Consider the following 72,089-nt stretch of genomic DNA (forward strand, 5'->3'; position numbering starts at 1 on the left):
ACGTACTGGACCGCGTGTTTAATTTTATGACATTTTTTACTCATTTAGTTTTCACTTTAGTGAAAATTAGCGGCTAAATTCGAACTTAATACCCACCTTTAGCCGCTAAAAATGTCATTTTTTCACGATTACTTTTCTTTAATAAGCCATTTTAAGTAATACAAACTTTGTGAAAATTTGCTTTGGGCTTTTCCCCATCAAGTTATAATAAAATTTGCAACAAATATGTATAATTTCATGCATTTTTCTTACTGATTTATTTTTCACTTTATCGATTTTAGCGGCTAAACTCAAACTTAATACTCACCTTTAGAATTGATTTCCAGCAGAAGGAATTCACAAAATACCCATTTTAAACTGATAATAGTATATGAATTAAACTGACGATGTGATGCACATTTTCATCCAGAAGTTGTTGATTTCAACAATTTGTTGTTTTTAACAATTTTAATTGGTTGCACTTGTAATGTTTCTGAAAACTTTTTCTTGTCGATAAGCCACTCATTTTTCATTGGTCAGCTTCTTAATGTTTGCAAGAATGTAGCATCCAAAGATTTTAGTTTTCTGCAAAGCGATTTAAATTTAGTGGCTTATCTAAAGTGTTGATTTAATTTTTCATATTGACGTACCAATTATTATAAACTATTTGAAGCAGTTCCAGTTAATTGTCCACCATTTTTTCATCGGTCAGCTTTTTAATGTTTTCAAGAACGTAGAATCCATAATTTTAGTTTTCTGCAAAGAGATATACATTTAGTGACTTCCTTAAAGTTTTATTTCATTTTTTATTTTCACTTACCTATTTAAAGCTAATCGCTTTTAAAAATTTTTAATATATGTTCCAAATATTCCTCAAATAAATTGTTTATTATTTACAGACCTTTTAAAACTTTTACGCACACAATGATTGTAATAAATTAAATGTTTGCTGCCAAAATATGCTGTTGACAACCCTGTTATTTTCATTATAGGTGCGTACCAGCTTACGAAATTGAACGCTATCAAAAATTTCGTTAGCATAAATAGCAATGCATTTCTTATGGGAATGAAATTTTTCGCTAGAGGTGCATACCGGCCTTTGTGTGTAAATATAACCATAGCGATAGGCGGTAGGCGAAACATTTTTGCCGCAACGGCAAATACAATAAGCTTGACGGCGAATAATTCCCTTTTTCACGTTTCCTAGCGTTTTTGTTGTCAATACAGCATGCTTTGACAATATTAAACAATGGAGTTGAATAAAAACATACAATGGCTTGTTATTTGTTGAGTTATTTCAAGAAAAAATAATCTACACGTGCCCAGGCAACAGCAATTCCTAGTGGTGAGTTAAAAAAATTGATAAGCGATGGCAACACTATACCAGTTTTCGCCAAGGAGTTAGAATAAGTTTTTATTTTGCGACACGCCGCTAGCCGTCACGGTATTCCGTCGCGGATTTTGGGCTTCCCATAAGAAATACACGTAAATAAGTGTTCGCCTACCGCCTATCGCTATGGTTATATTTACACACTTTAGCGACGGCATTGCTTTTGATTTTTTCTTTACAATCTTTGAAATGTCAATGGACATGAATAGACCTATGATACACAGCTGTTGATGGACTCGGTAAACAATAACTGGTAAACCGACAAGCGACTTCTCTTTTCAAAGTTATCGAATTATCGATTCGTGTCAGAATTCTTCACTCGGGACATCGGGGAGAGGCTGTTTTTCATGTAAATTCAGAAATATTGCAAAGGGAATATATTTAACGACTATCAAATAATTTCAATCTTTTCGGAGATCTAATGGATTTCTTAAAAAGTGGCTTTAAAACTGTCCTCGGTGCAACCGAACCCGGTCAGCCACCGAGCGCAGCTGAAACTGTAGAAAAGCTTGTGGATAGGGCATCATCTTCAACGCTTTTGGAAGACAGACGTGATGCATGTCGTGCGCTTAAGGCCCTATCCAGGAAATATCGTATTGAAGTGGGTGCACAAGGAATGTCTGCATTAGTGCAAGTACTACAAAATGATTGTCAAGACTGCGAAATAATATCTTATGCCCTAGATACACTTTGCAATATTGTTGCCAGTGAAGAGTTCGAAGAGGAGGCAGACAATCCTACAGTTTCGGTAAATGTTGGTGAACAATTTACGGAGATGTTTATTAAGAATCCAGAACACGTTTCTTGTGTAATGGGTTACCTGGAAGAGTACGACTTCAGAGTTCGGAGAGCAGCAATACAGTTGCTTACAACATTGATACAAAATAAAACACGCGACTTACAAGAACTGGTTTTGGTAAGTCCTATGGGCGTATCAAAATTAATGGATCTTCTCTCCGATAGTCGCGAGGTGATCCGGAACGATGCATTGCTTCTTCTGATTCAACTTACAAAGGGAAATTCAAACATTCAAAAAATTGTGGCCTTCGAGAACGCCTTTGATAAAATTTTCGATGTTATCCGCGATGAAGGTTGTGCCGATGGAGGAATTGTTGTGGAGGATTGTCTAATACTTTTGCTTAATTTGCTTAAAAACAATTCCAGCAATCAACAATTTTTTAAGGAGGGTTCGTACATTCAACGTTTGGCACCAATGTTTGACCTATCTGGCAAGGAAGGCGAAGAACAAGGATGGGCGCCGCAAAAGATGTCAAATGTGCATTGCATGCTTCAAGTTGTAAGATCTTTAGTAACTCCAAGCAATCAACAGCAAGTTGTTTCTTCATGTCAAAAGGCGATGAAACAATCGAAACTTTTGGAAGCCCTTTGCGAAATACTTATGGGTAGCGGGGTACCCGCCGACATTCTTACAGAGACCATAAATGCAGTAGCAGAAGTAGCACGTGGAGATGCCGACAATCAAGACCAATTAAGCAAAGTTATGGCTCCAAGTACGCCACCACGCCCTGTTATTGTCGTTTTACTTATGTCTATGATTAACGAAAAACAACTTCTGGCATTGCGATGTTCGGTGTTGTATTCATTTCAATGTTATCTCTACCGCAATCCATCAGGACAACAAGCCGTGGTGTCCACGTTATTGCCATCATCAGCTGCTGACGTATCTAGTCTTTCCACAGGCCAACTACTATGTACTGGTCTTTTTTCCACAGACTCCTTGGCGAATTGGTTTTCGGCCGTTGCTCTTATGCATGCTCTAGTTGACAACACATCACAAAAGGAAGAGCTTTTAAGAGTGTTACTAGCAACGTCAGCCGGTGGACATAAACCAATAACTTTACTCGAACAGTGTACCAATCTCTTACAGCAAGATTCATATAAATTACAAAGTAAAGTTGGTCTTTTAATGTTGTTGAGCATGTGGGTGGCACATTGTCCAACAGCGGTTAAAACTCTTCTACAAACTCAAGGTACAATGGCTTATCTAACGGCGCAAATAAGCGGAAATGAGCATGATGAAACTGAGTACTTGGTGCAAGGATTATGTGCCTTCCTAATGGGTCTCTGCATACAATTTAATGATAACTCTCTAAATGGACAGAAACGAGATGACATATGCCAATTGATAATCAAACGGATTGGCCAAGAAAATTTCTGCAATAAACTGAATGAAGTATCAAGACACGAAGCTTATAGCAGAGCATGTAAGCAACCCCAAATCCGAGCGAAGTCCGCCGTTGAACTCCTTTTGGATTATGAGTATTGTAAACTCTTTAAAGGTCTGGAAGCATTGGTGGTAAAAATGGTGACGGGTTTTGATGTTAATGGTATAGAATTAACAGAACTTACACTCAGCTCAGAAGCATCTGCATTGGTAGCCCAGTACAAAGGTATCATAAGAGGTTTGGATAACCAGATAACAACTTTACAGGAAACTGTAAAGAAACTAGAAGCAAGAAATACTGATCAAGAACAAAAACTGACAGAATTACAAAACCAGAATCACCAATTAATGGATCAAAATACCTTGTTGAAAGCCCAGTTATCTGCTCGAAAAAATAATGACTCATCGACAAATTCGTCTACACCTAACCACGACAATAACTCCCCTCCCAACAATGTCACAATTGAGGCCTTAAATGCTGCCCAATTTCAAACTAACCTTTACTATACCGAAAATTTACGCTTACAGCAAGAGTTGGATAATTTGCGCAAACGTTTACAGGATGCAACCGATTCTGCAAATTTGGCCAATGAAAACTATCAAAAATTACAAAAAGATCAAGAGGATTTGCTGGAGCTTCTAACTGACCAGGAAAATAAAATACGATGTTATGCAGAACAAATGCGGTCGGCTGGTCTGCCCGTTGACGATGAAGGTGATGTTGAGGACAGTAACAGCGATGAAAATATCAATTCTAATCATTCCAGTTTAATAGCAAATTCCACAGAGACCTCAAGTCCACAACACGCAACACAGAACATATGAAAAAATAAGGAATATCATCTTGACGATATATAGAGCCACTGTGCAATTTAGAGAAGTTTCCATGTAAACTCTCTGATATGTTTATAGAGTTATGTGTATTTTAAGAAGTATAACGAAATTTTCCTTGATTGCCCTTCACAATCTACACAAATTTAAATTCAATCGATATTTTGAGTGTATGCGTTTTTAGGATTGAAACGACGAACGAAATACTAGAAGAATTAATATGCGTTATATGTTTATGTCATAATAATCAATGAAAAAATATATGAACTATAGCTAAATCCAATTGTTTGTTTGATTTCTATGTAATACCTAGAAGGACTTTCTGAAATCCTTATCTCTTGAACCAAAATCAACCTCTGAATCAATTTCGCAATTTCCATTTATCGATATAGTACAGATAGCAGTTTTCACGGATTGTCTTCAAATTTAGATATAGGAAATATACATATATAAGATAAGTGAATATAGGAAAAATGGATTATTTATTATTTTTTAAGATTTTCATGTAACTTATTTCATATTAGTATAATTCTGATTTGGCAAGCACAATTAGTAAACGAATGATTAAAACAGACCTCAAAAGAAGAAACTTTTAGATGTTTCGACTTTTTTAAAAATGAGATAAATTGACTTTTGACTTGTGGGAAGCTTTGGACTTTTGCAATTATAATGCGATATTTGATGAGTTATGTTGAATCCGAATCTGTCTTGAATAAATTTAACATTTGAATTTTTTGAGCAGTGCTCAATGAGCACTGCACATCTGTCCAAAGGTACCTCTTTTACGAGCCATAAAAATTTCATCTTTCTAACAAAAGAAATTTTCATAAAAAAATACCTTTCATTTGAAAGATTTTTCCATTATTTCGATTTTGATCAAAAATATGTTAAACAAAATTGAAAATAGGGAAACGTCGTTATCTTCAAATTTGTCTAACCGATTTTCTTCTCTTGAAAATAGATATGGCACTAATGTTTTAAATGGTGCAAATTTTTTAAATGACCTCTCTAGATTTGAATGAAATTTGTAAGCTACTATTATATTAGTCATATTGCGAAATTCAAGAAAATATTATACTGAACTCTCTATATATACTCTCTGACTTCAAATTTTAATTTTTCATTAATAAGAAGTATATTCAAAAAAATCTTGTAGAACTAAACAAATTTTGCCGAACGTAAACTTCCGACTATCGGAACATGGGGAATAAAAAATTGAAAAATGTATTTTATACGTACACCAATATTGCACCGATTCATTTCTATTATCAACCAGCTTTTACAGATGCTATGTAGTATTTAAATTTCAGTAGTAGGTTCCAAAGAGCGAAACGTTCTATTAATTTATTTTTATCCCATATTTATAAAAAAAATTCGACGTTTAGAAATTGTTTTCACTTACTACTGATGAATCTTGTCCAAAGTAACCCATAAAGGGAACAATAATTACCGAAACCATTAGTTAGTTTGGTTGATTAAGCAAATGAATAAAGAAATAAATAAGGGTCTTGACCCAATAACCTGCACTCCCATGCTATATAAGCATATCTCAAGGAAGAACAATTTCCAAAGCAAAAATATACATAGATATCTTTTTTAAAAACACGTATGATTATACCGATAAGATGTACAATTTCGTCGTAATTGCAACAGCTGAACAAAAGTTTAACGTATTTGAGATCATTGTGCAGATAATGTAAGCTGTTTTCCACCTATATTTTCTCTTTCCTTTCTGTAAATTCGGAAATTACACTTGTTGAATTGTTAAAACAAAATTGACCACATTAAATTTCAAAAATGGTATAGGTGTATTATGCTTTGATTTATTTTAGCCCACCTTAAGAGTAGAAACCCAGAATTATTCGGATTATTACAACTGGCGATATTTTTCACATAGAAATGCTTACCAACATTTAATGAGTTTTGAAACAATTCACGAAAGCGGATAAATGGTACAAAAAGTTGATGAAAAGTATTGCTAGCCCTTAAAAATAACGAATATTCCAAAATAATGCTTTAAATTGAAATGTCAATCCAAATTGGAATTTGTCGCAATTTAGTTGTGAGGACAAATTTTTTTACATAAATCGACTGTTACACTCTTGCTTCATCAAAATTGTTATTCCAAATTTTTTAATTCGGAACGTCTTGGCAAGGAAAGAGAAAATATAGGTGGCAAAAAGGCTTTCATTGTCTGAACAATGATCTCAAATACTTTAAAATAACTTTAGTTCAGTTGTTGCAATTACGACGAAATTGTATATCTTATCCGAATAGTCATGTGTTTTTGAAAAAAAAAAAAAAATATTTGTATTTTTGAATTGGAAATTGTTCTACCTTCAGATATGCTTATAGAGTATGGAATCCTTTAACACATTGCCAAAAATAGGCAACATAGTTTTGAAAAAAAGAGCGAATATTTTGAAGTTTTTCTTAAAAAAAACCAATGTTTTTTACATCTTTTATTTTTACGGTTTCTTCCCCTTTTCGTGAAATGTACGAAATGAATAAAAATTATCCTTATTTTTAAAAACAATATGCTTTGTTTACTTTTTGTCGCTGGAGATGGAGCTCTTGGACTCGCGCATGGATGCAGAACGGCGTCTTCTGGCTTCTTCACGTTTGGCCTTGCTCTCCTTCTTTCTTTGGGCCAACAACTTAGCGTAATCGGCGGCGGCTTCCTTGGAAGACACTTGACGCTTCTTCTTCAAGGCAACACGTCTGCGCTTCCTTTGCAAAACAACGGGAGTGATCAAACGTTGGATCTTAGGGGCCTTAGATGTTGCTTTCTTATTGTCCTTGGCTGGCAGAGGACGACGTACAACAAAACGACGGACATCATCTTCCTTGGTTAAGTTGTACAATTTACGGATTTTGCTGGCTCTCTTTGGACCCAAGCGACGGGGAACGGAGTCATCGGTAAGACCGGCAATTTCTTTTTCACCCTTTTTGACGATGACCAAAGCCAAGACGGACATGTTGGCATCAACAATGCAACCACGGACTGATTTACGTTTGCGTTCACCAGTACGACGTGGACGGTAGCAGGAGTGTCCCTTCTTCAACAACAAACGGACACGACCTAAAATAATAAAGAAAACATACATCAATATCAATCATTATTCATGTTTAAAGGCTAAACAAGTTTTATTTACCATGACTCAAGACACCCTGTTTCATGGGGAAACCTTGTTTGTCGTTACCACCGGCAATGCGGAGCATATAGCCTTTCCATTCATCACCGAGGATATCGGCTTCGACAACTTGGCCCATACGCTTCTCATAGAACACACGCAATTTGTGTTCATCGACAACTTCGAATAGCTTTTGGCATCCCGTAGCGGGAAAAGAAACGTTGAGCTAAAATTGAAACAAAATAAATATTTTTTTTTGTAAATATACATTCAATTAATATCAGCGAAGCATATACACAAAACACATCACCCGATATAGGTTAGCAAATTTGTAATCAATGTTTATTTTCTCAATCACTCGATCGATACACACAATTCATTAACAATTATATCAGTCAGCATCTAGATTTGCATATCGGATGTGTATTTTACATTTTTGCCATGGATTTTCACGATTTTTTCTGAAAATTTTACACACCTTCATTTTTAATGTCTGATTTGGAGGAACACCAAACTGAAAGGAGTAGGCAAGACGTCAAAAGAGACAGATGACAGCTGTCACTCGACCGATTTTACACTACACTAAATATTTACTATGGATGTCGATGTCTATACACAGAGTTGCACAAAAATTAACGCCAATTTTATTTGAAACTATTTACGGTAAAAAATTATGAAAATAAACAATGAAACAAATGCCAAGTGTTATGTTAAGGCTGGTACTAAGTTCGTGTTTCACAGTTGAAAGATGGGTTAGAGGTTGCCGCTAAAATAAAAAAATCTTGGAAAATGTTATTTTACTTCATATTGAATTCTTGAGAGTTGTGGGTTTAAAAAAGTATTTTTAGGAAATCAATGTAGTTTTAAATAAATAAAGAAACATGTTAAGTTATGCGCTTTACAGACTATCAGTTATTCCGGACGGAATGTCGGTGTTTGTAAAGAATCTTACAGTGTGTCGGATCGATACGACTTGTCGGCGATGACTAAATAATCGGTAAATGTGTTCTCGATCCCATAAACATGCAGCAGTATCGATTATGCCTTCGGACTTAACTTATAATGTGCACAATATATGGGATATGTTCGACACGAACACTGTCGTCCGGAATAACTGATAGTCTGTAAAGCGCATTAGACATAATGGCATCCTGTTATTTTAGACCCCTTAGACTATTCAGTCCATTGGTATACTACAAGTGGTAAAATTCTCTCTTATTAATAAGTGCTGCCCGATTCTATGTTTAGCTCACTGGGACATCCTTTTTATAGAGAAATCCAAACGGAGTTTCACATTGCCGTGAAATCACTTTGGGAAGCATTGAAACACTCAGAAATGTAACCAGCTGAAAAGGGATAATCCTTCGCTGAAAAACTTTTTGGTGTTCGGTCGAAACTGTGGTTGACATGCTAACCATTGCATTGTTATTTGATATTTTGTGAAACACCAATATCAAATATTTTGAAGATTCAAATATAAAACGAAGATTACCCAATAAACACAGGATAAGCGTTTTTCAAATGAACTGCTTTTTCAATATTAGTTCATCTTGCCTTCAATACATTTTCATATTGTTTGCGAATTACTTTTTATATATCAACTACTTCTACATAAAAATGTGCATTATGCTATGTTCCCACCGACTCGTTTTCCTCATTCGTTTTTTCCAAAACATTTCACCGTTCACACCGGGTTGATATGTTTTAGTTTGACAGTTACCATGGAAACTAGAAATTCACATATATGCAACCTATGTCCAAATAATTACCGCGAGCGCAAAGGGAAAAATTTTTATGGTATTTTCACATGTCCATGTTCTTAAAAGCCTTGGTTTATTTTTTTTTTTCTATGAAACATGGCTGAATAAGGAGGTTGAATCACGATAACAAAAACAACAAATTTCAATATGTTGTTTACAATTTTAAGAAGTCAAAATCAGCTGATAAAAGAATCGTATGGCATTGGTAAAAGTGGCAATTATTTATTCTTTCAATTGTCCTGAAAAAATAATTCAAATCCAGAGAAAAATAAAGGTTCAAATTTAATTGCGTCACCTATGAGTGATTGTGAAGTGGATAATTCATCCGAGGAACGCCGATATGAGACAAATAAGACTATAGTACCCACCAAAGTTAAGAATGGAAGTCAGTCAAATGGATCTTCGCCATCTATTAACAAAAATAGTTTATGATGAAGTTTAAAAACTGATGTGCGTGGTATTTTGGGTCTGGAATATGTTATCAAGATACTCAAGTCATCTTTGAACAATTCTCCAGCTATGAATGCGCGAGTTTGTTTGAGATGCATTTGCTATGCAGTGTCATTTGGAGAGCTGCAATCCCCATAAACATATGATTTTGACATCTTAAAATTTTGTCGAAATAAAAAAATTGTAATCATATGGGCCCATGATTTAACCTTCTTGTTCAGCCATGCTATGAAACTTATTTCAATATTTTGACATATTTTGAATAGGGTATGTTATTCGGGGTATATTCAAATTAGGTGGGTTCACATTCTAAAATGGACGTGTTTTTCAAGGCATATTAATTAAAGGTAAAGTCACGAGCAAACGTGTGTACACCCCATGATATTTAGAAAGCCAAACTGAAATGACAGGTCACTTAACCCAATAAACACAGGATGAGCGTTTTTCAAATGCAACAACTTTTCAGTTTGAGGGTAAATATAATTTTCAACATAAATTCAACTTGACTTGAAATAGCTCATCTTCAATACATCTTCAAATTGTTTGCGAATTACTTCCAATTTGCCAAAATGTTGACAAAATCTTTGAAAAGGTGTTGAAGATAATATGAGAAAACTTTGACAAAACACTACCCTAAAATGCAACGGAAAAACCATGTGGTTTTCAATACTTATTTGTGCAACGAAGTTCGTGGTCAATTGCAAGAAATAAAAAAAATGGAAAATTTTAGACAAATAACCAAATAGTTTATAAAAATAAGTAAGTGAAAATAAAACTTTAAGGAAGTCACTAAATTTAAATCTCTTTACAGAAAACTAAAATCTTTGGATGCTACATTCTTGCAAACATTAAGAAGCTGACCAATGAAAAATGAGTGGCTTATCGACAAGAAAAAAGTTTCAAGAAACATTACAAGTGCAACCAATTAAAATTGTTAAAAACAACAAATTGTTGAAATCAAGAACTTCTGGATGAAAATGTGCATCACATCGTCAGTTTAATTCATATGCTATTATCAGTTTAAAATGGATATGTTGTGAATTCCTTCTGCTGGAAATCAATTCTAACACGCAGTCCAGTACGTGCCTAATTTCAAATTGCCCGCATGTTAATAAATGTTAATGCTGTTGTATGACACCAAAAGGAAGGAAAACGAATTATCAATGCAAAAGTGTTTACTAATAATGTTTAAGATATTTAAAGTTTTGTTGTTTGTTTTTTTTTTGTTCTTATTTGTTGATATGTTTAATAAGATTATTATTTATCAATTGGTATTGTAGTGTATTATGTAGTGTAGTGTATTATTATATATTTTATTTTGATGAAAATGAATAAATTATACAAAATTCATAGAATTTTGGCTTTGACTTACAATTTGAAATGGGGATATCATTCATACAAATTTAGGTTGAAAAGTATTTGCAACGATGTTAATTTTGAATTTGACTAGCGATGCATTTCAATTTCAGGATAACACTTGAGATATTATTGCTAATGTGTTGAATTTCACTGTTGAGGGTAAAGTTTGTTTTTTGTTGAGAACGCGATTTTCTCAACAATTTCTCAACTTGAATATTACCCTAATCCTTTGAAAAAATGGTTGAAAAATTGTTGAAATTTAGCATTTTTCGAACGTTTGTGTTTATTGGGAAGTTGACATTTTGTGTATGGGTAGTGTTGTTGTATTGTTGAACGTTTGGACTTTGTTGTAAATTTAGATAATTATATTTAACAGATTTTAAAGAAAGCTCTTTTATTTTTCTCCCCAGTTTCTAACACGTAGGCGAAAAGTTTCATAAAACTAAACCCATACAAACAACACAATGTAAATAAAAGCAATATTTATGTACACAAAGAATGTAAACAAACCTACTAAACGTAAACAAAGACTTTGACAAGATGAATGTCGATATTAGTCACCTGATTGCATGACTTTACCTTTAATTAATATGCCTTGCGTGTTTTTGAGGATAACTTGTGTTTTGAACCTCTTTTTCCAAAAATATTCGTCACTTTTTTCCGTAAAAATCGTTATAATCGTCACTTCCATTTTAAAAATCGCCAAAAAATCTGCAATGTTAATAATAGTAAAACCAAACTAATTTTTTTGGTTAAAAACAAAAATATTTATTTCATAAGTCTCAGAACAGAAAATTAACACAACTATGCATTTCAACTACAAAATCATAATGAATTCAGTCTTGTATAAAAGTAGAATAAAAAAAAACAAGTATATACGGCCGTAAGTTCGGCCAGACCGAAGCTTATGTACCCTCCATCATGGATTGCGTAGAAACTTCTTCTAAACACTGCCATCCACAATCGAATTACTTAAGTTGCGGTAACGCTTGCCGATGGCAAGGTATCTTAAAACCTCCTAACACCATCTTCTAAATTGTATGTAAGTCCATACGTGGTATATATTAAATCAAAAAAGATCGATCCAATACGTATATAATTCAGTTTGACAAAGTAGACACAAAATTTTGACAAAAGTTTCTACTGAAATAAAATGTTAACAAAATTTTCTATAGAAATAAAAATTACACAAAATTTTCTATAGAAATAAAAATTTTGACTAAATATTCTATAGAAAGAAAATTTTGACAAATATTTCTACAGAAATAAAATTTTAACAAAATTTTCTATAGAAATAAACTTTTGACAAAATTTTCTATAGAAATAAAATCTTGGTAGATTATTTGTGGCTCGAGTGGCAACCATGATTATGCACCGAATAAAAATTGAACAAAATTTTCTATAGAAATAAAATTTTGACAAAATTTTCTATAGAAATAAAATTTTGAAAATGATGAACATTTTATTATGAACCGAATAAAATTTTAACAAAATTTTCTCTAGAAATAAAATTTTGACAAAATTTTCTATAGAAATAAACTTTTGACAAAATTGTCTATAGAAATAAAATTTTGGTAGATTATTTTTGGCTCTAGTGGCAACCATGATAATGAACCGATATGGACCAATTTTTGTGTGATTGGACCAATTTTGGTATGGTTGTTAGCGACCATATACTAACACCACGTTCCTAATTTTAACCGGATCGGATGAATTTTGCTTCTCCAAGAGGCTCCGGAGGTCAAATCTGGAGAACGTTTTATATGGGGGCTATATATAATTATTTACCGATACCCTGCCAGCATTTCAATGTTCCATTTCATCCTCATCGCTACCACAGACTCGTAAGTGACACTGCAACAATCGCCAATGTGATAGTATTTTGCCATCACTATTCGCATGAAAGTATTTTGCCATCACTATTGTTACAAGAGCCATTTTATATTTTGTGAAACACCAAGCGCAACTGGCTTATTATAATTTATTTCAATGAAAACAAAAATAAAGTGCTGAAAACATAGTTATTACGCTTAAAATTGTTAAAAGTAAATTGGTGAACAATTTTTGACTTTCCAAATGGAATAAAGTGATAGTTTTTCAAATATTTTTCCAGACACGCTGCCTCCATTGGGAATAAAAGTACTGGCTGATAGACGGTACAACATTTAACTAACAACTTGTAACTCAACATCAATCTCTTATTAATGCATAAAAATGTGTTAAATGTGATGTGATAGCCGTATAAATGTTATATTTATGAGAATTTATAAATGTTTCATAAAATTAATAAACATCTAAACAATCGTGTTTTACTTGACCACAATGATTCTTTTACAACTATCTTAAAATGCACTTTGTATGATTGTTTGAAGGGTGTTACGTGTACCCTTTTGCGACTATGGGATATTTTTAAAGTCAACACCGCCACTGTACAAAATCATTGCATGGATTCTGGGGTATATGATCATCTCTGGACTTGCGAAATACAATATCCCCCGGCATTGGATATTGCATTTTACAAATCCACAGGCGAACATATGCCCCCGAGCCTTGCATCATAAACCATAAACAGCAACACAGCAAAAAAACAACAACAACAAAACAACGACAAGAAATACAATTTGAAGGCGAGCGCCCAGTAGGCTACCAGGCCTCATTGTAGGAGGCCCCTATAAAAAAAAAATTTCTCTTTTTTTTTTTTCTTTTAAGGCCCAAAGATAAAAGTAGACCATTAAAAGGGCCACGCAACAATACTCCAGGGCTGATGAGGGTAACGCATCAGGACTGGTGTGCGTTGGCCTCATGTACATCTATGTCTCCCGATTACCGAGAGCCCAACGTGGGGAACTCCACCCCTGAGATTAGAGCCGGGCAAAATATGCGTGTATACTATTAGGGAAGTATCAAAATAACACCGAAGCGCATAATCACGATACTTTGTGATGTTTTTTTTTTTTTTTATTTTTTTCCAGATCCCTCTCGGGGTCTACAATGGAGCATTGACTGGCTATGTCAGTATGAACTTACCGGGCATACGTTCTTTTCTTCGTAAGTAGTTAAGATTTTGTTATCGGACGGACATAAAAAAAAATCGGTACACCGAAAGAAAATATCAAATTTTTCAAATTAAATTTTTATTTGAAGATAACATTTACATTTTTAGTAATCGCGTATCACCGATTTATTGATGTAGATAGTTGGGACTATCATTTGTAATTTAAGAAATTTAAATTAATATTCAATTGGATCAAATAATTTCGTAATTAAAATCAAACATTTTTCATTCCGTAAATAATAACAAGGAAAGCTGTATGATCAAAATATGGACATAATTGAAACCACTAGGTTTAATTAAAACAAATAAATAGGTTAAAATAGGTATAATTAATAGGCCAATGTATAATCACAAAAAAAGTCGGTATAATCGAAAAAAAATGTATAATAAAATGAATAGTCGTATAATCGGTTAAAAAAAATGGTCATAAATATCACAGACAAATAAAAATATATTGCACTATAGATTAAGAATTATTGCTATACTAGGACAAGCACAAACACAAACTTATCCTAATATTGCACTGAAATAAATCACCAATTCTAAATCTATATTGCACTATACTTTAATATCTTTAACGTGATATATGCCCACCGGCTTGCCCTGCATTGTTTCTAATTCATACATATTCTGTCCTATCGGTTTAACAATCTGACATTTCAAGAATCTCTTACAAAATTTTGAATTAATATTCTTAGAAAAGTCCGATTGAACAATATTTCGCCGATATACCTCTTGGCCAGGCCTAAATGTAACTATACGTGCCCTTTTGTTGTACCTCGCGGCGCTTCGTTCAAATGATTTGTGCAGATTATCTTTTACCTTGGCCCTAATCATTTCCAATTTGTCAGACCTTTGTAAGCCTTTTATCTCATGATCCGACATGGACATTAGTTTCCGGGCCAATTTATAATCTGCCCCATTTGAAAACCTGTGGAAACCGAACAATGCAAAGAATGGCGTTACTCCAATGGCTGAGTGAACAGATGTTCTCAAGGCACATTCGATTTCCGAAAGGTACATGTCCCAATCACGATGATCCTCCTCCATGTAGGCCCTTATCGCGGTTATAACTGACTGATTCACCCTCTCTGACGCATTTGATTGAGGGGAATACACGGCGGTACGGATATGAGTGATGCGATAGGCGTCTATCATTTCCTGAAATACTTTCGAAACGAATTGCACTCCATTATCGCTGTGGATCACTTCTGGAACACCAAATTTGTGAAAAACTTCCTCTACTAAAAATTTTATCACATTTGTTGCCGTAGCTTCTTTCATGGCTTTGAGGAATGTAAATTTGGTGAAGTGATCCACAACGATGAAAATGTAGGCATTGCCTTTTTTTGAACGTGGATACTTGCCCAAAAAATCAATATACATCTTTTGGAAAGGCCGTTCCGTCACGACTTCTTGACCAATCCCGGGCATCAAATTTGCATTCGCCGATTTCGATTCCTTGCAAATCTGACAATCGCTCACATATTGCCTAACTTGAATTGCCATACGTGGCCAATAAAAGAATCTTCGCACACGTTCAAGCGTTTTCGCAATCCCTCCATGAGCAGAAGTAAACGACTTATGGGCCCTATCGATTATTTCGTGAGTAATGCCAGTTGGAATCCATAACTTCCACTGCAATTCATCATCCAATTCACTATCGCAGCGAGTCCTCTTAAATATCATGCCATCTTTTATTTTAATGTCCGGGAAACTATCTTGATTTGTCGCTATATGTCGAATCAAGTCTTGATATTCGTCATTTTGAAATTCAACCGTTTCGAAATCAAGTAATTCGTGCATAGTGACCTCATTCACATCCAAAGTCGTTGGGGCCCTTGATAACATGTCAGCAACGACATTGTCGGCTCCCTTTCGGTGTTCGATATCGAAATCAAATGCCTGCAGTTGTAAAGACCATCGAGCCAATCTACCATTTAAATCTTTTAAACCCATTAACCATTTGAGTGATGCATGGTCAGTGATCACCGTGAAAGGCATCAACTCAACATATGGACGGAATCTCTTTATAGCCATTACTGCCGCCAAACACTCTTTTTCCGTGACGCTATATTTACGTTGACAATCATTAAGCTTTTGCGAATAAAAAGCTATAGGATGCTCTTCACCACGGTTATTCAATTGAAATAATACCGCACCTATACCATACTCACTTGCATCGCATTGTATATAAAAGCGCCTAGAAAAATCTGCATGGCGTAGTACCGGAGCTGAAGTCAAAGCTCTTTTCAAATTGTCAAATGCGTTGATAGCCTCTATACTCATTTCGAACTTCTTTGACTTCTTAAGACAATCAGTCAACGGAGCGGCTATCGTAGCGAAGTCTTTGATGAATCGCCGGTACCAGCCAGCAGTTCCTAGAAAGCTCCGAACTTCTCTAGGGCTTTTTGGTACACGAATATCCTTAATGGCATTAACTTTGTCCGGATCGGTTTTCAATTTCCCATCACCAATAATAAAACCTAAATACTTCAACTCCCTGAAGCAAAATTGGGATTTTTTCAACCCAATTGTCAAATTTGCCTGTCTAAGACATTGTGCAACTTCATTCAATAGACGCATATGAGTGTCGAAGTCGCTGGAAATAACCAAAAGGTCGTCTAAATACACAAAAACATTTTCCTTTAAATGTTGAGGCACTACTCGGTCCATCAGTCTACATAAGCGCTGCGCCGCGTTACATAGCCCGAATGACATCACCCTAAATTGGTATAAAGGGCGGCCAGGCACTGTAAACGCGGTGTAGGCTTTGCTTTCCTCGTCAAGCTCGATTTGCCAAAAGGCATATTTTAAATCGACGCTGCTTATATAGTAGGTTTCATCGATTCTGCTTAATATACCATCAATATTTTGTAATGGATATGCATCCTTAACAGTTAATTTATTTAATTTTCGGGCGTCTAAGCAGAATCGATTTTTTCCTGGTTTTCGAACAACCGTCGTCCGATTGCTCCATGGACTCTCACTTTCCTCAATAACATTTAACCTCAACATGTTGTCCACCTCTTCATAAACTATTGCCTGTACAGCCGGAGATATAGGATAATGACGATCCTTTACAGGGACTGCACCCTCGACCAATTTGATTGTGTGTTTTTCCAATGTCGTTTTACCTAGACCCTTTTCTTCAAATGTGTCAAAATTTTGAATAACTTCGTGTAATCTTTCTCGCTGTGCATCGGTTAAATCATGTGGTTTCAATATATATTTTTCATCCTCATTTACTAATTTTTCCATAATATTTTCAGTATCAAGTTCATCAATTTTTATAATGTCGGGAGCTAATTCAAAAAGTTTCCAAAAATCTATGCCCAAATAGAGATTTTGTTCCAAATCTGGACACAAATATAAATCCATTTCCTTATAATTATTTTTATAAACTATTTCTACTCTTACTTTTCCTAGAATTGAATACATTTTCCCACCAGCCGTTTTTGCATTCGAATAAATAGGCCTGAATGGTATTTCAAACTTATCAATTAATTCCCGACAACCTTTACCTAAAATGCTAACCGATGCGCCAGTATCTAATAAACCCTTGATTTTAATTCCTTGTATTTCAATTTCAGCGAAAACCCTAGGATCGATTTGGCTACATGTCTTCCTAACAGAATCTACCACAATCCTCATCTCTTGCCTTTTCTTTGCAAATTTTTGACGTACCTTTGGCACCTTAGTTATACTATTTTCTATTTCTTTATTTCCAAATATTCGATTCCTAACTATATCATAATTTCTTTGCCTTAACTCTATTGGTACATAATGCCTATTTCCCGAACTAATTCTATCACTATTTGCTATTATTAAATTATTAATTATATTTGAATTTTTCTTCGAGTGTAAAATCGAAATTGTGCCTATTTGGTTCGAAAGGGGTTCTCCTTTGGACGCGGTCCCCCTAAATTCTCCACGCCCCGGTTCCGGTTTCCCTGTTGGCAAACATTACATTTTGGCGTGGTTGTTCCAGGATTGCCACACTTATAGCAAAATAAACATCTGACCATTTCCTCACAATCTCGGAAATAATGTCCTACTTTTCGACAATTCCAGCATAAAACCTGTGACTTCGCACCCTTGTCGTATTGAATTTCAGACACATCCTGCAACATGTTTCCATCGTAATCATTTTCCGATCCGGTCTCAGTCAAGTCCATATAAACCTCATTCACATGCCTAGTGGGTCGCATGTTTTGTGGTACACCCCTATTTTCACGCCTGGGAAAATTTTTTTCCGCCTCATTACATTCGATTCTAAGTTGTTCAACTGAAGAAACTTGAATTGGATATACAATTCGACCAATATTTTCCCGTACATTTTTCTTCATAATCTTTATCATATCAAACTCCGATATGGGCTGCACCAATTTCGCCCTTATTTGTCCCATAGCATGAAAAAAAGAGTCAATTGATTCGTTAATTTCCTGTTTCCTCTGAGCCAAATCAGTCAATATTTCAAAATTCGAACGAGATGACTGGTACTGACTGAGTAAACTATATTTTAATGCCTCCCAATCATGGAATTTATGGGTCTTTTGGAATAACCAATACCACGATTCCGCTCGACCTGTAACCAACAGTGGGAAATCTCTAATAATTTCTGACCAAGGGATTTTATACTGCCACTGAAAATACTCTAAACGATACACAAACTCCTCAACTCCCAGACCATTTGTACTACCGTCAAACATCAAACCAAGTTTATTAATTCGAACAACATAATTATCTTTCTTTTGATTTACAGGGGTTTCCTTATTCGAATTCCTAGTTCCTACGTTGTGAGAGTTATCAAGCGGAGATTTCTCATTTCCCGAATCAGTACTTGGCTGTATTGGATTGTCCGGACGGTTATCACTTCTTGCTGGATTCATGGCTAAATCTGTTAGTTCTTTAACAGCCTTCGCCAAGTCACCTAAGACACGTCGGATATCACCCACCTCCGTTTGTACCGACTGAACCCGATTCTCTAAAATTCGTTGATATCCCAATGTCTCACCCTGTAATGGACCTGCTGCATTTGAAACATTCTGGTGTTGTTCTCCCTCATCACCACCATTTTGAAGAAATACTGGACCCAAAGTATTTGTCACCGGAGTCGTGTTTATAGTGTTGGACAAATCCCTAATCTGGCCAGCCCCATTCGAATTACTAGTCGACTGATCCATTTCGGTAAGATTCCTAGATCTCTTTTCCTCTATATATGTCGTTCTGTTCAAATCAAATATTTCCGGCCTGTTCCTTTTCTTAGATTGTGATCGAGTCTCAATGCTCATAATAACAAAACTCAGCACCAGCAAGAGGAACTATCAGCAACAAATTCAAACATGTACAACGATGACAACCGACGATTTCACTGTAACAACTGTAAGGCAAACTTATACACGCAAACTAATAAAAATTCCTCAATTAACAAATTCAAACAATTCTTCATATGAGGGGTTGTAAAGCGGGGTGTGATGTGTGGGGGGTATTAATTCTCGGCTCTCACTGATGGAATGTGATAGACATAAACTACTACAAAAATGAATATTAAAACTAACTCCGTCCGTTCTGTGCACTGACACGTCATCTACATGACCCCATCAGCTTACAGCTCATAACCCTCAAGTACTACAGACCTCTAGCCCAAATCTAGAGCGGTTACCTGTCCGGCTCTGAAACTGTGACACTAATGAATTTCAAGCTGAAACTAAAATCAAAATCTAACTAGATTTGAAAACAAGTGCAAATACAGTCTAATTCACACAGTCCGTATGTCACTATGTTTTCATTTCCTGTACTGGTCATTTCACCCCTAAAGGCCGGTATGCACCTCTAGCGAAAAATTTCATTCCCATAAGAAATGCATTGCTATTTATGCTAACGAAATTTTCGGTAGCGTTCAATTTCGTAAGCTGGTACGCACCTCTAATGAAAATAACAGGGTTGTCAAAAGCATATTTTGGCAGCAAACATTTAATTTATTACAATAATTGTGTGCGTAAAAGTTTTAAAAGGTCTGTAAATAATAAACAATTTATTTGAGGAATATTTGGAACAAGGGGCTCTTATTGGCGTCCTTCTAAATGTATCCAGAAGGGCTCCTAATAATTGCACTCATGCGATACTTTTTTGTAGTAACTTGGCGTGGTACAACTTCTCAATAGTGACGGCACTTTTCCGAGGAGTTTTGGATATCGTATACGACTGTTTTCGACGTAGTGGGGATTCTCTGAAGCGCCCCCAAATTCAAAAAATGTTGGCAGGGTATGGACCAATTCTGGCACGGTTGTTAAAGATCATATACTAACACTTTGTTCCAAATTACAACCGGCTTGGATGAAATTTGCTTCTCTTTGAGGCTCCGCAAGCCAAATCTGGGGATCGATTTATATGGGGGTTATATATAATTATGGACCGATGTGGACCAATTTTTGCATGATTGTTAGAGACCATATACCAACACCATGTACCAGATTTCAGCCGGATCGGATGAAATATGCTTCTCTAAGAGGCTTCACAAGCCAAATCTGGGGATCGGTTTATATGGGGGCTATATATAATTAAGGACTGATATGGACCAATTTTTGCATGGTTGTTAGAGACCATATACCAACATCATGTACCAAATTTCAGCCGGATCGGATGAAATTTTCTTCTCTTTGAGGCTCCGCAAGCCAAATCTGGGGATCGGTTTATATGGGGGCTATATATAATTATGAACCGATGTGAACCAATTTATGCATGGTTGTTAGAGACCATATACCAATACCATGTACCAAATTTCAGCCGGATCGGATGAAATTTGCTTCTCTTTTAGGCTCCGCAAGCCAAATCTGGGGATCGGTTTATATGGGGGCTATATATAATTATAGACCGATGTGGACCAATTTTTGCATGGTTGTTAGAGACCATACACCAACACCATGTACCAAATTTCAGCCGGATTGGATGAAATATGCTTCTGTTACAGGCTCCACAAGCCAAATCGGAGGGTCCCTTTATATGGGGGCTATACGTAAAAGTGGACCGATATGGCCCATTTTCAATACCATCCGACCTACATCGATAACAACTACTTGTGCCAAGTTTCAAGTCGATAGCTTGTTTCGTTCGGAAGTTAGCGTGATTTCAACAGACGGACGGACGGACGGACGGACATGCTTAGATCGACTCAGAATTTCACCACGACCCAGAATATATATACTTCATGGGGTCTTAGAGCAATATTTCGATGTGTTACAAACGGAATGACAAAGTTAATATACCCCCATCCTATGATGGAGGGTACAAAAAACATTTTTATGCTATGCTATGCAATTCAAAAAATAATATAAAAATATTTTTTTAATATATAGTTTTACCTCAGTAAGTTTTTTATTTAAAAATAAAAATAAAGATCTTGTGTTGCCCGATTTTTTAAAATTTGACAATTTGCAAAAATTTTATTAAAAAGAAAATTTTCTATAGAAATAAAATTTTGACAAAATTCTCTATAGAAATAAAATGTTGACAAATTTTTTTTATAGAAATACAATTTTGACAAAATTTTCTATAGAAACAAAATTTTTCCGAAATTTTCTATAGAAATAAAATGTTAACAACTTTTTCTGTAGAAATAAAAATTTAACAAAAATTTCTATAAAAATAAAATTTTGACAAAATTTTCTATAAAAAAAAAAAATTTGCCGAAATTTTCTATAGAAATAAGATTTTGACATCTTTTTCTGTAGAAATAAAATTTTAACAAATTTTCTTTAAATTCCATATAAAACATTTCTTTCGAATAAAACAAAATGTTTGTATATACTAACCACAAAAATTTGATCAACAACTTCAAGATATTTTTGTAATTTGGTAGATTTTTGATAAAATTTTCTTCAAATTTTGGTGGATTTTTTTATGGCTCGAGTGGCAACCGTGATACTAACATCCCAATAAACACAGGATGAGCGTTTTTCAAATGCAACAACTTTTCAGTTTGAGGGTAAATATAATTTTCAACATAAATTCAACTTGACTTAAAATAGCTCATCTTCAATACATCTTCAAATTGTTTGCGAATTACTTCCAATTTGCCGAAATGTTGACGAAATCTTTGAAAAGGCGTTGAAGATAATATGAGAAAACTTTGACAAAACACTACCCTAAAATGCAACAAAAAAACCATGTGGTTTTCAATACTTATTTGTGCAGCGAAGTTCGTGGTCAATTGCAAGAAATAAAAAAAATGGAAAATTTTAGACAAATAACCAAATAGTTTATAAAAATAAGTAAGTGAAAATAAAACTTTAAGGAAGTCACTAAATGTATATCTCTTTGCAGAAAACTAAAATTATGTATTCTACGTTCTTAAAACATTAATAAGCTGACCGATGAAAAAATGGTGGACAATTAACTGGAACTGCTTCAAATAGTTTATAATAATTGGTACGTCAATATGAAAAATTAAATCAACACTTTAGAGAAGTCACTAAATTTAAATCGCTTTGCAGAAAACTAAAATCTTTGGATGCTACATTCTTGCAAACATTAAGAAGCTGACCAATGAAAAATGAGTGGCTTATCGACAAGAAAAAGTTTTCAGAAACATTACAAGTGCAACCAATTAAAATTGTTAAAAACAACAAATTGTTGAAATCAACAACTTCTGGATGAAAATGTGCATCACATCGTCAGTTTAATTCATATACTATTATCAGTTTAAAATGGATATTTTGTGAATTCCTTCTGCTGGAAATCAATTCTAAAGGTGAGTATTGAGTTCGAGTTTAAGGTGAGTATTAAGTTCGAGTTTAGCCGCTAAAATCGCTAAAGTGAAAACTAAATCAGTAAGAAAAATGCATGAAATTATACATATTTGTTGCAAATTTTATTATAACTTGATGGGGAAAAGCCCAAAGCAAATGTTCACAAAGTTTGTATTACTTAAAATGGCTTATTAAAGAAAAAGTAATCGTGAAAAAATGACATTTTTAGCGGCTAAAGGTGGGTATTAAGTTCGAATTTAGCCGCTAATTTTCACTAAAGTGAAAACTAAATGAGTAAAAAATGTCATAAAATTAAACACGCGGTCCAGTACGTTCCTAATTTCAAATTGGCCGCAGGTTAATAAATTTTAATGCTGTTTTATGACACCAAAAGGAAGGAAATCGAATTATCAATGCAAAAGTGTTTACTAATAATGTTTAAGATATTAAAGTTTTGTTGTTTGTTTTTTTTTTTTTGTTCTTATTTGTTGATATGTTTAATAAGATTATTATTTATCAATTGGTATTGTAGTGTATTATGTAGTGTAGTGTATTATTATATATTTTATTTTGATGAAAATGAATAAATTATACAAAATTCATAGAATTTTGGCTTTGACTTTCAATTAGAAGTGGAGATATCATTCATACAAATTTAGGTTGAAAAGTATTTGCAACGATGTTAATTTTGAATTTGACTCGCATCGAAAATTGTTTGACAAATTATTGAGTAGCGATGCATTTCAATTTGAGGATAACACCTGAGATATTATTGCTAATGTGTTGAATTTCACTGTTGAGGGTAATGTCTGTTTTTTGTTGAGAACGCGATTTTCTCAACAATTTTTAACTTGAATATTTCCCTAATCCTTTGAAAAATGTTTGAAAAATTGTTGAAATTTAGCATTTTTCAAACGTTTGTGTTTATTGGGCAGAGACAATCATCAGCCCTTGGGTGTCGATAATCTTCGTCTGACCTGACGTATTCGTGATTTGGTGAGGGGGACTATGGAACGCTTTTTCAATTAGGTTAATATTTTTGATTCTGTGTGAAGGAAACCAAAACAACAACACCACGTGTAAAATCCATCTGTTTAAATCGTATCTTTGTGAGCTGTTTGGAAAAAGTAAGTGGTACAACATCATGGGTAAAGCAAAAAAGTCCAATATGGTTAAAGCTAAAAATCCTCCCTTGGAGCAACAACTTCTGGAAGGCAAAGTAGCCAAAAAGAAGGATAGGAAAAAAGTTAATTTACGAGCAGAAGAGTCTTCGGTAGGTTATTACATGAACATTAAAATTAAAGCATTTGTCACATATCCATTTGATATCGTTAGGTCCTGGACAGCAAAACAAGTAAAAAAATTTTGGCTGCTGCAAAACAACAACAATTAGAATTCAATGAGGAAAACTTTCCTAGTCTCACTCCAAAGAAATCAGTAGATATCAACCTAGGTAGGTTTTCCATTATATTCTTTGTTTACAATTTGAACACATAATATTATTTTCATCACAGGTGACATCAATGAAGAAGATGAGCATGTGGATGTTAATGAAAATGATTTCATGGATGACCTTCAAATTGATGATGAAGATGCTAAAGCCTTCGAACGTTTCCAAAACCCAGAGGGAGGCAAACGCACCTTAAAACTGGCAGAAATTATTATGACTAAAATTCAGGAAAAGCAAGCTGACATTCACACAAAACTTTCTGATGAGGGTTCATTAAAAATCGAGGATCTTGATCCTCGTGTTAAAGAAATGTATGAGGGCGTACGAGATGTTATGAAGCGTTATCGAAGTGGAAAAGTTCCAAAGGCATTCAAAATTATACCCAAATTAAGAAATTGGGAACAAATATTGTTTATAACAGAACCACACAATTGGAGTGCGGCAGCCATGTTTCAGGGCGCAAGGTAGGCATGTAGTATGTTCAGTATACGCAATAAAATAAAATTTCTTTGTTTTCAGAATATTCTCTTCCGTTTTATCCCAAGCTATGGCTCAGCGATTTTATAATTTGGTCTTGTTGCCACGAATTCGAGATGATTTGGCAGAGTATAAGAAACTAAATATGCACTTGTATAATGCTCTCAAACGAGCTCTATTTAAGCCAGCTGCTTTTATGAAAGGCATCATTTTACCATTACTTGAATCTGGCGATTGCACTTTACGTGAAGCCATTATATTTGGTAGTGTTATAGCTCGTAATTCAATACCTGTTTTACATTCATCTGCATGCCTTTTGAAGATATGTGAAATGGGCTACACAGGGGCCAATTCGATATTCATTCGTTATTTTCTCGATAAACGTTACGCTTTACCATACCGTGTGGTAGATGCCGCTGTATTTCATTTCCTAAGGTTTGTTTCTAATTCTAGATCAAAATGTGCTAGAAAAACATTTAATTCTCATTTACGATTCATTTCAGATTTGAGAATGACAAACGTGAAATGCCTGTTTTGTGGCATCAAAGTCTGTTGACATTTGTGCAACGTTATAAGAACGATATTTCATCGGAACAGAAAGAAGCACTACTTGGTCTCTTAAGGTAGGTTTTAGAATTTTGATTTTTGTTTGGTTGTTACGATCATATATCAAGTTTACTATGGATATTAAGGTCTTTACCAAACAATTTTAACCAATAATTCTTACCGCGGGACTTCGTTTAGAGAATTGCGATTTTTAGAGAATTGCGGGACTTTTTCTGCGTCCAATTAAATAAAAATTATTTTTAATAAAAGCTTCAAAGTATATAGTATATTTCACTGCTTATCGAGTAAAGACGCAAGTGAAATCCATGAATAAAGTCAACCACAACGGCTTGTCAAATCAAGCTCAATAGTAATTTTACCAATAAAAATAGAAAGTTCTCGTACAGATCATTGGGCGACTGGTTATACCATGAACAAAAGAAATAAAAGATCTCGTTCTCAGAGAACAGATATCTAAAATTCCTTCTATCCTCCCCAAACTGTGGAAGATGATGGCGAAAATGATATAATTATGGATAATTCTGAGAAATCATCTAAAGTAAAAATTCCACCGATAACAATTCTTAAATGTAATTATTTTGTGAAAATAAGGAAGATCTCCAGAAACCTACCATGAGGGACAAATAGAAATATCTTTTATTTTATTTTTTATTTATTTAACCCATTTTACAACTAAGCCCAAAAGGACATATTCGGTTACAGAGATACTCATCGTCTCATATTTTATATTATTTATTACTCATCTTTTATATTAACGGGTAGGACCAGATTCATTTTATTGGTAAGAGACCTTATTAACGAGACCGAGATTACTCCCGTTCATGCCGCTATATGTCTACAGGAATAATTTGCTCATCAATATGGAGGAATTTATATAAGATCAATAGTGGAGAATAGATTCAGAGACATGCTAAAGTCTTCCTTGTACCACGAGACTTTTGTGCACCTATTTCCCCAAAGTGATAAGCTTACGATAAAAGCAATTCTCACAGACAAGGGGATTCGTTTTGTTTGTTTGTTTCCCTCTCTTCCATTTAATGATATTCCATGCAGTATAACAGGTTGGCTGATAAGTTCCCGGTCTAACAAAGTAAAACACATTTTTTTGTCAAAATTCGTTTTTATTATTCAACATAGTTCCCTTCAAGAGCGATACAATGATTATAACGACCTTCCAATTTTTTGGTACCATTTTGGTAGTACTCCTTCGGTTTTGCCTCAAAATAGGCCTCAGTTCGGCGATCACCTCTTCATTGCAGCCAAATTTTTTCCCTGCGAGCATCCTTTTGAGGTCTGAGGTCCCTTCTCAAGATAATCGATAAAAATTATTCCATGCGCATCCCAAAAAACAGAGGCCATTACTTTGCCAGCGGACTTTTGAGTCTTTTCACGCTTCGGAGACGGTTCACCGGTCGCTGTCCACTCAGCCGACTGTCGATTGGAGTGTAGCGATGGAGCCATGTTTCATCCATTGTCACATATCGACGGAAAAACTCGGGTGTATTACGAGTTAACAGCTGCAAACACCGCTCAGAATCATCAACACGTTGTTGTTTTTGGTCAAATGTGAGCTCGCGCGGCACCCATTTTGCACAGATCTTCCGCATATCCAAATATTGATGGATGATATGACCAACACGTTCCTTTGATATCTTTAAGGCCTCTGCTATCTCGATCAACTTCATTTTACGGTCATTCAAAATAATTTTGTGAATTTTTTTGATGTTTTCGTCGGTACCACCTCTTTCGGGCGTCCACTGCGTTCACCGTCCTCCGTGCTCATATCACCACGCTTGAATTTTGCATACCAATCAATTATTGTTGATTTCCTTGGGGCAGAGTCCGGAAACTCATTATCAAGCCAAGTTTTTGCTTCCACCGTATTTTTTCCCTTCAGAAAACAGTATTTTATCAAAACACGAAATTCCTTTTTTCCATTTTTTTCACAATAACAAAAGTTGCTTCACAAAAGACGCTCTATCTCACAAACTAATTGACTTACAGACGTCAAATTTTGACACGAATCATTTGAAGGTTGGTACTATATAAAAATAATATGCATTTAATACTAGCGACGCCATCTATGTGTCAGACCGGGGACTTATCAGCCAACCTGTTATGGACATATATTACATATCTCGAAGTTTTTATGGTGTCTTCAGAGTTTTATTTTTTTGTTTTTTTTTTTGCCAACTTAATACCGTGCTCACGTTGTATGAAATATCGTAATCTTACTAACTAATTTGATTGACAGTTTCTTCGTATGTCACAAGTTTTAATTTGTTTTATTTACCTTTTCAGAAAACAAAATCATCCTAAGCTAACTCCTGAAATTCGAAGAGAACTGCAAGCTGCCACATGTCGAGACATTGAAATGATGGATAACGGTGATGATCGGCTGGAGGCCGAACCAATGGAAATGTACACAGATCAAGATGTGGGTTATGTGCAAAATTGACGCCATTATATACCATAACTCCAATGTGTATGGATTAATTTTATATTTTTACGTAGGAAATAATAATCTATGGTTTTTGCTTTGAAATAACAAATTTAAATATTTTGTATATACGAAGAAATAAAAAAGAAATGAAACAGCCATGGTGGTTTTATTTTAATTGGACACTTTATTATTTAATTTATAGAGTTGTTGGTTGCTGTTACTTTCTCCTCATTAATTTATCTTGTTAATATTCGATGATATGAGCAATACAGTTTTTTTTTATTTTAAGGTTTAGTTTTTGGATATAAAAAGCATTTTTTATCACAAAAATTGTTATTTTTTAATGAAAGAATAGGTTTGTAAATAATAATAAAAACAGAGTTTATAACTTTCCTTTTTGTATTTTTGTTTTGGGAGAAACAATTGCTTTCGATATATAAAATAATTTACAATAATAACAATTTTTTTGGTTTAGTTATGTTTCATTCTTAAAATTACATTGTTATAAAATCAAATGAAAATATTTATAAATAGATTTTATTTAATTGTTATTCATACATACATATAGAATATGTATAAGTCTATTCTAGTTAATACAATTATATTTTTGTTATATTTCTTAAATTTTATTTAAATAATGCAAATTTTGTTTAATAATACAATAATATTCAGAATATAAATAGACTTTGGTTTTTTGGTTAGTGGGTTGTAGACTAGAAGAGTTTGGTATTTGATGATTTGCTCGTGTCAACATTATTTTACGTTTGTTTTTTTTTTTTCTTTATTTATTGATTAAAAAAGATTGGACAACATCGAATATAGTTTTCATTGTTAGCGTAATTAAAGGATGGATGCAATTTGATGGGAGAAGATTATTATAATGAATAATTACAAGTCGTTTTCATGTCATGATTTGCAAAGAATATAAGCTATAAAGTTTCTTTCATTATTCATGCGTACCAACGTAAGAGGGAACTTACTGAGTACGTGGTAAAAAAGTTTATCATTGTTTGCATTCTTTCTACTAAACGATTTCGTACTTTTAACTTTCCATGAAAAAGTTTCGTTCTAACATATTTATGAAAAAATTCCGTACTTTTACGGATTTTTTTTTAGGAAAGGAGTATTAAGCAAAGTGGAATTGGTTGTAGTCATGATGTAATAACAAATTTTACGATAAATTTCACCTTAAATATACTAAATTATGAATACTTCCAGTGCAACCGGTAGTTAAAATTATTGACGTATAAAAGTTTTGTTTTTGTAGAACTGATGCTATCTATTTTCTTCTATAAAGGGTTATAGAAACGATAATGAAAAATGTCACCACTTAATTAAAGCTAATTTTTTGAATAATTTTCAGTTAGTGTTAATTTTTGTTCATAACACCTCATTCAAATTACACCTCCAAAATTCACTTTTAGTAGATTTCGAGCCTAATGTGAATGGGCTATTACATCCTGTGAAGAGGGTTTGTGGGCACCTCAAAAAAACCATCTAACTCAATAAAACCCATTTAGCTATACCAATATCATCAATAAAATATATGTGAATATAAACAAATACTAACTATTAAAATTGAGCCAGCAATGAAAAATTGATATCAATACAAACTGATTTCACCATTTGGCTCCTTTTCAGGGCTGTGAAGCCGGAGTAGGAGTCTTGGAGTCGGAGTCTGAAGATTTTGCTGAAGTCGGAGTCGTAAAAATTTTGCTCGACTCCGACTCCGGCTAAACCAAAATTTTTAAAACATTTCACATTTTTGTAACTAAACAAGTTTTTACGCAAATTTATTAGTTTAGTTTCCATTGCGTTATTCATTCGATCAATGTACAGCATGATTGTAAATGAAAATCAACTTCCAATTACGTCTGTCTTTTTATGTTTCCTAGAATGTTAGACTAGCAGATGGGCTGGATCGATCCATTTTAATGTCCATATCAATTTATTTGAAATATTTCGAACAATCGAAATTATGTTTTTTTTAATTTTATTTTAAGGCCATATACATATGTGGAATATTGACAGAAATTTTTTTCAAAGTTGTTTTTTAGAGAAAATTTTGTCAAAATGTTATTTCTATAAAAAGTTTTGTCAAAATTTTATTTCTATAGCAAATTTTGTCAAAATATTATTTCTATAAAAAAATTATTCAAAATTTTATTACTATAGAAATATTTTTTTCTATAGAAAATTTAGTCAAAATTTTATTTCTATAGAAAATTGAGTCAAAATTTTGTTTCTATAAAATTTTATTTCTATAGAACATTTTGCAAAATTTTGTTTGCTACACAATTTTTTTTAATTGTATTTCTATTGATAATTTTTTCAAACTTTTATTTCTATAAAAAATTTTGCCAAATTTTATTTCTATAAAAATTATATTCAAAATTTTATTTCTATATATTTTGTCAAAATTTGATTTCTATAGAAAATTTTGCCAAAATTTTATTTCTATAGAAAATTTAGTCAAAATTTTGTTTCTGTAGAAAATTTTATTTCTATATAAAATTTTGCACAATTTTATTTACTAGACAAAAATTTTTCCAAAATTGTATGCTCACTGATACTCACTGCTAAGTCGAAAACTTGTACAAATGACTCAAATTTTTAAATTTTTCAATGAATGATTCATAAATGCATTTTTGCGAAATTGTCTAAACAATTATAAATATTTCCCAAATATTGCCCGAGATTTTGTAGAAGTCTGATTTGAGATTTTATTAAAATGTAGATCTAAATACAAAGTTGTGCAGAGTATATTATAATCGGCCCGCCCTACTTTAGACTTTCCTTGCATTTTTATTTTTTGTTAAAATTGTGTTACGTCCCATAACGTTATATTTAAATTTAAAGTACATAGATTTTGTAGAAGTATATACAATTTTGTCTAAATCGATTCAGATTCAAATTCAGGCATATGGGAATATAAACCTTTATATAGCTCGCAACAAATTTAAAGGATTTGAGATAGTATCAATAATTTTGGTCCACAAATACATATACCGTTGGTATCTTCTCATATTATGATGGGTATTTATATCATTATTTTATTTATTAAACATTGCCCTAAATTTGAAATATAGAGTTCAATTGGCATCTAATGTGAAATTAAAACATTTTTTTGCACATATAAATAATTACGATACTTTATATCGATCCATTTACGGTACCCCCACAATAGAACTACAAATTAGTGGTATTAAAATGAGATTAAGTCATATTACCCGGAGTCGACTCCGGAGTCGGAGTCGAGCTGATGAAAAATACTGGAGTCGGAGTCGAGCAAAATTGGCTCGACTCCACAGCCCTGCTCCTTATAGCAACCGATTGAAAGTAAGTATGTTAACATGGCCACTTTGGTCATTATATCTGTATGCACTGTATTATTTTCCAGCTCGGCGTTTTTTATATTAAAATTTATTTCATAATATAGCAAAGCAAAAATAGTAAATTCTAATCAATTTTAATTTGAAATTTTGAAAACACTATGTTATGAAAAGATGAAAGTACATAAAAATATATTACTTGAAGCGAAAATTCGATTATTTGTTAACGCTCCCATTACATCAGAAACCTTTCCTGTAATTGGGTTCAAAACTAAGAAAAAATTTACAGCATACGGGGAATTAATGAAGAAGTGGCAAAACATAACAAAAAAAGGTGGCACAATAATTTAAAAATCAGGGAGGTTGATTTCTAAAGATTTTACTGGAGTCGGAGTAGTACAAATTTTACTCGACTCCGACTTCGGGAAACCTTTAAACACACTTTAAAACATTTCATATTTTTGGAACTAAACAAATATTTAGGCAAATTTGATTTGAGTTAATGAACCGATCAATGTATGATCAATGCGCTGCAACTTTCAATGATGGGGATTATTCTATATTTTCTAGAAAATTAGACTATAAGATGAGCTGAATCGATCCATTTTAATGCTCACCACTAGAAGATTCTATTTATAATATTTCGAAATGTTGTTATTGCTTTTATTTGTAGACCTCACGTCCACATATAAACCGATCTTCCGATTTGGTTCCTTGGACCCTTAGGTTAGGTTAGCCTGGTTGTGCCAAAATGTTTACCATATTTTTGCCATCCTGAAAATTCCACACGATTCGCTGGAAATTTGGATCTCTAAAGAAACATGCCAAATATGGCACCAGATTTTGATATAGCCTAACATAAACCGATTCTTGAACGCATAGAAGCTTCCACATTCATTCCATTTGATCGTATTTGATTAAATCGTATTCGTACATTTATTTTGGGGCCACAAAATGAAATTGTTTTTGTAGATATTAAGTTATGTTAGGACCGGAGATGGAGTCGAGGCTGATGCAATTTTTCTCCACAGCCCTGGTCAAAAAGTATGCGACAACAACAAAAATGCGGTATAAAAGTGTTACCGCTAAAAAAGTGGCAAATTTAACGTTTCGATACTCCATTGGTTTGCAAAGCAATATCCGGATATATTTTAAAAAAAATTATTAGAAACCTCATGGTATGTTAGAAATTGTAAAAATAAAGAAACTTTAAAACTCATTAGAATCCTTGCCATGAAAAATGTATGCACATGAAATAGTAAGGTATTATGATATATGAGTTACTATGTTGATGTATGGGTATGTGTGTAATGGAATATTTAATTTGATTTGTTTTGGGCTTATGAAAAATGTTTCTTTATTTATAATATATGATGTAAGTTTTATTTTTATTTTCAAATAGAAAACAAAATACAAATATAAATAATATTGTACAATGGAATTTAATGTAAATATACAGATTGTTGTTTTGGTATATTTTCGTAAAATTTTATTTGATTTTATTATATATAGTTTTTGGATTTTTTCTTTGTATTCAATTAGAAGGAGGGCCTTAACATCTATAGTTTATGTTATGTAACATTATTCTTTTTTTTGTTGCAGTTTATGCCTATGTTGTTTTTGTGTTTGTTGTTTATTTTGGTTTGTATGTTTCACTATAAGTATTGTTTTGGTATCTCACTCAAATGTTTTGTCAAAAAATTAACTTAAAAAATATTTTGTTTTAAATGCGGACTTTATGTATTTCAGATTGAATTGATTTTTTTTGTTGTTTTCGTTTACATTCCATGTTCTATTAGATTTCTTAAATTTCTTTCATTGTTGGACTTATTAAAGACATACCATGGTTTTGCAATGCAATTGTAATTTTTAGTTTTTATTAAACAAAATCGTGTTTTATTTTCCAACAATGTACGTATTTTTCTTGACATAATTCAAAATAAGGCAGTAATATAATATTCCAACTTAAAACAAAAATACGCTAGATTTAAGTAAAATGGGAGTATAACCAATTTGCATTAATACCGTCGACTATACACTGAAAAAACAAAAACAGTCAAACCACCATCAAGAAAAATTTTGGTTAATTTTAGAAAATTTAGATTATTTTTAGAAAATTTTAACTAAACAGTATTACATCATGCTGATATCACAAAAATAAGTAAATATTTTTCGACAATTTATTAGACATAATTAATTTTTGTTTTTTCAAATTTTGTAGTTTGAAGGAACAAATTGGAGTTCAAAATTGCAAGAATGTCTTTAGTGCCATACGAAGTTCATGATGGGCATATTTGTAGTAAAATGTACAAATTTAAAGAAATTATGAACTATTTTGCGGGGAGTACGAATTTAGTGAATAGTTTTGCTTCATTTGTGTATAATTTTTTCCCCGTTTTTTAGTTAATTTAACTAACGTACGCAAAAAATTATTAGAGTAAAGGAAACTTTCGGCAAACATAATAATTCCATGAACTGAAATAAAGTTAAATTGGCTTTAGTGAAATAAAGGGTTTCCTTTTTTGAGTGTATTTATGATGACAAAAGGTTATACACTTATAGAAAAGAATTCTTGAGCAAGGCCTTAAAATGTTAGCCAAATGATTTTCAACACTTAGACATAGTTTTATTTGTATCTTCCAGTTCTCTTCTTACACCCAAAGAAATTTGGTAGCAGACACAGCAGAAATGCCTGCTAGAATTGTGTATTATATGTATGTATATTTATACCCTAAACCACATAGTGGTCAGGGTATAATAAGTTTGATCGGCCAAAAAATGTGCCTACCAGAAATATTGATTTTAGACCCCATAAAATATATACCGATCGACTCAGAATCACCTCCTGAGTCGATCTAGCGCTTGGTGTCCGTCCGTCCGTCTGTCTATGTATTTGTTGTTCACAGGATTCCGGTCGCAATTATTAACCGATTTTGATGAAATTTGGTACAGGGAGTTTTTTGGGCACAAGGACGAACGCTATTGAATTTGGAAGAAATCGGATCAAATTTAGATATAGCTCCCATATATATGTATCGCCCGATTTCGACAAATGGGGTCACGTTGCGCGTTTTTTCAAACGGATCGTCACCAAATTTGTCAAAAGGTAATCTTTTCCATCGCCCTTCAAGTCTGCAAAATTTCATCCAAATCGGTTCAGATTTAGATATAGCTCTCATATATATGTATCGCCTGATTTTCCCAAATTTGGCCACAAAACCTTTATTTATCAACCGATCTTACTTAAAGTTAGCTAAATATAATCTTCTATAGCACTAACTATATGTGCAAAAAATCATCGAAATCGGTTCAGATTTAGCTATAGCTCCCATATATATGTACCGCCCGATTTTTCTAAATTTGGCATTAAAACCCTTATTTATCAACCGATCTTACCCAAATTTGGCTAAATGTAGTCTTCTATAGCACTAACTATATGTGCAAAAAATCATCGAAATCGGTTCAGATTTAGATATAGCTCCCATATATATGTATAGCCCGATTTTCCCAAATTTGGCCATAGAACCCTTATTTATTAACCGATCTTACTAAAAGTTTGCTAGATCCAGTCCTCTATAGTATTAACTATGTGTGCAAAATTTCATCGAAATCGGTTCAGATATAGCTCCCATATATGTATCACCCGATTTTGAAAAATTCGCCCCTAATAACCTTATGTTTGACCATATTCCTAACTGATCTTACTCAAATCTTGCACAAGGTAACCTTTTGTGGTATTAATCAAACCCGCAAAATATTATGCAAATGTTCAGATTTAGATATAGCTCCCAAATATATGCATCGCTCGATTTTCCCAAATTTGGCCATAGTACTCTTATTTATTAACCAATGTTACTCAAATTTCAAATTTTGATGTACTAGCCGATCGTACTTATACATACTTGTAGCTCGTTCATAAAAATATTGCTCGATTTTTACAAATTTGTATTTATTACCCACACTAAATTAACGATTTTCTCTTTTTTAATAATGGGCTCAATATTAGTGGCATACTAATATTGGCGCAATATCAACACAACCTGTGTTGCTAGAAGTAGTGGAAATTCCCTATATGTAGGGTTTATCTAATATTTAGCGTCTTGTAGGGACGTAGGGCCACAATGTAGGACATTTTCACTCAACACAATTTGTAATAATTTTTACATTTTGGTGGCTCTAGAGGAGGAAATTAGAAGCCGGCAAGGCTTGATCTTTAACAATGTGTGGTAAACTTTATTCCTGTAGAGAATTTTGTCAACATTTTATTTCTATAGAACATTTTGTCAAAATTGTATTTCTATAGAAATTTTTTTCAAAATATTATTTCTATAAAAAATTTTCTCAAAATGTTATTTCTGTGGAATTTTTTCTTAAATTTTATTTCTATAGAATTTATTATCAAATTTTTTTTTTGTATAGAAAAATTTCTCACAAAAATTTGTTTATAGAAACTTTTTCCAAAATTTTATTTTTATAGAGATTTAACAAAAAAGATTACTAATTTGGGTAGAATTCTACCAAGTGTGGCAACCGTGGTGGTAATACAAATTTAAATTCTAAGTTATATACGTTGCATATTCATGTTTTAAGATAATAAAGTACTTAGAACCATTTTTGTTTTGTAAAATTTTTTAAATTTTACGAAAAATATATTAGGGAAAATTGTTTGGGAATGTATGGGAAAGTAGGGAACTTTTTTTGTCCTTGTAGGGTAAACCGAACATTTTCCGTGGCAACATTGACTATGAGCTATAGTCAGATTGACACAAAGCACCCATAGACATGTACCCCTTAGTTTTCTTAAATATGCAACTGCGGTTTATCTCCCAGACCTATATGTTACCCCACAAATGCTTATGATTACTAATTCTGTAATGGTGGTTTAGGGTATGATATAGTCGGCCCCGCCCGACTTTCTACTTTACTTACTTGTTTTTTATTTCAGTTAAACTAAACCATGTTCTAGAGTAATCGAATATAAGAAATAACAAACACAGTTGGCAATTTTGGTGAGCAGAGTACATCGGTGCCAACTCTGACGGCTCTTCGTCATTTTGATGATTTTTTATTGCAAATTTTGCATGCGACAATTTGATTTGTTAAAGCAATAACTTGACGACTTTTGAAACTATTCTACTCACATGTTTTTCAAAGTAACATAGTTATAGGTTTGCGACTTTTCTTTTCTTTTATGATTTTTTTTTTCAAAATTTGTATCTTTTTTGTTCTCTCTGCCACATTCCTTCTTCGATTTAGAAAGAATGTTCATAGTAGTCAATTTCAATACATGAAAAATGGAATTCGCTTGAAACTTCAAGTTTTCATGGTATTCTTTTGCATAAAATAATGCTAAATAATTCCGAATGTTATAAAATAATTTAAGTTTACTTAAATTTATTCATATCCTATAAGAAATAAAATTAAAAAAAAAATTCTACATCAATAAAATGTCGCAAAAATTTACTATGAAAATAAAATTTTGCAAAAAAATTTCCATAAAAATAAAATTTTGCAAAAAAAAATTCTATAAAAAAATTGCAAACATTTTCTATAAAAATAAAATTTAGCATAAATTTTCTATAGAAATAACATTTTCTATAGAAATACAATTTTGACAAATATTTTGTATAGAAATAAAATGTTGCAAAAATTTCTACAGAAATAAAATGTCGCAAAAATTTACTATGAAAATAAAGTTTTGCAACAATTTCCTATAAAAATAAAATTTTGTAAAATTTTTCAATAAAAATTAATTTTTGCAAAAATGTTCTATAGAAATAAACTTTTGGCAAATTTCGCAAAAATTTACTATGAAAATAAAATTTTGCAAAAACTATTTATAATAATAGAATTTTGATACAAATTTTACCAAAAATTCTAAAAAAGATTTTTTTTAATTTGTTAGTGAAATTTTCATAAAATTTTGGTAGATTTTTTGGCACAAGCACCAACCTGACTGTGAGTCAAAAAATTGAGCATTTTCTGAAGTGTTTTTAATGTGCAAGAGTGCGTATGATTTATTTACATTGAGTCAATAACACACATACGGCACAGTGAACTACCACTTCCCAGCCTAAAAAGCGTCCTAGCAAAAAATTAGTGAGAACGTTCTTTTTGGATCCGGAAGTGATGCAAAATTGTCACAGACGCGATGAATTTGGCAAGGGCTTGTCATAGGACGGATGTCCACCATTTCAACAGACGGTGCATCACTTCTTAAGGTGTGATCCAAATTCAGTGTTTTGGATGTAAATTAAAAAAATTTAGATATTTTGCTAAATAAATATTTGTTTTTTAATTTTGTATGATTTGTAATGCTTTCTAACGCTTGTCTGCAACGTTAGAACTCATATATTTCCAAAAATTCGCATTTTTAGAGTGTTAAAAAAATCTAAAATTAATCTAAATTTTCTAAAATTGATCAAAATGTTTCTTCTTGGTGGGTTCACTGTTTTTTCCAGTGAAGTTGGATAGCTCCCAAAAAATGTCTTCGTTTCAAAGAAACATCAACTTTGGTCCGGACTCAATACAAAAATATTCAAAATCTTTGAATTCAGGTAAACATTTTTTGAGTGTGTGAAGAAACAACGACTTTGCAAAGATTTTATATTAAATTCTTTAAAATTGGAACCCAATTGGCAACAGTGTACATAATTGTTTAAAACTATGAAAATATTTTGCGGTTGAATACATTTAACTTCGTTATTTTTTTCATTTATATGAAATTTTTAATGTTAGAAAGCAGCAAAATATACAAAATGCAAAAAACATTCCTAAAGTTAACCGCAAAATGCAAATTAATTGATAGTGTTTGGTTATACTCGTATTTATACAAATCAAAAAATATTTCAAATAATGATTTTAACCACTCTTAAATGGTTAGTTATAGAATAAAAACAATTTAGGTTTTTTGTATGCAAGTTATGCTGATAAAGACAAAAGTAATACAAAATCAAAATATATATAAAATGTTAACTACGGAAATTGTTTTATAAATGACAATAAATTTGATTGGACAAAAATGGGAAATTATGGCTAATTAAATGAAAAGTCCTTTTAACTAATGTACACATAAATAATTTAAACATTTTTATGTTATTTTCTTGTTTAGCTTTAATTCATGTTCTTTGAACATTTGGTACGTTTTCATGATTTTTGTTGTTAGATGGCTTTGTTTGTGGGTGTTTTATTTTTTCTTTCTTCTTGTTAAATCCATATGTACTTTTGTACGATTAATTTATTTTACAAAATATATTTTTAACTAATTTTAATTGGGGATTTTTATAATTTTCAATTAATTTAATTTGGTTTTTACTTGTACACACGAGTATAATAAATTTGTTCCTTAGTTTTCGCTTAGTAGTCACATTCATGTACATGCCTATACTTTACATTTTTCTTATGTAGTGATGACTTAGGAGAAATAAAAAATAAATAAAAAAATCTTCCTATACATATGTATACATATTTAGGGCAAAATTTGATGTTTGGTAACGTTTCGGTGTTCGATAGAAAATTTGTTGAACCATTTGAACGAATATTTGAAACTGCTTATCTAGACAGAAAGAAGAGTTTTCGTTTTTGAAGAAGGAAAATTTTAGACAATCGAAACAATAGAAAGCAAATAAAAAATATTAGAGACAACCGTTGCAAAGCTTGTCATAAATCCATAACAAAGGCGAACTTCGTTCCGGAAGAAAGTATGTTTTCTTTGGGTGTAAGGTGTTTTTCTGAAAATGATTTATATGATTTGAAATGTGAAAGCTAAAATTTCCTTCCCAATATACAAGGCGGCTGACACGAGGTATTACCAAAATTACACTGGCATATCTGTCAAACTGGAAACTATAACTACGTGATAATTGGTTTATGGCCAACTTATTACATTATTTATATTGTAAATTTATTTAAAAAGAAAGTAAATCGTCATGGAGTTTACACTGAAAAAAAATTTACGTGATATTAAAGATTATGCAGCATAAATTGTAGGATGCGCAATTTACAAAACATTAAGGAGAATTTCTTTAAAATAATAAAGTTTACAATTTTTGTTTCAAAAGTTTTTTTTTTTTTTATAAAAAAATGTTAGTCGTATGCCTTTGAGGCAAATTTCATTTAAAGTAAAGAAACACATTTTTGATTTAAAGAAATTGTTAACTGAATTAACTGAAATATTTAATCTTTAGTTTTAAAATAAAACAACGCTTCACATATAGGCTAAGGTTTTTTTGCGGCTTTAGCATCTTTAGTTTAAAGTTTGTTTTCGAATTAAGATTTTTTTTCTTTTAAATATCCGTTATAATTTTTAACTGACATTTGCTTGTACGTGAATAGCTTTATTAGTATTCCGCGAAAAGAGAATGAAAATTTCATAAATGAGATCGGTATCATAATTTTAATTTTATTAATCCTAGGTTTACAGCCAGATATGTCGCTAAAAATATTATTTATTTATAAGAAGCCACATATTTGGCTCGGAATCAATACCAAAATCCTTAAGGGAAGGTCAAAATCTTTGGATGCCAGGAAACTTTTTCAAGTCTAAAATTAATAATGTAATTGCATTATATTTGAATGGAAAATTACAATCAGCTATTGTGGCGAGTTTAAACTCCTCAATGTGAATAAAATGATGGTGTATTGCTCGATAGATCGTTATAATAATACGGCTAAATTTGTTAAACGCAATGGTGCAGAGGCACTTCGCCGATTTTATACGCCGCCGACTACGTCGACTCATCCCGACTGAAATAAAGTCTTCAATCAATCAAATTATAAATTCCTTAAAAGTTGAAAAAAAGTCCCATTTCTTGCCGATGAACAAATTCACATATTAAAATTTGTTTCCCAGTATTAAGTAAGCAAAACCTAAATTTAAGAGCGAGTTACATCCGATATGTATTTCTAGTGCAATGCAAGAACTTTGACCGGGAATAAATTTCAAAATAATTAAGTATAGACAAAATCTTTGGAAGTGGGTGGGCTTTGTTCCAGTATATAATTTATAATTTAATTTATAATTTAATTAATTTAAAAAAGTAACCGTGAAAACAAGCTGGTTTTCAGCTTGAAAACTGAACATAGTACTCAGCTTAAGAATGTATTTCATCTCAAAATATCATGATTTTTATACTCAGTACCATAGAATGGTGATGGCGGTATAATACGTTTACCATTACGTTTCCAGCACATCGAAATATTGCTTTCTGATTATATAAAGTATATATATTTTTGATCAGGTAGTAATTCTAGGACGATAAACAATATCCGTCTGTCTGTCTGTTGTAATCACGCTACAGTAATCAATAATCAATATCGTCCTGAAATTCTACTTGGGCTTCTAGATACCGAAAATGTGGGTATTTTGGTCATTTTTGCCCAAATCGGAAATACATATATATGGAAGCTATATAGAAATCTGAACCGATTTCAACCAAATTTGACATGCAAATTTAGTATTTTAATTCTACTCCCTGTGCAAAATTTCACATAAATCGGACTACAACTTTGACCTCTGTGGTCATATGACGTAAAATCGGACGAAAGATATATATGGGAGCTATATCTAAATCTGAACCGATTTCAATAAAATTTAGCACACTTGACTACTAATTGTACTCCTATTGCAAAATTTCAACCAAATTGGGCTAAAACTTTGGCTTCTAGGGCCATTTAAGTCCATATCGGGCGAAAGATATATATGAGAGCTATATCTCAAGCTGAACCTATTTCAGCCAAATTTGCCACACCTGACTATACGACCAAGTGTTATGTTTTAGCAAAATTTCAAGCAAATCAGGGTAAAACTCTGGCTTCTGGGTCCATATAAGTCCATATCGGGCGAAAAATATATATGGGACCTATATCTAAATCTGAACCGATTTCAATAGGGTTCTATTCTGACCCAAAACAGGAACTTGTGCCAAATTTGAAGGCGATTGGACTTAAACTGCGACCTAGACTTTGATCACAAAAATGTGTTCACAGACAGACGGACGGACAGACGGACATGGCTAGATCGACTCAGGGACCCACCCTGAGCATTATTGCCAAAGACAATATGTGTATATCTCGTCTCCATCTGGGTGTTGCAAACATATGCACTAACTGTTCCACAGTGTGGCGAAGGGTATAATTAATTGATACAATTAACTTAAAAATACTAATGAGAAGAGAATTAAATCCTTAGATATATGGGTATATCAAAGAATTTTGAAGATTGCTTTGGCGGATCGTGTAACAAACCAGGAAGTTTTAAGATGAATGGGATTGGAGAGACAATTGCAACGAAACGATATAGCTCGGAAAATTGCGTACTTGGGACACATCATGAGAAATAACAAATACAGATTTCTGCAAACCATCGTAAAAGGAAAAATAGAAGAACAACGAGGAAGAGGCAGAAGAGAACTAAACTGGCTGAAAAACATCCAAGAATGGGCAGGCTACGGGGATGAATGTAATATGATATCAGCTGCAAGAAATCGAGAGCTGTTTATGAAATGAAAAATTAACATATGTGTTTAACTTATTGTATGATCGCTTATATCCGGATAACGGATTTGCAAATAAAGAAGAAGCACTTTTTAATCATACTTGGAAGCCATTTCATGTATCTCCGTTAGACTTTAACTCCCAGTTAACATAAAGTAAAATCGAAATATCTTCTCTCCGGTTAACTTTAACTGAAAAATTTTTTAGCAGTTAAGTTCCTAACTGGCATATGGAATATATAGACATGATGACAGACATGTCCATAGTACGGTTTAAAAGTTCGTTAGCTAACGTAGCACTAACGGAGCTTCCTGAAAATGGGGGTAAGTCAGTTAAAAAAGTGATGGATTTTTTAAAATTTTTAAATAAAAAATTATTTCAAACAGTCAATTTTTAAATCAAACTAAAAGCACAAAGTCAGATAAGAAAGTAATTGAAAATATTTACGTTATTATTTCAACAAAATTAATAGAGTTTTACAATCACCACCAATTACATTTTTAATTAAATCAATTAAAAAATAATTGAAATTTTCAAATCAAATCAATTAATTTTTTTATCAACTATTTTTTATGCCCAAAAAAATACGCCTCTATCCATCACGGTGTTCCGTCGCGTAAACAAGTTTTCTCCTATCGCTATGGTTATGTTACACACTTAGGTGTATGTCAGCCGAAATGAAATTATTTAAATTTTCTCATGTATGTCTTTTTTCTGCAATAACACAAATATTTTTATAACTTTAAAAGTTGGGGTCACCATCACACCCACAAATCCAGTTTTAATAATAACTTTTATGTTTGTGTGTGTGTGAGTGCTAGTATTTGTCTTAACTTCAAAATGTAATCTAAGGAAAATTAGAAACGTGTAATTTCTTTCTTTTTGGGGTAGATGATGCTTCTTCATTGTTATTCAACACGCTTGTCCATTTTAATGGTTTATGATGTAGTAGTAAAAAATTTAATACGAGGATGGGAATAACAAATTTTGCCTTTTTAATATTCATGATAAGTTTCTTGATTTCTATAATTCAACATTGTCTGCATATTTGTTGTGGACACAACAATATTAGGTCAAAAGAAGATGCGAATTAAATAAAGCATCTCTTGTATGAGTGTACTGGTTCTTGGGTTATATATACCTTCAGATTACTAAAGGTCGTGGGATTTTTTAACTTAAGCAGACTGTAAATATTTTCCGAATAATTGGTGCAACGGTATGCAATAATTGAGTGAGTTTAACGTTAAAAAAGAATCGTTCAATTTGATGATACCGGAAGTGCCGGAGACAAATATGGGCACTGTGCAAGATATCGAACACGCAGTGGCGCGGATTACTAAGGCCTTCAACATTTCACTGAAAGCTGCATGCCCTAGAGGAAAGCCAAGGGGAAAAAATCGGCCGCCATGGTGGACTACGGAGTTAAGTAATATGAGGAAATCCTGCAGGAAGCTCTTTAACAAAGCAAAGTCCACAAGAGCTCCGGAGGATTGGGACACTTACAAGATGAATCTGAGAGAATATAAACGAGAACTGAGAAGGTCTCAACAAAACTCTTGGGATGATTACTGTAGCAGTATTGAGAATACGTCAGAGGCTTCCAGACTACGGAAGGTACTAGCATCCACTAACCCCGCTCCAGGTTTCATTAAAACATCGGAGGGAAATTGTACAACGTCCAGTGAGGAGACATTGGAGGTACTTTTGGACACACACTTCGCTGGAAATCAGACGGTTGAACCATGTTCCGGCGGTGTAACAGAGGCTCAGCGATCATTTCCTATCGAGGAAATTGTGTCGGAATCTAGAATAAAATGGGCTTTAAATAGCTTTGGACCATTCAAATCCCCCGGTACTGATGGAATTACTCCGGCGGAGTTACAGGCAGTGGCTGGAAGAATTATCCCCTGGTTGACGGTGATATATAAACAATGTGTAAACTTAGCATATATTCCAGAAAAGTGGAGGGAAACAAAAGTCGTCTTCATACCTAAAGCAGGAAAAGCCTCTCACTCGAGTGCGAAGGATTTCCGACCAATCAGCTTATCCTCATTCCTACTTAAGACCCTGGAGAGGATGATAGACATGTATCTTAGAACTACCGTGGATTCAGGTTTGCTCTCGAAACGACAGCATGCATACTCGAAGGGCAGGTCTACTGAGACCGCATTGCATGAACTGGTCAGCTTTATTGAAAGCTCACTATCTGTCAAAGAATACACAATCGTGGCGTTTCTAGACATCGAAGGGGCGTTCAATAATATCCATCCGAGCTCGATATTAAATGGACTGACAACTCTGAATGTTGATCCAGGTATTCTTAGGCTGTTAGACGAACTTCTAATGAAGAGACGTATTTCAGCCACACTAGGGCAAGCAAACATACAAAGGTATGTGAACAGAGGCACTCCCCAAGGAGGAGTTCTATCACCTCTTCTTTGGAATGTTGCTATTAACAACCTTCTGGTTTTTCTAGAAAAAGAAAGGATAAAAGTGGTGGCATACGCAGATGATGTGGCGCTAGCAGTCAGGGGAAAATTCCCATCCACAATCAGAGATATTATACAGAGAGCTCTCCGGATGACTGAGAAATGGGCGAAAGATAATGGTCTTGGTGTAAATCCAGCAAAGACAGAAATAGTCATGTACTGCAAAGATCGCAAAACTCCCACAGTTAGGCCCATTTCCTTAGGGGGTACTGAAATTCCCTTTGGTGAGTGTGCAAAATACCTTGGCGTTATTTTGGACAGGAAGCTGAATTTTAGGCTTAATATTGAAGAGAGGGCGAGAAAAGCCACGGTAGCTTTGTACTCGTGCAAAAAGGCAATAGGGAAAAAGTGGGGACTAAGACCAAAAATTGTGCATTGGCTATACACGGCAGTGGTTAGACCTATAATGCTATATGGTGTTGTAGTCTGGTGGCCGGCACTTCAGAAACCGACTTGTTTAGATAAAGTTCAGCGTATGGCGAGCTTATGTATCTCAGGCGCATTTAGTAAGACAGGAACAGACTCCCTTAATGTCATGCTACATCTATTGCCTTTAGACATTTTGGCCAAACAGTCAGCTGCAACAACGGCTGTGCGGTTGCGCGAGCTATCGCTGTGGTCGGAAAAATGTACGGTCATAGTTCGGTCCTCAAAGTAATGCCAGATGTGCCTAACGTAGTGGATTACACCCTGGCAAAACCACTTTTCGACAAAAAGTTTGAAACTCTAATTCCCAACAGTGAGGCGTGGTGTACACAGACCCCGGGGAATAAAAGATATATAGATTTCTATACTGATGGCTCCAAATTGAATGGACAAGTGGGGTTCGGAGTATATTCTAAAGATCTGGAAATTCGAATAGCGAAAAGATTACCTAATCACTGTAGTGTTTTTCAGGCTGAAATATTGGCAATAAGAGAGGTGGTGAATTGGCTGAGAAGTTATGTTCCAACAAATATTGGCATTAATATATACTCAGACAGTCAACCTGCAATAAAATCCTTGGACTCTGTGTTCCTTAACTCAAAAACGGCCATAGACTGCCGCAAATCTCTCAACGAGATGGCTGAGCAGTACAATATTCACCTAATATGGGTGCCTGGTCATAGGAACATACCGGGGAACTGTGAAGCAGATGTGTTAGCAAGGCTAGGAACTACCTTACATATTCCAGGGGAACTAGAATCTGTTGGTATGCCTCTGGCCACCTGCAAGCTCTTACTGCGTGAGAAGGCTGTTATGATGGCCAATATTCGATGGGAAAATTGCAAGGGTTGTAACGACACCAAGCAAATATGGCCCCATTTAAACTTAAACCGCACACTAGATATGCTAGTGTTCTCAAGGCGTCAGATAGCACTCCTAATATCTGCTATAACGGGTCGCTGCCTGATAGGCGAATTTGCAAAAACTATAGGTGCGAAGTATAATGACTATTGTATAAGCTGTCATGACGTGGAGGAAAAGGAATCAATTAAACACCTCTTGTGTGAGTGTCCTGCTTTTTGTGTAAGGCGTAAGCGAATTTTAGGAGCATATAGCTTTAGATTACTGGCTGACCTGGAAAACGTTAACTTAAGCAGTTTGTTAATGTTTTTGGAGCAATCTGGTTGGTTTCACAAAAGTAAATAATAGAGAAGGTTCAGTGGTTAAGACTAGAAGTGCCCATATGTAATAGGTACTTTTAGTTAAATGTGGTATCACAATGGACTGAATAGTCTAAGTGAGCCTGAAATTTAATCGGGCTGCCACTTTAACCTAACCTAACCTAACCTAACGTTAAAAACTAGAAGTAGGGTAAGTGCAGCAAACGTGGTATACCCATTTGTTTTTCGAAAGCCAATTTTTTTGTTTTTCTTCGACGAGGCTAAGATTTTACCACATTCATTTTACTAGTGTTAGCCATCCACGCAACTATGAGCGAAAAATTAGAAACCCATAATTTCGGATATATTTGCGAATTTATTAAAAAACACATTAAGCACGGATTCATAAAATGTGCAGGTAATGTGGTACACCATAATGTAGATTTTTTTGTAAAAAAAAAAATAAATGCAATATGTGTATCGCAATTGCATACATTTTATGCTTATTTAGTACTCGTCAGTTATTTACATCCGAAAATTAATAAATTTAAAATATATCTTCACACAAAACGAAATGATTAAGAACCACAAAAAAACCTTCGAGCACGGGCAAATGTGAATTCTTTCAACTGACACAAAGAAAGAGTTGCAAAAATCAAATTGATCTTTGATAGCTTCATTTTCTGACAGCCACAATCTATTGATTGTTGTTAGATAGAGAAAAAAGCTACTATACCACATTACCAGCCTATACCACATTTGCTGCACTTACCCTACCTTGTATGTAATACGTACGTTTAGTTAATTTGGTATCACAATGGAAGTGAGCCTGAACAAACAATACAAAATAAAAATTTATGTTGTGCAAATATTGTGTCGGAATTCTGAAAGTGAAATGACCTAAAGCTAATCTATCTAAATTAACGATTGAACCAATCAACTCTTGAACTTCTTGCAGGGAGCCATCTTGGAGGAATGGTTAGCATGCCCGCCTTCACTGAAAAAAATATTTACGTGATGTTAAAGATTACGCAACCTAAATTTTAGGATGCGCAATTTACACAATATTAAGGTCAATTTTCTTTAAAATAATGAAATTTTAATTAAAATAATGTTTATAATCTTTGCTTCAAAAGTTTTTTTTCATTAAATTTAGGACACAAATTTTGGAAATTTATGTCCCTCCGTTAAAGACGCATATCTTTGAACTAAGGCTAATTTTCTTAAAGTAAAGAAACACATTTTTGATTTAAATAAATTCGATGAAATATTGAATTATTAGTTTTAAGATAAAAACGCTTCAAATGTAGGCTATGACTTATTTTCAGGATTTAGCATCTGTGGTTTAACGTTTTTTTTTGATTAAGTAACATATATATTTGTTTTGAAGTATCTGTTATAATTTGAATTTTTAATAGAGCAATTTCCCGAATTGACTTCTTAGACTTCTATATACCGCAATTTTTATCCGATTTGCATGAAAATGGAAATCTATATGTATTTTAGGCCCACTAATAGATGCTTCCAATATGGTGTATATATGTCTATGGTTTGTTATCACCGCCATATAGGTCGCTCGCCAAATTTGACTTTTGGGCTTCTACATAGCGTAATTTTTATCCGATTTGCGTGAAAATGGAAATCTAGACGTATTTTTGGTCCGTAAATGAGTGTGCCTACTATTGTGTGTATTAGTTCATGTTTTGAGATAGCTCTATCATAGACCGCTTGTAAATTCTCTCTATTTGTAGACGTAGAAACTTCTGAAGTTTGTGTAAGTTAAAATGGATGGATGGTAGACTATTTTTGGCTCGATAAAGATTCACACTTTCGAAAAATGGAGACACTAAAGTCAATTTAATCTTATTTTAGTTGATGGAATTATGCTCCAAATTTGGATCTGTACACAAGGTTTATGTGACCGATTTACCAAGCAATATGCCTAATCAAAGACACCTATTCAACCGTCGAACGGAACGGACGTGTTTTTTTCAATAGCGGATAAACTCATAGTAATAGGTACCTACTACGAATTTCAAGTGTGGTGGGATATTAAGCCACCATGCAGCGAAATTCCAAGTCATCCACTGGGTTGCTAACTTCAGGGCCCAGTGGACGGGTATCGACTGGAGTTATAAATCTGGGCAATGACCAAGAGTTAGGCCCAATTAGTCGACCTGTAGACGGGTCGACAGGTGGCGACACACTGACAAGTCGAACTTTTTCTAAGGTAACGACATCAAAAGGAGGTAATCCCTCACGAAAGAGATTCAAGGAACGCAGAAATGCTTTGTTTATCCTAAAGAAGTTAGGATCAGTCGACCCAAGCACGTTGTCGGCTAAACAAAGCGATTCCTTAAAATGGGCTCAAGGAATTCTTGAGACTGGAAAAAGGGAACGATCGCCGGATGAGCTGCCATCCTCCAAAAGGGATCAAAGATCGTTTGCCTCAGTTGCTAAAGATAGCCTTGTGATGGCTATCATTAATAAAGGAGCATTGGACGGTATGGTTCCAAAGCAAAAATGGGGGGAAATTGAGAATGCTCTATCTGTCGTCTACTCACAGGTACTGGAAAAGTTTCCCGGCCCAGATCCTCGACACCAAGAGGCTGGTTGGTATCAAGGACGATTTAAGCTAGTCGCATTTGAGGACCAGAGGTCTATAGAATGTTTTAAAGCTGCTCTGATACTAATTGGTGAAGTTTGGGAAGGAGCTGCTCTAGAGTTAGTCGAGAAGAAAGACATACCGGCTAGACCTAGAGCACATGCCTGGATACCTGCAAACCCTTCTGACCCTGAATCTATTTTAAATAGACTGAAACGATGCAATCCAGATCTTCCAACAGCTGATTGGAAGGTTGGCCGTTTGGATGAAGTGGATGGACCAAGACGGCATGCAGTGTTTATATTGAACACTCAGTCTTTGCCACATCTGGCAAAGTCCCAGGGCCGTGTATGTTATGGCTTTCATTATATCCAAATGAAGGTGTATAAAAACGATCAGCTAAAGGATTCAGAAATGGACAAGCCTCTGTCTGAATCAGAAGTAAGCGGATCCTCTTGCGAAGTCGAGGGAGATACCAAAGTTGAAGACATGGATAGATACCGTATGCGTGAGGAGGCTTCTATTGCCTCAGAACTCACCAAAGTCGAACCTATGGTTATTGCGAGAGTCACCGATATCTCTGAAGAGGACATTCTTGATGACTCGATCGAAGCGGCTGATGTGACGGTTGTTGAAAATCTCGATGGTCCTACGGATCCTCCAGATAAATCTTCATCATTGTAAGGCTGCATGTGCTGCCTTAAAAGTTCTCCTGATGAAAGGGGACATAGATATAGTTCTTATTCAAGAACCATATGTTTACAAAAACAAAATATGTGAATTAAGTACTCCGGGGTTCAAACTATTGCAGTATACTGGTAATGATGTAAATCGAGCCTGTATAATTGCTAAAAACGAGCTCAATTTGTTTCTGCTTCCCTCAATGTGCAATACAGACACTGTCGTTGCAAGTTTAGAAATAGCCAAATGCAAATATTGGGTATCTTCGGTCTACATGGGACATGACAGGGAGATGCCTCCATATGCCGTTAAGACCTTAGTGGAGGAGTCACTGAAAACAAAGGCGAAACTCATTATGGGATGCGATGCGAATGCACATCATAGTATATGGGGAAGTAGTGATACTAATGCAAGGGGAGAGTCGCTAATAGAGTTTATTTTGCGTACTAATCTGGTAGTTTGCAACAAGGGAGATGTCCCAACCTTTGTCACTAAAAACAGGCAAGAGGTTTTGGACATCACCTTGGCCTCGCAAGAACTAAATGAAATGATATCTGAGTGGCAGGTTTTAAGTGAACACAGCTTCTCAGATCATCGCTACATCAGTTTCAAATTTGATGTTCATATCACCAAGATCATATTTCCGCCAAATGTTAGGAAAGCTGACTGGAATAGGTATAGGGAATCGTTCAATATGATGATACCGGAAATAACAGAGACAAATATGAGAAATGTGCAAGATATCGAACACGCAGTGGAGCGGATTACTAAGGCCTTCAACATCTCACTGAAAGCTGCATGCCCTAGAGGAAAGCCAAGGGGGAAACATCGACCACCATGGTGGTCTACGGAATTAAGTAATATGAGGAAATCCTGCAGGAAGCTCTTTAACAAGGCAAAGTCCACCAGAGCCCCTGAGGACTGGGACGCTTACAAGAAGAATCTGAGAGGATACAAGCGAGAACTGAGAAAGGCTCAGCATAACTCTTGGAATGCTTACTGCAGCAGTATTGAGAATACGTCCGAGGCTTCCAGACTACGGAAGGTTCTAGCATCCACCAACTCCGCTCCAGGTTTCATTAAAACATCGGAGGGCAATTGGACAACGTCCAGTAAGGAGACGCTGGAGGTACTATTGGACACACATTTTCCTGGAAATCAGACGGTTGAACCATGTACTGGCGGTGCCACAGTTGCTCAGCGGTCGTTTCCTGTCGAGGAAATTGTATCGGAAACTAGAATAAGATGGGCGCTAAATAGCTTTGGACCATTCAAATCCCCTGGACCTGATGGAATTACTCCGGCGGAGTTACAAGCTGTAACTGACAAAATTATCCCCTGGTTGTCGGTGATATATAAAGGATGTATCAACTTATCATATATCCCAGGAAAGTGGAGGGAAACAAAAGTCGTTTTCATACCTAAAGCGGGAAAAGCCTCTCACTCGAGGGCGAAGGATTTCCGACCAATCAGCTTATCCTCATTCCTACTTAAGACTCTGGAGAGGATGATAGATATTTATCTTAGAACTAGCATCGATTCAAGTTTGTTCTCGAAACGACAGCATGCATACTCGAAGGGCAGGTCTACTGAGACCGCACTACATGAACTAGTCAGCTTTATTGAAAGCTCACTATCTGTCAAAGAATACACAATCGTGGCGTTTCTAGACATCGAAGGGGCGTTCAATAATGTCCATCCGAGCTCGATATTAAATGGACTGATAACTCTGAATGTTGATCCATGTATACTCAGGCTGTTAGACGAACTGCTAATGAAGAGACGTATTTCAGCCACACTAGGACAAGCAAACATACAAAGGTATGTGAACAGAGGCACTCCCCAAGGAGGAGTCCTATCACCTCTTCTTTGGAATGTTGCTATAAATAGCCTTCTGGTTACTCTAGAAAAAGAAAGGATAAAAGTGGTGGCATACGCAGATGATGTGGCTCTGGCAGTCAGGGGAAAATTCCCATCCACAATCAGAGATATTATTCAGAGGGCCCTCCGGATGACTGAGAAATGGGCGAAAGACAATGGTCTTGGGGTAAATCCTGCAAAGACAGAATTAGTCATGTACTGCAACGATCGCAAAACTCCCACGGTTAGGCCTATTTCCTTAGGGGGTATTGAAATTCCCTTTGGTGAATGTGCAAAATACCTTGGCGTTATTTTGGACAGGAAGCTGAACTTTAAGCTTAATATTGAAGAAAGGGCGAGAAAGGCAACTGTAGCTTTGTACTCGTGCAAAAAGGCAATAGGAAAAAAGTGGGGACTGAAACCAAAAATTGTGCATTGGCTATACACGGCAGTGGTTAGACCTATAATGCTATATGGTGTTGTAGTCTGGTGGCCGGCACTTCAGAAACCGACTTGTTTAGATAAAGTTCAGCGTATGGCGTGTTTGTGTATTTCAGGCGCATTCAGCAAGACAGGAACAAATTCCCTTAATGTCGTGCTGCATCTATTGCCTTTAGACATTTTGGCCAAACAGTCAGCTGCAACAACGGCTGTGCGGTTGCGCGAACTATCGCTGTGGTCGGAAAAAGGTTACGGTCACAGTTCTGTCCTCAAAACAATGCCAGATGTGCCTAACGTAGTGGATTACACTTTGGCGAGTCCACTTTTCGACAAAAAGTTTGAGACTCTAATCCCCAACAGTGAGGCGTGGTGCACACAGACCCCGGGGAATAAAGAATATATAGATTTCTACACTGATGGCTCCAAATTGGATGGACAAGTGGGGTTCGGAGTATATTCTAATGATCTGGAACTTCGAATAGCGAAAAGATTACCTAATCACTGTAGTGTTTTTCAGGCTGAAATATTAGCAATAAGAGAGGTGGCGAATTGGCTGAGAAGTAATGTTCCAAAAAATGTGGGCATTAATATATACTCAGACAGTCAACCTGCAATAAAATCCTTGGACTCTGTGTTCCTCAACTCGAAAACGGCCATCGACTGCCGCAAATCTCTCAATGAGATGGCTGAGCAGTACAATATTCACCTAATATGGGTGCCTGGCCATAGGAACATACCGGGGAACTGCGAAGCGGATGAGTTGGCAAGGCTAGGGACTACCTTACATATTCCAGGGGAACTAGAATTTGTTGGTATGCCCCTAGCTACCTGCAAGCTCATGCTGCGTGAGAAGGCTGTTATGATGGCAAATGTTCGATGGGAGAATTGCAAGGGTTGTAACGACACCAAGCAAATATGGCCCCATTTCAACTTAAACCGCACACTAGATATGCTAATGTTCTCGAGACGTCAGATATCACTCCTGATATCTGCTATAACGGGTCGCTGCCTGATAGGCGATTTTGCAAAAACTATTGGCGCGAAGTATAATGACTATTGTATGAGCTGTCATGATGCGGAGGAAAAAGAATCAATTAAACACCTCTTGTGTGAGTGTCCTGCATTTTGTGTAAAGCGCAAGCAACTTTTAGGAGCATATAGCTTCAGATTACTGGCGGATCTGGAAAACGTTAACTTAAGCAGTCTGCTACTGTTTTTGGAACAATCTGGTTGGTTCAACAAAGAAAAATAATCAAGAAGGTTCAGCGGTTAAAACTAGAAGTGCCCATATGTAATAGGTACTTTTAGTTAATGTGGTATCACAATGGACTGAATAGTCTAAGTGAGCCTGAATCTTAATCGGGCTGCCACTTTAACCTAACCTAACCATGCCTAATCAAATTTACAATCTTTTTTGTTAAAGAAGACATTTGTTATAGTGGTCTCCATGGGGTCGGTGTTATTTTCAGTATGACCGTAATCTTTTCGAGGACATCTTCCGGAAACTTACAGTTGGAGCAAAGGCAATCGCTACAATATGAAGGCAATTGCTGCAATATGACATTAACGACATCTGTCTGTGTTTTACTAAGAATGATATGTTAAGGGACTACCATTTGGAGTTACTCTGCTATTAAAGTCTATGCCAGCTTTTTTCTTATTGCCTTTTGACCACTGAGACTTTTCGGACCTTTCTTCAGTAGTGCAACTAATGTCCAGTCTATGCCTAATATAACATCGAAACATTTTGGGCGATCACTGAAGCATATCTAAAGTATCTGTAATTTTTAAGATTTTTAGTTAACCATTTTGCTATAATTCTATTCACCCCGATATTTCAGTTTTATTTTTGAGCAGCAAAAGTTTGAATTTATATTTTAAATGCCCTCATTCCAGAGTAGGCTAAGTCGACTAAGCATTTTTTGACGGAGTTGTTTTTTTCGGATTGATGTGAATTGCATCCTGTCAAAAGTTCGAATTTATTGGACACTTCTATCAAAAGTTAAGGTTAATATTGTACGTAGCCTGCGACTAAAGTTTAAAAAAAATCCAATCCAAAAAAGCCAAAAAGCTTTGTTCGGTCTAAAGTGATCCAAGTCATTTTTAGCCATGTTCTATTAGCACTATTTTGAATTCGTACATAAAAATCTATAATAAATATGATTTTAAGTCCGGTTCCGAGAAATTCGAAAAAAAAACTTTGAATTTTTTTCCAAGTCCTAAGATGATTCTATACTAGCTTCGCCCAACTGAATTTAGCGTCTGGTCATCTTAATTTCTTTTTAGACATTTGCTCTACCTAGACGTCCTATTTTATTATCAATTACTATAATTTCTAGGAATGGGAAAACTAATATTTTGCCCCATAATAGTTAAAGTAAACTTTAAATCTACTATTGTCATACAAATTCCGTTCATAAACTGTTGTTAAATTATTATGAATATCGTACTTAGCCTTTCACAATCTCCCTCGTATTTCTAAGATAAACATTTACATTAATTTCCCATACAAGAACATGGACATTGATGTGGATGTGGACATTGTATACACAACACCCCTACGGCTATGATGACTTCTCATGTGAATATACACATATATGCATATGTATAATATAGCACGTAGGTGTGTATATGTCCACATACTCTACAGTGGGATTGTACATGGAAAGAAAGTTGTGACATGTGACAGGATGTATCCAAAACATTATATCCGGTGTGGTCCGTTAACTAATAAAAGGGAACATCTTGATTAGACGTTTTCAAAATTATATCACATCTCTGGACATAATATAATACTATTATGTTAATGTTCTCATTCGCAATGATATTATGTGCATATATAGAAATATGTGTGTGTGTAGACATATGTATAAATCTATCTTTACACACAATACATACGCAAAAAAGGTATTTGATGAGATTTAATGACATTGTAATATCAGCAACATCTGCTTATGAATGTAAATATTTTTAATCTTAGATCACATTAATTTAATTTCATATATGTTATTCACAATAAAAATTTTATATAAATGTTTTCAATTTTTATTTCATTAAGATGGAATGATATTAAACTTGATGATAATATTGAATTGTCATTTGGATCTGAGATTAAACTTTCGTTTTGTAATTATTTGTAGATTTTTAAGGTTTGCAATCATGTCCTAAAAATGTTTTTTTTTTTCAGGATAATTAGGACCCTTTAACGTAAAAAATTAACTAAAATAATGTTCCGATTTCTCGTTTTTTCCAGAAAACATTGTTCGAAATTTTATGAAACGTTTACATAATTGACAACAATTTCTCATAATTATTATTGGATTTTATTTTTCTATATTTCTAAAGTATCTATAAGTTAGGATTACATAAATTCAAGGGGAATGTACATTGAAAAAAAAAAATATTTAGATTACGCAACCTAAATTTTGGGATGCCCAATTTACAAAATATTAAGGACAAATTCCTTTAAAATAATGAAATTTGAATTAAAATAAAGTTAATAACCTTTGTTTAAAAAAATTATTATTTAATCTCTCCGTTAAGCCGCATGTCTTTGGACTAAGGAAAATTTTTTTAAGTAAAATAACACATTAATCGATTTAAAAAATCGTCCTTAATTAACTGAAATATTGAATCTTTAAAAAAGATTCAAATATAGGCTAAGACTTATTTTAAGGATTTAGCAACTTTGGTTTAAAGTTTGTTTGGAATTAGTAAAATATGTTTTACTTTGAAGTATCAGTTATAATTTGGATTCTTAAATTGGAACTTGTTTGTACGCGAATAGCTTTATTAATAGACCGCGAAGAGATAATGAAAATTCGATAAATGAAATCTGTATCCCAATTTTAATTTTATTGATCCTAGATTTAAAACCAGATAGGTCGATAAAAAATGCTTAAGGGAAGGTCAAAATCTTTGGATCCAAGAAAACTTCTTTTTAGTATAGGAGTGTTAAGGGTGGATGTTTAATACCCATATCATTCTTTTTTATATATAAATATTTTTTGCAATCGGCGATATTGATCTTCAAAAAATCAAACATCGGAGCGAAATTCATGAGGAAAGCTTTATAGGACGTATGTTAAAATATTAATCAGATCATAAAAATTACATTATCCAATGTAGAAAGTAGATTACAGTTTTATATGAAATAACTTTTTAAATCTATTATAAAGATATTCCCCGAAACAACACTTATCGGGGTTAATACCTTCGATAAACTGTGTGGTAAGAAAACATTTTGTAATATGTGTGAGTAAACATTTCATTACTGGCACGAAAAAACCGACCAAATCTTTGTAAATTCAAACTATACATAGCACACCACGTTAAGTAAAATTTTTAACTAATTTTAAGTAGTCGCATGAACTGCAAAAGAGTTCAAAATAATAATTATTACGAGATTTTCATTTTTTTTTAATTTGAACTAACTGGGTGCGATTGACTAAATTTAAGTTCGAAACTTGTGTTAAATTACGAGCTACTTTTTTCTGTGTGCTATTGAAGTTAGTTGATTTGGTATAGCAGACAAGCAAGAGAACTCGTCGTACACGTAAATTAACCTGAGCCATTGAAATCGTCGGTAGTGTAGTGTATAATATAGTGGGATACCTTCAACTTGAGGCTCCTCTTTCTAGACTCTAAAGAAAATTCCAATTAATTATTTGTTTCCGTAAACAATACTAGTGTATCGGTTATTGTTAGTAACCAGTTAAGTTTTTTTTTAATGCACTTTGTCTTCAATGGGTTATTTTACATTGACCTGACCAACCATCAGCCATATGGAAACCATTTTTGTGCCATTTGATTTTGCATAACAATGGATGAATGTAAATACCATGCTTAGATGGAAAAACCTAATTGCAATAAAGCAGAAACACACACACACACGCACAATTAAATCGACTTTTAAAACCCTATTCACAAAATGTTGGTATGTCAGACATATTGTCAACATTTATTCAAATGAAAAGGGATGCTGAGAGTTTTATTTTTTCCTTCATTTTTATTTCCTTTCAACATCAGTTTATGACAGAGTGTGCTCTACTAAACATAGATTGGGGAAATATATGCGTACATGAATATAAAAAATAAAGACCGGAAGACGTATGAGGTATGAGAATGTTTATAAGCATAATTTACATACATATATTACACTAAAAGAAAAATGCATATCATTTCAAAAATTTATATCATTTCAGGCTGCAATATAATATGTATTTAAATCGAAAACAACTTTATGGACAAGGAACTACAAATCATGCACGGCGTGCTCATTTCAAAACGATTCGTTCATGAAAGTAAATCAACACACATGTGGTGTCAAACGGAGAACAGGCGGTGTCAATCTGACAACGATAAAATGACACCATGCGTTGTCGAAATAACAACCAGCGTTCACGATCTGAAAACGTTATGGTTACGAATTTATAAACAGAATTAAAAAAAGATTTCCGCTAAATACTGTGACTCGAACCTGTGTTTTCTGCACCATACGCGTTAACAGTCGCCTTAGCCCATTGCACCACCGATGGAGTTGCCATAATAACGTCTAACGATTATTTTGACTTTTCATGGCCAAAGAAAAACGAACGCCGTTCATGAAATCGTTTTGATTTTTTGTGAACGTTTCCGTTTCATTTTGTCACCGTCTGTTCACGACTATGGAACGTAATTTTTTCTATTAGTGAATGCATGGGCCCTCTATAAAAAGTCAAACGGGGATGCAATTCCATCGGTGAGTGTAAATCCTGTGTTAGTACTAGTTCTCGAAAATTTTAACAAAGTCGCGCTAAATCTTATGCACTTTTCTTATATTGACCAAGAGTTAATTCTATTTAATTGAAGTTCTTGCCTAGAAAAAGACACCAACATCAATTAAAAATATAAACAAAGTAAATATTCGCGGTAGAGTTTTGAATTGCCTTATAAGTACACAGTGATGCCTATTATGTTAGGCTCAAGGAAGACCACAGGTTAACAAAATACGGTTGAATCCAACTCTTAGAATTTATTCTGGTGATAATGGAAATGAATAGTTTAGAACAAAGAATTTTTCCCTTCGAGAACCAATACCAAATCCAATAAAATGGTGGATGACTTGTAGTGTGTCAAAAAAAATGTTGTTTTTTTAATACAAGGTTTTAAGTTTATTTGAAAATACAAGTTTTCTGAGATCCGGGTTTCAGTTTTTTTATTTTGTTAAAAATCGTTTAACCGGTTAAAACCGATAATAAAAAAATCGATGAAAACGAGTTTTAAGCACTTATTTTGTTCTTAAAAAAAAAAACAATAAAATGAACATTTAAAAATGGACTAGGAAGTAGTATTTTTCATGTTACGTTTTCTCTTTTGAAATAATAACGTAAACATTTTATACAGTTGAGGTGCTCCCTTTGTACATGAAATTTTGTATACTTTTTATGAAGTTCTATACTGAAAATACTCATTCTCCGAATATGGATGTCGGACACGGTCATCAGTGCATGGTACATGACACACAATATATAGATCTTCTTTTCAGTTATATCATCTTCGTATAAAGAGTAGTGTAATAAATAGTTTTTGCTTCTAATAACCGAAAACGTGTTGTTATAAGTCAGCTTTTTCACTTTCAATATGTCTCTACACAAAATTCCACTTTCGGAAGAAACATATGACAAAATGCTCAAAAATCGGTTTTCAGATAAACCCAAAATGCCCATTTTTCACTATCCGGATTCGAATGCAATACATTTGGTGGTGTAATATAACACGACTCGCTTCCGAAATTCGTTGAAAAGACTGACAGGGACTGTCACATAAGCAGCCACGACATCGCCCAGTAACCACGTGATTTGTGTGTGAAAAATTTAATGGATCGAATTAACATCTGCGGTTCTTTGCTGAAACAAAATGATATCGACCCATTTCTGAAGCGAATGATTACATCAAGAACGAAAAAGATAATAGTGCAAGTGTGGTGAAGCTCTACAAATTGTGTCAAAGCCAAGATTTATGCCTCGATAGGTAATTCTGGTCCGATTGGGAAGGAATCATTCACTATCACCGACGCCAGCTTAGCACAAGTCAAAGCTAAATCACACAGATCGTTGGTGACTTGGTTAAGTTAAGAATTTAAATAGGGAGACCGATGTATATGGGGCCATATCAAACATATTTTGATGTAAACTTATCTTTTTATGGACCTAGGTTAGGTTAGGTTAGGTGGCAGCCCGATGTATCTGGCTCACTTAGACTATTCAGTCCATTGTGATACCACATTGGTGAACTTCTCTCTTATCACTGGGTGCTGCCCGATTCCATGTTAAGCTCAATGACAAGGGACCTCCTTCTTATAGCCGAGTCCGAACGGCGTTCCACTTTGCAGTGAAACCACTTAGAGAAGCTTTGAAACCCTTAGAAATGTCACCAGCATTACTGAGGTGGGATAATCCACCGCTGAAAAACTTTTTGGTGTTCGGTCGAAGCAGGAATCGAACCCACGACCTTTATAGACCTAAAATACCCTTAGATTTACAATTTCAGGGGAATAAAAATTGAGGTGTCTAGATGTCTAAGAAGAGAAATCGGCAGATCGGGTAGTCAGAACAATAGACAAGGCATAAAAAATCCTACCAAAAATATATCTTTGTTTAACTGGAAACTCTTTACGTCAGCTACCCCGTATATTAGAGCATTTCTCATTGAATATTATAGAAATATTTCTAATTTTCTCTGGGAAAAAATATCCAGCAAAAACTTGCATCTTAGCTATTTCTCAAATGTCAAATTTTATCTCTCTATGGCTCTTTTTTGTTGGCTTCTTGGAGTAAACGAACGACTTACAATCACGGTTGCCACAGTAGAATTCTTTGGTAGAATTCTACCAACAATGGTAGATTTTTTTACTGTTTGGAAGATTGGTAGAATTCTTGATGCTTTTGGTAGAATATACTGTGGCGAACACATGTGGATACATAATTGTCAATTTCAACTTTCAAAGGCTGTAAGCTCTATAAAAATAACCAAAATGCTAACTTTTCTTTTTTATTTAGTGTCTTAATTAGGACAAAACTTAAACTCGAATAAACAGGCAAAAACGCCTAAGTAGCCTGCTTCCGCAATAAATAAACCCGTAAGTGAGTGCACAGCATGAAGAGCGCTTAAAATAACTAGCGTTATCGGACAAAAATGTAAAGCTCTATAAAAATAACCTTTGAAAGTTGAAAGTGACAATTATGTATCCACATGTGCTCGACACTGCACCCCTCTAACTAAGAGGTACATTAATTTTCTATAGAAATATAATTCGACAAAATTTTCTATAGAAATAATATTGCAAATATTGAAATAAAGTGCTAAAATAAAAAAAAAACTAATACATTTCTTTCCAGAAAAAACATTTCTTTTAATCTAATCTCTAAAAATTGATCACAAAATTAGATTTTTTTTAAATCAGGTAGATTTTTTGGTAACATTTTCTTCAAATTTTGGTAAATTATTTTTGACACGAGTGGCAACCGTGCTTTCAATACAAATTTGTGATACCTGAAAAACTTATCGGGTACTCGAACGGAGCTATATACTTTTGTGATGGTTTGGTGGTGGGTATAAAAACTGCTTTTGGTCAATATATCTTTGTTTGATTGGAATCACTTTATGCCAGCTACACCGTTTGGAGCATTTCACATTGAAAATTATAGATTTCTCCTTTTCGTTGGAAATATAAATGCAGAGTTGGATCTCCTTCATATTGCTGCAGGAAACTAGATTTTCCAAATATTCAAAATTTTGCGAATGTTACATCCAGTGAACAGAAGCATAAATGTGTAACTCTGCGGGGAGGATGATTTAATGTAAAAAAAAATCATACATGCAGCTATTATATTATTTTGCTTTGTATGTATATGTATAGGAGGATTCACTAATAATAAGGTATACATATGTATAGATGTTGTTGTTCTTGTATTATGTTGCATGTATCTAGGGGGTATATTGTTAATAAATATATATGGCATCATGTACGTTAATAGTTAATTACACATACACGCTTAATACCTAGTATTTAATCGTTTTGCGCTTTTGCTCATTCCTCTCCAACTTGCTGGTTCACCAGTAGAACGACCGGCAGACCAACTGACTCACTAGCTGGCTGTTTAGTTGGTTGAGATTCTACATACATACAATATCAGGACTTAATATAAAAACTAATGTTAATTATCTAATAGACACATCGGTTATTTATCTTTGTATGCATGCTAGCAGTACTTTATGTATGTATGGATGTATATGTATATACGAACGAATAGTCTCTATTTGTGTGTGTGTTAGTTGGTTGGTTGGTTTGTTTAGGTTTTGGTTGCCTGTATGTTGACGGTGCTTGTGGGCATTCATATCCGCCATTTATACAATATCTATATCCTATGTATGATGATGGTGCCCGTAGTGGTGATTGGATATGGTAGGATGACTACAATGACGACGGCGACGGCGACAATGACAATGATGGCGGCAATGGTAAGCGGTGATGTTGTTGGCGGGGTGACGATTGGGTACGTTTTAGTATCGTCATCGTTGACAAACCATTTCTGCGAATACTACTGCAATTACTGCAAATAACACAACCGAGAGTATGGGGGTCATTGTTGACCCTGATGCATGCTGCATGGCAGCTGGTTCTTCACCTAGAATACACACAAAAAACCCACACAGGAAACGGAAAAAGAGATCGTTAATGAATATGGCAAATACATGGTGAAACGACAATACAACAGAAAAAAGCAACTACATGATATGGCATTGTGTTCTTCTATTGTTATGCGTTCATTAGAGTTCAGCATTTGCTACGTGATGTTGTGAGAGTATGTGGATTATGCAATTAATTTCTAGAAATAATTAAACATTTGTGTTAAATAGTCTTCACGTATCCATGTAATTATTCAAAATGTGAGTAGATTTCGAAAACGGAAAAGGAAATGCCAAGAGGAAGGAATTAGTAAATAATAGGTTTAATACAACTAGTTTTACCACATACCAGATTTGTAATATATCATGTATTGTTTAATTTGAGAAGATGAGGAGGAGGAGGTTATCTTTGGTTTGAAGAGATTGATTAGGTTTGTCCTATAGATGCTTCACGTCTATTGAATTTTATCTATTATAACATTTTCATTAGTTCCATCAAGAAATATTGGTAGTTATTATATGTTCCGATGGATTTATAATTCCCTCCTTAGTCGACCTAGCTTTAACTGTAGCATAGAATGGTCCTTGAAATATGTGCCAAGTCATCATATAATAATAGATTCGAGACAGGAAGTCATTGCGAAAATGTATACTTTAGAATAAGTTAAGTTAAAGGCGACTCTTTTTATACCCTCCACCATATCATATCAAAATATTGGTCTAAGACCCCATGAAGTATATATATTCTGGGCCGTGGAGAAATTCTGAGTCGAACTAGCGATGTCCGTCCGTTTGGTGAAATCACGCTAACTTCCGAACGCAACAAGCAATTCAATTGAAACTTAGCACAAGTAGTTTTTATCGATGTAGGTCAGATGGTATTGCAAATGGGCCATATCGGTCCACTTTTACGCATAGTCCCCATTTATACGGACTCCCAGATTTGACCTCCGGAGCCACTTGGAGGAGTAAATTTCATCCGATTCGACTGAAATTTGGTACGTGGTGTTAGTATATAGTCCCTAATACTCATGCAAAAATTGGTCCGTATCGGTTTATAATTACATGTAGCCCCCATATAAACCGATCCCCAGATTTTGCTTGCGGACCCTCTTGAAGTGTCGAATTTCATCCGATCCGGTTGAAATTTGGTACGTGGTGTTAGTATATGGTCCCTAATATTCATGCAAAAATCGGTTCGTATCGGTTCACAGATATATATAACCCCCATATAAACCGATCCCCAGATTTGACCTGTTTGTTTCAAATAGCACTAAATTTGCATCAGAATTCAGTGTTTTGGATGTGAATGAAACAATTTTGGATTTTTGCCAAACAAATATTTTTATAATTTTTGTATGGTTTTTCTAATGCTTATCTAAAATATTTGACCTAAAATATTTTCGAAAATTCCCAATTTTTCTAGAATGGATTTAGCATTTTTGTCGAAAAAAAATTAAATAAATTGCAACATTTTCTCAATTCATTCTCTGTTTTGAACCTAATTGAAACAATAAAAGTTAAAATTACCCATTAAAACTAAGAAAAAATCAAGTAAAAAATGAATTAAAAAATGCTTTGGAAGTGCTTTTAAAGTCGTGGCTTTAGAACAACTTCCAAATTTCTTTGCTGGGAAAATCGAGCGATACCTGTATATAGGAGCTATATCTAAATTCGAATTGATTACACACTTAGGTTAGGTTAAAGTGGCGACCCGATTAAGATTCAGGCTCACTTAGACTATTCAGTCCATTGTGATACCACATTAACTAAAAGTACCTATTACATATGGGCACTTCTAGTTTTAACCGCTGAACCTTCTCGATTATTTTCTTCTGTTGAACCAACCAGATTGTTCCAAAAACCTTAGCAGACTGCTTAAGTTAACGTTTTCCAGGTCCGCCAGTAATCTAATGCTATATGCCCTTAAAATTTGCTTACCCCTTACACAAAATACAGGACACTTACACAAGAGGTGTTTAATTGATTCATTTTCCTCCGCATCATGACAGCTCATATAATAGTTATTATACTTCGCGCAAATAGTTGTTGCAAAATCGCCTATCAGGCAGCGACCCGTTATAGCAGATATCAGGAGTGATATCTGACGTCTCGATAACTCTAGCATATCTAGTGTGCGGTTTAAATTCAAATGGGGCCATATTTGCTTGGTGTCGTTACAACCCTTGCAATTCTCCCATCGAACATTTGCCATCATAACAGCCTTCTCACGCAGTATGAGCTTGCAGGTAGCCAGGGGCATACCAACAGATTCTAGTTCCCCTAGAATATGTAAGGTAGTCCCCAGGCTCACCAACTCATCCGCTTCGCAGTTCCCCGGTGTGTTCCTACGGTCAGGCACCCATATTAGGTGAATATTGTGCTGCTAAGCCGTCTCATCGAGAGATGTGCGAGAGTCCAAGGATTTTATTGCAGGTTGACTGTCTGAGTATATATTAATGCCAACATTTTTTGGAACATTACTTCTCAGCCAATTCGCCACCTCTCTTATTGCTAATATTTCAGCCTGAAAAACACTACCGTGATTAGGTAATCTTTTCGCAATTAGAAGTTCCAGATCTTTAGAATATACTCCGACACCCACTTGTCCATCTAATTGGAAGCCATCAGTGTAGAAATCTATATATTCTTTATTCCCCGTGGCCTGTGTGCATCACGCCTCACTGTTGGGAATTAGAGTTTCAAACTTTTTGTCGAAAAGTGGTGTCGCCAAAGTATAATCCACTACGTTAGGCACATCTGGCATTATTTTGAGGACCGAACTGTGACCGTAACTTTTTTCCGACCACAGCGATAGTTCGTGCAACTGCACAGCCGATGTTGCAGCTGACTGTTTGGCCAAAATGTCTAAAGGCAATAGATGCAGCATGACATTGAGGTAATTTGTTCCTGTCTTGCTGAATGCGCCTGAGATACACAAGCACGTTCTGCTTCCTGTCCAAAATAACGCCAAGGTATTTTGCACACTCCGTAAATGGAATTTCAATACCCCCTAAGGAAATGGGCTTAACCGTGGGAGTTTTGCGATCTTTGCAGTACATGACTAGTTCTGTCTTTGCAGGATTTGCCCCAAGACCATTATCTTTCGCCCATTTCTCAGTCATCCGGAGGGCTCTCTGTATAATATCTCTGATTGTGGATGGGAATTTTCCCCTGACTGCTAGCGCCACATCATCTGCGTCTGCCACCACTTTCATCCTTTCTTTTTCTAGGGAAACCAGAAGGTTGTTTATAGCAACATTCCAAAGAAGAGGCGATTCACATACCTTTGTATGTTTGCTTGTCCTAGTGTGGCTGAAATACGTCTCCTCATTAGCAGTTCGTCTAGTAGCCTAAGTATACCTGGACCAACATTCAGAGTTGCCAGTCCATTTAATATCGAGCTCGGATGGACGTTATTGAATGCCCCCCCCGATGTCTAGAAACGCCACGATTGTGTATTCTTTGGCAGATAGTGGCGTTCAATAAAGCTGACTAGTTCATGTAATGCGGTCTCAGTAGACCTGCCCTCCGAGTATGCATGCTGTCGTTTCGAGAGCAAACTTGAATCGACGCCAGTTCTAAGATAAATATCTATCATCCTCTCCAGAGTCTTAAGTAGGAATGAGGATAACCTGATTGGTCGGAAATCCTTCGCACTCGAGTGAGAGGCTTTTCCCGCTTTAGGTATGAAAACGAAATTTATTTCCCTCCACTTTCCTGGGATATATGCTAAGTTGATACATCCTATATACATCACCGACAACCAGGGGATGGTTCTGTCAGTCACTGCTTGTAACTCCGCCGGAGTAATTCCATCAGGTCCGCGAAATTCGAATGGTCCAAAGCTATTTAACGTCCATTTTATTCTAGATTCCGATACAATTTCCTCGATAGGAAACGACCGCTGAGCCCCTGTGGCACCGCCAGAACATGGTTCGACCGTCTGTTTTCCAGGAAAATGTGTGTCCAATAGTGCCTCCAGCGTCTCCTCACTGGACGTTGTCCAATTGCCCTCCGATGTTTTAATGAAACCTGGAGCGGAGTTAGCGGATGCTAGTACCTTCCGTAGTCTGGAAGCCTCGGACGTATTTTCAATACTGCTGCAGTAATCATTCCATCATTCATTATGCTGTTCCTTTCTCAGTTCTCGCTTGTATTCTTTCAGATTCTTCTTGTAAGCGTCCAAATCCTCAGGAGCTCTAGTGGACTTTGCTTTGTTAAAGAGCTTCCTGCAGGATATCCTCATATTACATTAACACACTTAAAAAGTAGTGAATTAGATTATATGGTGTCAAATTAGACGCTGATCGGCCGCCAATCTGAGCTATACCTAAATTTGATTGGATACTAGGAGCTATACCTAAATTTGATTGGATTTTTTCCGAATTCAATAGCGTCCTTATGCAAAAAAATGTCATGTACCAAATTTCATCAAAATCGGTGAATAATTGCGAATATCAAATACATGGACAGACGGACAGACACCCGGGTTAGATCGACTCAGGAGGTGATTCTGAGTCGATCGGTATATATTTTATGGGGTCTAAAATCAATATTTCTAGTAGGCACATGTTTTGCTTTTGAACAATAAAATTTGAAAAATAACGAAAAATATAGCGCTTTACTCGAGGTGTACACGAAACTGTGGTCACTTAAGCGCGTTTGACTTCTTTTGATCGTGAGAGAGCGTGATTAAAATTGAACATGGGATAGTTTCGTTCGGAAGTTTGCTTGAGTACATAATTTGTATTCATGATTAAGCACGCCTTGTATGCACATGATCAGGAGTTCTTTTCTAGAAAGGTTTTCAGCACTGATATATATCCTCTCAGTAAGGTTACAGATATAGCTTAATTAACGACGTTCAGACTCGGTTATAATAAAAAGAGTCCCTGATCATCGAGTTTATTTTATTCATCCATTCTAATTTAATTGGACCTTGAAGTTCTTAAAGTTTGACTTGAGAACGAAGATAACAAGTTTTAGATTGAACTTTGACTCAGGTAAGGATAATGTCTAACTATTCAAACTTTTCTGCCCGGACTAACTATGCGTTTTATTTGACAGCTCTCAAATGTGACGAATACCGCTATTTCAGTAGAGTATGTCCTGCTTATACCTTTACAACTTATTAATAATAGGCAATATTTAATTTAATAGTTACTATAATCCTTGCGGAAGAATTATAAAAAATCAGAAAATACCATTGCAAAAACAAAATGCAAATTGATGAGTCTCAATGGATCAATATGGCAGTTCCTTCTTCCCACAAGATTTAACAATATTCTACGAATCGATGGAAATCAACTATTTTGTCCATATGAACTGCAATTAATCTCAAAAGTTGATTTATCTGTGAGCTTGTTATCGAATATCCTTTAATGGTGCTAACACTTGGGAAACAACGAAGATGCCTGGGCTTGAAAATGTGCAGATTCTCTTGAATATTGGAAAAGAATGTAATCCAATTATGAACTTATGTTAGTGGATTTTTTCTCCATCCCTGGTTTGCAGTTGATTTTTTGTTTTGTTGAATTTTGCATTATAATGTCAATATTTCAAAAATTGCATCCAAGCATGAAAATATTGTAAATACGTGCAGATGCAGCAGCTCATCCACAAACTCAAATGGGAGGTGACAGATGGTGGATGGCAAATGCTGTTTGCTGTCGTTGTTTTATGAGAGCTTGTACATGTAGTTGGGAGTCTTTGGTATTGATAGCTTCGTACATCTTTTATCACAATGAGATTTGAGTCTCCTCCTCCGCCAACTTGGCAATAAAAGGATACAAATCAAAGTTAGGGAAATATGAAAGGATATAAGCATGCAATATATGTTTGTGGGTATAAATGTGAGTTGGTTTAGTGGGCGAGTGTGTGTATGTGTTTTCGAAATATATATTCTCGAAGAAGATACCATAAAGCAGCGCTTGCGATACAATTCGTTTACATACCATTTAGAACGTGGACCATCACAGTTCCAGTGATATCATTACCAAGTATACATGAATAGTTTCCAGTATCGTGGCGATTGGCATTGGCGATATAGAGGCGACTGAAAGCACGTCCTGGTAGCATATCAGTTTTCACACTGCAATGGTAAAGAACAACACACAGATGAAATACAAAATCAATGTTGAGAATATAATTTAAGATGCTACATGAAACATATCAGCAAACAATCCCTACTACGACTACTACAACACCATCAAACTGTAATATTCTGAATATATTGAAGGAAAGTTGGGGATACGAAAATATAAAATTTTTATTATTTTTATTTTAAAATGAAAACATTATTAAGTATTATGTCAAGTACTCTCAATTTAACCGACAAAGAATTTTTAATGCCTCAGCACGTAAAGTTATAACAAAGAAATGTTGAGAATTCCATTCTGTGGAAATGGAAGTGGTTCAATTTAGCATTAGAAGTACTGCAGTTTTATACCTTCACCACAGGATTGGAGTTATGTTAACTTGCCCAGCAAAAAAATTTGGAAGTTCTTCCAAAGGCACAACTTTAAAAGCACTTCCAGAAGATACACTCCCAATGATGTTATTTATTTTAACTACCCAGGAAGTTCTTTTAATTCAATTTTGTATAACTTGGGTTTTTCATACTTTTAATGGGCAATTTTACCCTTTTGTTTCAAATAAGTTAAAAACAGAATAAGAATTCATAATATGATACAAATCATTTAAATTTTGTCGAAAACAATGCTAAATTCAATATGAAAAAAATGTGAATTTTTGAAAATATTTTAGGTCAAACGTTTCCGACAAGCGGTAGAATCCATTAAAAATTATAAAATATTACAAAAATTATTTATTTGACAAAATATCACAGAATTTTTTAATTTACATCCAAAATATTGAATTCGGATCACACCTAAAGAAGTGATGCAAATTCAGTGCAACGGCTGTTGAAATGGAGGACTTCCGTCCTATGACAAGCCCATGTTAAATTCATCGCTTCTGCGTCAATTTTGCACCACTTCCGGATCCAAAAAGAACATTTTCTTTACTTTTTTGACGACGCTTTTTTTGCGGGGTGGTTATTTCGTTGGTAGTCTAAGTAGAATTAAGTTGGTAAGGCTAAAGTAGGGCGGAGCCGAATTTATTTTACCCTTCACAAAAACTTTTCTAATTCGGATTGTATAGTCTATATCATTTTTATACCCTCCACCATAGGATAGGTGTACATTTACTTTGTTATTCCGTTTGTAACACATTAAAATATTGATCTAAGACCCTATAGTGCATATATGTTCTGGGTCGTGGTGAAATTCTGAGTCGATCTAGCGTTGTTCGTCCGTCCGTATGTTGAAATAACTAATTAACTTCCGAACGAAACAAGCTATTGACTTGAAACTTGGCACAAGTAGGTCGGATGGTATTGCAAATGGGCTACATCGGACCACTTTTACGTATAGCCCCATATAAACCGAACCCCAGATTTTGAGAAAAAAATTTCATACGATTTCATTGAAATGTGGTACGTGGTGTTAGTATACTGTCTCTAATAACCACGCAAAAATTGGTCCCTATCGGTCCATAATTATATATAGCCCCCATATAAACCGATCCCCAGATTTTGCTTGCGGATCCTCTTAGAGAAACAAATTTCATCCGATCCGGTTGAAATTTGGTACGTGGTGTTAATATATGGCCTCTAACAACCATGCAAAATTGGTCTATATCGGTCCATAATTATATACTCGTATAAATAGTAGTAAGTAATTTTATTATTTTATAATTTCATTCATTAAATCATTACAATTTCAATTAAAACAAGTATATACGGCCGTAAGTTTGACCAGGCTGAATCTTATATATACTCCACCATGGATTGCGTAGAAACTTCTACAAAAGAGTGTCATCCACAATCGAATTACTTGGGTTGCGGTATCTTAAAACTTCTTAACATCGTTTTTTAAATTGTGAGTTAGTCCATACGTGGTAGAGAGCCAAAATTTAAATATGGGGGTCGCTTATATGGGGGCTATATACAATTATGAACTTGATATGAACCCATTTTTTTGTGATTGGGGATCGATTTATCTGAGGGCTATATATAACTATAGACCGATATGGACCTAGTTAGGCATGGTTGTTAAGGGCCATATACTAGCACAATGTACCAAATTTCAACTGACTCGGATGAAATTTGCTCCTCCAAGAGGCTCCAAAACCAAATCTCGGGATCGGTTTATATGGGGCTATATATAATTATTGACCGATATGGACCAATTTGTGCATAGTTGTTAGATATCATATACTTACTCCATGTACTAAATTTCAGCCGGATCGGATCAAATTTGCTTCTCTTATAGGCTCCGCAAGCCAAATTTGGGGGTCCGTTTATATGGGGGCTATACGTAAAAGTGGACCGATATGGCCCATTTGCAATACCATCCGACCTACATCAATAACAACTACTTGTGGCAAGTTGCAAGTTGATAGCTTGTTTCGTTCGGAAGTTAGCGTGATTTCAACAGACGGACGGACGGACATGCTCAGATCGACTCAGAATTTTACCACGACCCAGAATATATACCCTCCCTATGGTGGAGGGTATAAAAATATTTTATTAAATAATAAACTAAGAGGTTGGCTGATAAGTCCCCGGTCTAACAAAGAAAAAGACATTTTTGTCAAAATTCGTTTTTATTATTCAACATAGTTCCCTTCAAGAGCAATACAACGATTATAACGACCTTCCAATTTTTTGATACCATTTTGGTAGTACTCCTTCGGTTTTGCCTCAAAATAGGCCTCAGTTTCGGCGATCACCTCTTCATTGCAACCAAATTTTTTCCCTGCGAGCATCCTTTTGAGGTCTGAGAACAAGAAAAAGTCGCTGGGGGCCAGATCTGGAGAATACGGTGGGTGGGGAAGCAATTCGAAGCCCAATTCATGAATTTTTGCCATCGTTCTCAAAGACTTGTGAATAAAAATTATTCCATGCGCATTCCAAAAAACAGAGGCCATTACTTTGCCAGCGGACTTTTGAGTCTATCCACGCTTCGGAGACGGTTCACCGGTCGCTGTCCACTCAGCCGACTGTCGATTGGACTCAGGAGTGCAGTGATGGAGCCATGTTTCATCCATTGTCACATATCGACGGAAAAACTCGGGTGTATTACGAGTTAACAGCTGTAAACACCGCTCAGAATCATCAACACGTTGTTGTTTTTGGTCAAATGTGAGCTTGCGCGGCACCCATTTTGCACAGAGCTTCCGCATATCCAAATATTGATGAATGATATGACCAACACGTTCCTTTGATATCTTTAAGGCCTCTGCTATATCGATCAACTTCATTTTACGATCATTCAAAATCATTTTGTGGATTTTTTTGATGTTTTCGTCGGTAACCACCTCTTTCGGGCGTCCACTGCATTCACCGTCCTCCGTGCTCATTTCACCACGCTTGCATTTTGTATACCAATCAATTATTGTTGATTTCCCTGGGGCAGAGTCCGGAAACTCATTATCAAGCCAAGTTTTTGCTTCCACCGTATTTTTTCTCTTCAGAAAACAGTATTTTATCAAAACACGAAATTCCTTTTTTCCATTTTTTTCAGAATAACAAAGGTTGCTTCACAATAGACGCTCTATCTCACAAACTAATTGACTTACAGACGTCAAATTTTGACACGAATCATTTGAAGGTTGGTACTATATAAAAATAATATGCATTTAATTAAATATATTTTCAAGCAAAGTCTTTTATACCGGACATACTCAAAAAATTACCACTAGGAAATAAACTATGGGCAAACTAAGTAAACTAACGGCAAATTCAAGAAGATTTTTTAGACATAATTAAGTTGAAGAGAATTTCGTAACTTGAAGGATAATTTGTTCAGGAAGGAAAAAAAGTTCAATATTACAAATATGACTTTAGCGTCATACGAGGTTCAAGACGGGCGCATTTTTGATAAAAATTCTGAACTTTTTACGAATTTACTAAATTTTTTAGTAACTTGAACGATAATTTGTTCAGGAAGGAAAAAAGTTACAAATATGTCTTTGGCGTCATACGAAGTTCAAGACGGGTGCATTTTTGGTAAAAATTCTGAACTTTTTAAGAATTTAGTAAAGTTTTTAGAATACACAAACAATTTTTCAGTGTATTTCCCAGTTTTTATACCCTCCACCGTAGGATATACCCCCCATCCTAACTTTGCCATTCCGTTTGTAACATATCGAAATATTGCTCTAAGACCCCATAAAGTATATATATATATATATATATATATATATATATATATATATATATATATATATATATATATATATATATATATATATATATATATATATATATATATATATATATATATATATATATATATATATATATATATATATATATATATATATATATATATATATATATATATATATATATATATATATATATATATATATATATATATATATATATATATATATATATATATATATATATATACTTTTACGTATAGCCCCCATATAAACCGACGCTCAGATTTGGCTTGCCTCTTGGAGGAGCAAAATTCATCCGATCCGATTGAAATTTGGTACGTTGTGTTAGTATATAGTCTCTCACAACCATGCAAAAATTGGTCCAAATCGGTCCATAATTATATATAGCCCCCATATAAACCGATCCCCAGATTTGGCTTGCGGGACCTCTAAGAGAAGCAAATTTCATCCGATCCGGCTGAAATTTGATACATGGTGTTAGTATATGGTCTTTAACAAACATGCAAAAATTGGTCCATATCGGTCCATAATCATATATAGCCATATATGATTATGGACCATATAAACCGATCCCCAGATTTGGTTTTGCGGAGCCTCTAAGAGAAGCAAATTTCATCCGATCCGGCTGAAATTTGGTACATGGTGTAAGTATATGGTCCCTAACAACTATGCAAAAATTAGTCCACATCCGTAAATAATTATATAGAGCCCCCATATAAACCGATCCCCCGATTTGGCTTGCGGAGCCTCTAAGAAAATTTCATCCGATCCGGCTGAAATTTGGTACATGGTATTAGTATATGGGAGCCACCGTGGTGCAATGGTTAGCATGTCCGCCTTGCATA

General features: G+C 34.5%; 4 protein-coding genes across 4 annotated transcripts in view; 2 read left to right on the forward strand and 2 right to left on the reverse strand.

Annotated features, from left to right (window-relative positions):
- Positions 1-1,663: 1,663 nt before the first annotated feature.
- On the forward strand, positions 1,664-4,537 carry p115 (General vesicular transport factor p115). The gene has a single exon (XM_075302222.1). It carries the CDS (start codon positions 1,791-1,793, stop codon positions 4,377-4,379), a length of 2,589 nt encoding a protein of 862 aa, XP_075158337.1. The 5' UTR covers positions 1,664-1,790; the 3' UTR covers positions 4,380-4,537.
- Positions 4,538-6,804: 2,267 nt separating this feature from the next.
- RpS6 (ribosomal protein S6) lies at positions 6,805-8,134 on the reverse strand. Its single transcript, XM_075302223.1, has 3 exons — positions 7,998-8,134; positions 7,541-7,745; positions 6,805-7,467 (listed from the first exon to the last, which is right to left on the reverse strand). Exons 1-3 carry the CDS (start codon positions 8,001-8,003, stop codon positions 6,932-6,934), a joined length of 747 nt encoding a protein of 248 aa, XP_075158338.1. The 5' UTR covers positions 8,004-8,134; the 3' UTR covers positions 6,805-6,931.
- Positions 8,135-23,932: 15,798 nt separating this feature from the next.
- bys (Bystin) lies at positions 23,933-27,986 on the forward strand. The gene is made up of 6 exons (XM_075299916.1): positions 23,933-24,166; positions 24,229-24,346; positions 24,408-24,807; positions 24,863-25,255; positions 25,324-25,443; positions 27,689-27,986. Exons 1-6 carry the CDS (start codon positions 24,038-24,040, stop codon positions 27,843-27,845), a joined length of 1,317 nt encoding a protein of 438 aa, XP_075156031.1. The 5' UTR covers positions 23,933-24,037; the 3' UTR covers positions 27,846-27,986.
- Positions 27,987-60,223: 32,237 nt separating this feature from the next.
- The window catches only part of dpr14 (defective proboscis extension response 14), a 206,463-nt gene continuing 194,597 nt past the window's right edge, over positions 60,224-72,089 (reverse strand). Inside the window, exons 5-6 of the mRNA XM_075300973.1 lie at positions 66,945-67,081; positions 60,224-60,986 (exon numbers count right to left, since the gene is read on the reverse strand). Coding sequence (XP_075157088.1) covers positions 60,871-60,986; positions 66,945-67,081 — 253 coding nt within the window. The 3' untranslated portion in view covers positions 60,224-60,870. The remainder of the gene's footprint in view (positions 60,987-66,944; positions 67,082-72,089) is intronic.

The sequence above is a fragment of the Haematobia irritans genome, chromosome 3 (genome assembly GCF_050003625.1).
Source record: "Haematobia irritans isolate KBUSLIRL chromosome 3, ASM5000362v1, whole genome shotgun sequence".
Lineage (NCBI taxonomy): Eukaryota > Metazoa > Arthropoda > Insecta > Diptera > Muscidae > Haematobia > Haematobia irritans.

Coding starts and splice junctions, on each gene's coding strand:
- bys (XM_075299916.1), top strand. CDS start 24,038: ATGGGTAAAGCAAAAAAGTCCAATATGGTTAAAGCTAAAAATCCTCCC. Junction 24,167..24,228: donor TACGAGCAGAAGAGTCTTCG/GTAGGTTATTAC, acceptor TGATATCGTTAG/GTCCTGGACAGCAAAACAAG. Junction 24,808..24,862: donor GCCATGTTTCAGGGCGCAAG/GTAGGCATGTAG, acceptor CTTTGTTTTCAG/AATATTCTCTTCCGTTTTAT.
- p115 (XM_075302222.1), top strand. CDS start 1,791: ATGGATTTCTTAAAAAGTGGCTTTAAAACTGTCCTCGGTGCAACCGAA.
- RpS6 (XM_075302223.1), bottom strand. Junction 7,468..7,540: donor ACAGGGTGTCTTGAGTCATG/GTAAATAAAACT, acceptor TTATTATTTTAG/GTCGTGTCCGTTTGTTGTTG.